Source organism: Parasteatoda tepidariorum, chromosome 12 (genome assembly GCF_982258835.1).
Source record: "Parasteatoda tepidariorum strain Cologne lab strain chromosome 12, Ptep-v5.0, whole genome shotgun sequence".
Taxonomy (NCBI): Eukaryota; Metazoa; Arthropoda; class Arachnida; order Araneae; family Theridiidae; genus Parasteatoda; species Parasteatoda tepidariorum.
In genome coordinates this window covers 6,346,719-6,418,807 of record NC_141766.1, presented here as the reverse complement: position 1 = coordinate 6,418,807, position 72,089 = coordinate 6,346,719, and the positions used below count along the sequence as shown (strand labels likewise).

The 72,089-nt window shown below is 28.4% G+C and overlaps 2 protein-coding genes across 4 annotated transcripts in view; both read right to left on the bottom strand.

The window, feature by feature from the left end:
• Positions 1 to 7,212, bottom strand: part of LOC107441389 (frizzled-4) — a 68,324-nt gene extending 61,112 nt beyond the window's left edge. Inside the window, exon 1 of the mRNA XM_071188457.2 lies at positions 5,361 to 7,212. Coding sequence (XP_071044558.1) covers positions 5,459 to 7,039 — 1,581 coding nt within the window. The 5' untranslated portion in view covers positions 7,040 to 7,212 and the 3' untranslated portion in view covers positions 5,361 to 5,458. The remainder of the gene's footprint in view (positions 1 to 5,360) is intronic.
• A 34,738-nt stretch (positions 7,213 to 41,950) lies between these two features.
• On the bottom strand, positions 41,951 to 71,867 carry LOC107453366 (pyruvate kinase PKM). 3 transcript variants are annotated; one of them, XM_016070175.4, is made up of 11 exons: positions 71,482 to 71,867; positions 70,955 to 71,091; positions 68,514 to 68,605; positions 67,292 to 67,426; positions 64,481 to 64,667; positions 61,410 to 61,552; positions 59,615 to 59,742; positions 58,982 to 59,132; positions 54,241 to 54,560; positions 50,171 to 50,289; positions 41,951 to 42,225 (listed from the first exon to the last, which is right to left on the bottom strand). In XM_016070175.4, exons 2-11 carry the CDS (start codon positions 71,079 to 71,081, stop codon positions 42,056 to 42,058), a joined length of 1,572 nt encoding a protein of 523 aa, XP_015925661.2. In that variant the 5' UTR covers positions 71,082 to 71,091; positions 71,482 to 71,867; the 3' UTR covers positions 41,951 to 42,055. The 3 variants fall into 3 exon arrangements, with proteins under 3 accessions (XP_015925661.2, XP_015925662.2, XP_071044532.2); XM_016070176.4 differs by lacking the exon at positions 71,482 to 71,867 and adding an exon at positions 71,430 to 71,481; XM_071188431.2 differs by lacking the exon at positions 71,482 to 71,867 and adding an exon at positions 71,253 to 71,311.
• Positions 71,868 to 72,089: the final 222 nt, after the last annotated feature.

Sequence of the window (72,089 nt, the reverse complement as noted above, 5' to 3'; positions counted from 1 at the left end):
TGATACTTTAAACTCGTATGACATTTATTCTCTCTGATATTTAATAGAGCCTTTAATAAATCCTTAAAAATATAAGCCCAAAATTTACATAAATAATAACATTTTTTTTTTCTTGCACGAAAATTTAACAAATGTACTTAAAATAATTAAAAAGAAAGCAAAAATAATGAAGAAAAATTTTCAATATAAACATCAATTAAATAATATCAGCTTACGAAATGGTCTTTTTATTTTTACAAACAGTATTAATACAATGGCGCTCACCTGCTCCCCTCCCGGGACTGCTGGATTGGATTCAAAATGACAAAGCTACGGAGTTGAATATTAGTAGTCGTAAACTCGAAATTGGGTCGACTGTTCAACGATGGTTATAAAATAAACTAATAAATTTGGCCGGGACAGCCTGGCTGATAGGGCGTTGGACTCGTGTTCGTGAGAATGGGGGTTTGAATCCAGCCGGCAGAAGAATACCCATGTATAAAATGGTAACTGGTGTATGCTAAATCTGTCTGGGTCACGAAGTCCTCCAAGTTCTCATAGCAAATAAATACCTCTGGGTACTAATCTAGCAGTTCCCATGTCTTCTGGATATGGTTCAAAATCACAAGGCAACGGAGTTGAATATTAGTAGTCGTAAACTCGAAATTGGGTCGTCTGTGCAATGACTGTTATAAAACAAACTAATAAATTTGGCCGGGATAGCCTGGTTGATAGGGCGTTGGACTCGTGTTCGTGAGAATGGGAGTTTGAATCCATCCGGCAGAGGAATACCCACGCATAAAATGGTAACTGGTGCATGTTAAATCTGTCGGGGTCACAAATTCCTCCAAGTTCTCATAGCAAATAAATACCCCTGGGTACTAATCTGGCAGTTCCCTTGTCTTCTGGATTGGTTTCAAAATTACAAGGCCACGAAGTTGAATATTAGTAGTCGTAACTCGAAATTGGGTCGGTTGTTCAACGGCGGTTATAAAAAAAAAAAAAAAAAAACTAATAATCAAATTGTATTTTCTTGTTTTCTTTCTAACTCTTTGCATATTTTCTACGCACATTCAAAATTTCATGTTTCTAAGTCTTATACATTTTGTAACGTAAAAAAAAAAAAAACAATTGAGAAAAAAATTCGCGAAAAAATCATTAAAAATTGCAAATAAAATATAATTAAAATGAATCTAAAAATAAGACTGTTAAATATATAGTGGCCCAGCACGCCAAATTTTTACTCCGTGCTTAAAATGTGTTTCTTTTGTAACTTTTTTCCCTCGTTCAAAAAATATGTGCAATAAAAGAAAAGTTCTACATAATAGTCTCGTCACAATTAATATATTTAACAATAAAGCAATATTATCAAATTTTTTAATAATATAATGTTAATACGCAACAATAAAAAAATAATGACAGTTTACTTTAGGTGTATAGAAATGGAATTTAACTTATAAGGGCCCCATCATTTTCAGTAGCTTAGGGCCCCACCAAGCTTAAATCCGGCCCTGCAAGTGTCCAAAACTTGTATGATTGCAGCAGAAGAACAAAGACAACACCCTCAAGTTTCAACTTGTAATCAAGCAGTTTTTAATGTTATGTAGCTTTGTCAGATATCGATAGTGTTATTTCTTCGCAGATCCTCCAATACATAATTTTTGTAAGAGATAATAATAATTATCTCAAAAATAATAAGTATCTCAGATTAACAAATAATTTTTGCATGAGATACTAAAAAGAAAATTAATTAAATATATCTACTGGTGAACATAAATTATTCACGGTTTGTTGAAGAAGTTAATACTTTTCATAAATAGAAAAGAAATTCATATAATAAAAAAGCTTACTAGCACTTTTGACTTTTTATTTATTACTGCATTAGTCAATTATAAAATTTAAATAAATGAGAAATAATGATGATTATGCATCATCATAGCTTACCTTGTTTCCAAAGAGAGATTGACAGAGATAAAATTATTTTATTAATTTTAAAACATTTTATTTATCTAAAAAGCATGTGAAAACAAGTTATAAACAAGAAAACAATTGATTACTTACAAATGCAGCTATATTGTACCAGACCTTAGAATATATTACAAAATACAATAAATAAAAACATACTTCAGATTTTTTTTAAAAAAAAATTCTATTTCAGACCAGTATCAGATTTTATAAATGGAGTTTTTTTTTGATAAACAATATTATAATACTAGTTATAAATGTTGATCCAGATAAAATCTGATTCGTAAATTGTTCAATATTAAAATCTGTTCTGATAATATATAGTTTGTTTACTAATAAATATAAGGCACATCGTAAATTGAGTAAATGCTTAAGTACACATTTAAAAAATAAAGCTATATTACAAATATAAACCAGTGCAAATAAAATAACTATACACTTTATACATAAAAATAATGATTCACGTGTACTGATGATTTTTCTAAGTTCGAATCATTATAACAATTGATTCACTAGTATGCAGTGGCGTACATAGACTTAGGTGTGCCCACCTGCAAGATTTATAAATGCGGGGTATCTTAGACTTTTAAGATTTTTTTTCAGCAAAATTATAATATGAAACAAAAACACTATGAAGATACATTTGGGTACTTATAATCATTCACTTTATTTTAATTTATATTAATTTCTATATTTTAATTTCTATATTTTAATTTCTATATTTTAATTTCTTTATTTTAATTTCAGTTATTTTAATTTTAATTTATAAGGAATTAATAATTGCGATGGAAAGGAATAATTTAGAAAAGTACTAAATAGGAACATAGTATACACTTACCTATATACCACATTAAAAGGAAATTCATCATAATAATATAAGAAAATAACTCACTATCTTACAATAATTATATTCTAAGTTTAGTAAAGGATTATTATTATTTATAAAGTGAATTTAAAAAAATATTTTATTAAGGAAAAAATTAATATTGTGATTGAAATAGTTGGGGAAACAACCCTTCCTTGAATGAAGGGCTGCATGCCCAAGTTGAGGCAATTATGATACTTTCAAAAATATCAGTGCTTGAGGCACAATTCTATTTATCAATCAACTTAGTAAAATATTTGCAGGAAATTAAATTCTTTAAATAATTATAATTATTTTTTTATTACCTGAATTCTTTTTTTTTCTTCTCTTAATTAGTCAACTTAGTAATATATCTGCATAAAATCAAATTCTTTTAAATGCTGAAATTCATTAAAAAAATCTATATATTTTCTTCTTATCGAAGAGCAGATTTGTCGGAAAAAATATAAAGATGGGGAAGGGGAAGTGATAGTTTTTTATCATATATCAGAACACAAAAGTTTATTTTAAAATAAATTAACAAAAATGTTTTTGAATGAAAGTAAACAATAAAAAATAAATAAATATTTTATTAAGTAACATAAATGCAAAATAAATATTTTAATTAAAAAAATTGCATAGGGTCTACAATTTAAAATAAAGCAAAAGCATTATAGCTCTAAATAAGAGTCATTATTCAGTTGGGATTCAATTCAGTATATTTTTAGCTTTAGAACATTTATATTTAGTGAATTATAAGAGATTTCATAAATGTTAAATCTTAAAATGGTTTTTCAAGCACTTTAAGCCACAAAAAAATTAGATAAAATTCAAAAACAGTAAACAGTTTTTAAAAAAAAACTCATGCTCGTATTTCGCTTATTACAAAAATACAATATGAAACAAAAACACTATTGAGATACATACATTTGGGTACTTATAATCATTCATTTTATTTTAATTTATATTAATTTATCTATTTTAATTTGTATATTTTAATATCAATTATTTTAATTTATAAAGAATTAATAATTGTGATGGAATGGCATTATTTAAAAAAGTACTAAATAGGATTCAATTCAGTATATTTTTAGCTTTAGAACATTTATATTTCATGAATTATAAGAGATTTCATAAATGTTAAATCTTAAAATGGTTTTTCAAGCACTTTAAGTCACAAAAAGATTAAATAAAGTTCAAAAACAGTAAACAGTTCTTAAAAAAAAACTCATGCTCGTATTTCGCTTATTACAAAAATACAATATGAAACAAAAACACTGTGGAAATACATATATTTGGGTACTTATAATCATTCATTTTATTTTAATTTATATTAATTTATGTATTTTAATTTGCATATTTTAATATAAATTATTTTAATTTATAAGGAATTAATAATTGCGATGGAAAGGCGTTATTTAGAAAAGTACTAAATAGGATTCAATTCAGTATATTTTTAGCTTTAGAACATTTATATTTCGTGAATTATAAGAGATTTCATCATAAATGTTAAATCTTAAAATGGTTTTTTAAGCACGAAAAATTAGAAAAAGTTCAAAAGAGGTAAACAGTTTTTAAAAAAAACTCATGTTCGTATTTCACGTGTTATAAAAATATTGAGAATGATAAAAAAAGAAAGAAAGAAAGAACTAGTAACAACTTAAAAAAAATAAATAAATAAAAAAACGATTGAGAAACAACAACAAATTCGAAAATTGCTAGTTGTTTTAATGCTGGATTAAAAATATCTGGATTTTCGAAATCTAACAATAACTATAAAAAGAACAATAATAAAAACTCTTAGATTTGCGATGAAATTGGCACAAATAAAGCGCACATTGAAATGCGCGATTCGAGTGTCGTATCAATTTATGTTAAAAATATCAGGACTTACTTAAACATGTGGAAATGTGTAGCAATAAGTAATGAAAAACAATAGAAAAAAAATACTTAGAGAAACGATATGATACTTAGAAAAATGAGTAAAAGTCAGAACTTAGTTACGAGTTGAACTTAGATAAACATACTTAGAGAAACGAGAAAGAAATAGTACCGATAGAAAATGAGTACTGAGAGAAAGAGAGTATTAAGAAAATAGTAGGATAATGGTGACATAAATGAAGCACGTCGAATAAAAAAGTTATTTCTTTTTTGTTTCAAAAGTGATAATTAAAATTGAAAATTCAACCATCATAATTTTGTGGAATTAAATATATTAGAATTTTTGAAGCTTTAGAAATTCGAAGCGATAACCACCAAAAAAAGGGATCGAAAAACTACATTTAGATTTTGTGCGTTACAAGCTTAAATGCGTAATTCATAATTTTTGATATTTTTTATCTTCCAAAAAATTACAATAGTTTTTTTTAAAATCATGTTTCGGTTCTGCAGCCGGCAGCATCTTAAAAGCAAATTGTGCACCCCTATCATAGTGTATTATTTCTGGATCATGCGCACTCAAACCTCGTGCGCCCCCCGCACCGCGGGGGTTGCAGGAGTGTTATTTACGCCACTGCCAGTATGAACATAAACAGAGTTGTATTGTCAAATTGTATAAAATCACAGTACTTACACGAGCTTTGGCGTGAACATTGTGGAATAAAATTTCATTCTCAGATCACGAGAATAAATAAAAATGTCCCCCCAAATGATCACTAATGACACACTTCTTTAGACAATTGTCATTTTTTGCTGAGGACCCAGCAATACTTGGTGATTACATACTCTCTGGTTACGAGAGCTCAATTTGGGTCTCCTCAGCTGCGGAGATCTAGAAGTGTATAACCATACACCAGTAGTAATGCCAACAACCAAGGACATGAATATTTTAAGTGTGAATAGTTCTACATTAGGACGAGAAGTAGAATCATGAGCCAGCCATTCATCCTTTTTTGTAAACTCGTAGAAGTTGGTGACGAGCATGCAAATTGCTGGAACTGTGTACAAAACTGCGAAGATTCCAACTCGAACCATTAATGTTTCCCACTTCTCGTCCATGCTACTGACTTTTGTTCGGTAGCTTTTGTTCTTGATGATGGCCAACATTCCAGCAACTAGAAAGATAACACCAACTGCTAAATAAGTGAAAGAAGGCACAATAACGAAGCGCACTAAAAATTGTCGATCCTGATTGCCCACATAGCAAATGCCAGTTAATTCATCAGCATCTACTCCATTCATTACTAAAATTGCGATGGTTTTGACAGCAGGGACGAACCAGGCAAAGAGATGGAAATAAGTACTGAAACGTTCCATATTCCAGCCAAGACCAGCACTCAAAAACCAGTTGAGACACAAAATCATCCACCAAATCGAGCTAGCCATTCCAAAATAATACAATAGAGTGAAAACAAGTGTGCAATTAATGTTATAAAGACCACCATGAACAAGGAGAGATTCATTGAAGTGAGAGTTCCAATAACAGGCAGTTTGCTCTCTTCCAGCTATTAGTCGGATTAAATAGCCGAAACTGCAAAGGAAATAACACCAACTGATTAAAATTATAATCTTTTCAGGAAATCTGAATCGATCAGTATTCATGAAAAACATAATCAAAGTAAACATAGTTGACAAGAAGCAGATGCCAGTCCATACGGCCACCCACACTTGAGCAAATTCCTTGTTTTCTTTTGAATAGAGAATGTTAGATCGGCAAGATGCTACACAATGTTTTGTAATGTTTATATAATAAAACTGATCATGTGAACGCAAATGTCTACAGCTGTTGACAAGATTCTGTCTAGGATGGCTAATACCAGGTCCTTTTTGATGTCGTAAAGGACGTCTATCACGGTAAGGTTTTTGTTCTTCATGTTGTGGCCCTTCCATGCACATATGTTTCTCATTATTTACGGGTGGGAATTGGCTACAGTTCAAAGCTACTGGCCATTGAAAACCAAACTCTAAAAGCACCGGCTCACAACGTTCTTGCACTGATTCGCAAAGACTTCTGCATGGACCAATAGGTTGAGGAACTTTATCAGTACACATGGGTACATATACTGAACAAAGAAAAAATGAAAGCCTCGAAGAACATCCATATTGAATCAGAGGCATGAAAGTCTGGATTTGCAATTGCGCGTCGTGTTGCATATCGTGGCCAACAAAGTTCGGCATTCCTGTCACATTATATCCAATATTTTTGCAACTGTCAATTCGTATAGGTTCGCATGTTCGAGTTACTTCCATTTCGTAAGAAGAACTCCATGCTAAAGAAAAATGAAATAATGCAAAAAGTAAAGGAAGAATCATGATGAGATAAAATGAACTGATCAGATAAATATCGAATTCATTACTAAGGGGAAAGAGCAAACTCTTTTAGAGAAGATTCCACGCTGACTGTAACCGCGTGGATTAACAACAAACATTTATCTTCTCGTTGAGTAAACATTCACGTTGAGCTACCGCTGCTTCTCAGGGTTACTACATTTTTCAAATGGTGTGAATGAGTATGGCGCCAACAATGCCAAATTTTCGGTTTTCAGTTCTTCGTTCCGTTTCCCTGTTTTTCAAGATGAAGAGCGGATTTTTTAAAGCAGAAGAGGCGGAATCACCTATCTCGCTAAAAGAGAGTTCATTCATGTATTGAAAAAAGTTTCTTTGGATTAATATATTGAAGAAATTATTAATGCATTTAAGTTGAGAGCGTCCTAATATATTGAATAGTTTTGTTTCATAAATATATTGAAAAAATAACTAATAAAGTTAAATTGAGAGTCTTAATGTTTTTTTAGAAAAAAATTATTGTGTTGATAAATTGTTAATTTAGTTAAATCGAGAGTGAATTAATGCGTTTAAAAATGTCTCGTAGCATTAATATAGTGCAGATATTATTAATATATTTAAATTTTATAGAAAACATTTTCATTTCATTAATATATTATTAAATAAAAGAAATATTTAAACTGAGAACATTACTATATTGAACAAAGTTTCGTTGTATTAATTTATTGATGAAATTATTAATATATTTAAATTAAGAGTACATTCATTCATCGAAAAAAATCGTTCATACTCTATAAATAAAATTTGTGAACATTTTTTAATTTTATGAAACATGGGACTATTTTTTTTTTTTTTTTTTAATTGATAAGAAATTTTTGAGAAAGTTTCATAGATTTTTTGGCTTTATTTTAAATGTACAAAATTTCAAAGAAATTTCTATTGATAAATCCTACGAAATTCTATAAAAAAATGCAAAAATCCGAAAATTGAAAAAAATATTTCGCGCGTCTTTCAAGTCAGCAGAAAATCTTATCAAGAGACAGGAATTAAAGCGACTCAACAATCAGTTTTTAAGAAACAATGTCTGAGAATGGATTCACTTCTGATGCGCTTCCATGCACTCAAATCAAACAAAAGTGTCTTATTATTTTCAAAACAATCCTTATCACTTTTTTAAATCATTTTGTGAACCTTCTGTTAAACATTCAAAATGTCAATAAGACATTGAGACTCGCCAAGCAAAATCAATATTTTACAGTTACAAAAATTTTACGTTTGTGCACATTAATGAATTTTTGAGCGCAAGTTTCGTTGTTTTAATACATTGGAGAAATCCTTAATATATTTAAATTAGCAGTGTATTAATTTATTGAAAAAAATTATTCATGTTGGTTAAATCAATGTAAAAATAAGTTTTTAAGAAGATTGGGTAGACTTTTTTTAAATTTTATTTATTTATTTTACTTTTAAAAATTAATCTGCGTTAAGAGACCTCACTTACCTATCTTGATTTTTAAGAATACTTAATTTTCGTTATCTCCATCTATTATTTTGCACTTAACAAACTTTTGATGTATTCGGTAGCATAATACTTTTCAAAGAAGGTGGGCAAAAAATGGTTACTTTATTGGATTAGGAAAAATAGTGTTGATAATTTTTAGAATTTCTATGATCTTCAAAGCAATCGAAATTTGTGATTTATGATTTCTGAATCAGGCATTTAAGATTACACGTTAGTTAGTTTTCAGACATTTTAAAATTTAATTTTATTACAGTTTAAACTGTTGAAAACTGATTTCAATGATGGCAAAAAATACTTATAACGTAAATTGCACAAAAGACAAGGATATTTATCGAAAATTTAAAAAAGAAATCAGAAAATTTTTAACTGCCTTCAAAAAATAGATTATTGCAAAACTGTTAGAAAAAATTAAAAGATAATCTAAAAGTAATTTTTCTCTCAAATTCTGATATTTTAAATGTCTCAAAGATACTGTTGAACATCATCAGTTTTTTTGCGAACGATTAAAAATGATTAAAAGTATGACTTTTCAGCCTCTTAAAAAAAAAAGCCTTTCTTCTTTAATTCAAAACACAGTAAAACCTCATTAATCCGAAGTAATTGATTCCGATAATCAAAATTTTAGATTTTCTGATGTTACCGTTGTATTGGGTTGCAGCGAAATTTCGGAGATATTTTTAAAGTATTTTATTCAGTTAGCGTCAATCATATTGAACTCAGGGCCTGATTATCGCCTAGGCCCAATAGGCACGGGCCTAGGGCCCACACTTTCTGGGGGCCTCAAAAATTAGTAAAAAATACTTTTTCTAATTTTTGAGACACACAATATTACTTTTATTTAAAAAAAAATACTGAAAGTAACAGTTTATCTGAAAAAAGGCATTTTTATTTCAAATTTTCTTCATATTGTGATAAACCAAACTCGTATAAACATTGCACTAATCAAATTCGAGCTGAGCGAGTACAATTTTAATTGGTGCAATTTTTACTCCAACGGCTTGCAATGCAAATGCATATTTGCAAAGTCTCTTATACATAATTAGTGTCAACAAGAACTAAAAGCTTATTCTTAACAATTATGTAAATTTGTAGATGGAAGGCTACAATCTTTAAAACAATTCAGCAAATCAGTAGATTTTAGCAAAATCACGATTTTAATTGTTTGTGGTCACCAAACTATTTTTATTTTCATACAACATCGTTTTGTTGTCTTATATTTTGCTTTAATATTTAGATGCGCAAACTTTATCTTAGAAATATAATCGTCAATTGTCTCCTTTCAAATTTTTTTGGAATGTTTCTCTTGAATCATGCAGTTCAATAGATTATTTTTATTGTTTGGACTACTCTTCAGAAATTTAATTTCAAATTATTCTGTTAGGGGCCCGGAAAATTTTGTGGGCCTTGGGCCTAAATTTGTCTTGATCGATCCCTGATTGAACTTCGAAAAAACTGTTAAGGCTGTAAGTATATATTTTCTATGATCTACTCAACGAATAATGTAATTTAATTTTTTATTCAAATATTATAAAAATAATTAATATACATTTCATTTGAAGAAAGCAACTTTTAATATTTTTTCATTAGTATATCTCTTGTTATACTATATTCTCTCAAAGAATCAATTTTGTGGGAAAAAAAAGTTTCATTTTAATGCAATTAGGAATGAAAAGAAGTGTGAAAAGAAGTAACTTCAAATTATGAATAATAATTTTTTTTAAAAAATAATAATATTTAAAATTTAATTACAATTATTTTAAATCCATTTTTTCTATTTTTTTATGTATATAAAATAAAACTATGAATTATTCTCTTTCAAATACCTTTTGGATTTTGTTTCTACGTCAAGTTAGAATAATTAATATATATATATATATATATATATATATATATATATATATATATATATATATATATATATATTAGTTATTAAATTGATAACTGTGTCTTTTTTATCTTTTTCTCAAAACTAATTTTTCGTTTATTTTCCCTTATTCTAAATGCACTATATTAAGTTGAATTTTTATGAGTATTAATGAGGCAAGAATAATGAAAAAAATAAAAAAATTTTGCAAATTTATGTGATTTTGAAAGAAGATCAATTTTTCATCATTTTTTTACCAAATTAAAAAAATTTTTTTCGTCATAATTTTTTGTATTAATATTGTGTTTCAGCATATAATACACGCAATCTAAATTAAAAATTTCAAAATTTTGTCTACTGGTACCTTAAAAGAAACTCTTTTTTTTTTTTCCTTGTGCAATTTTTCCGAGCTATTTTTTTCTTTTACCTATGTATTAGGTCACGGTGCTAAATTTAAAGGAAATTTTTTTCCCCTTAGTTTCTTGACAGAAAGCACAAATAAAATATTTCTCATCATCAATAGTCACGAAATTTGACCTTGACTTCTCATCCTTTATGCAGTTCTTTAGGAATCATCCATCACATTGCAACTAGAGAAACCCGTGACAGTTGGTACAGTAAATGGTTAAGGATGGGGGTGGTCCTTCTAAGATAACTTGAAAGAAAAGTTGGCATTTGATACATAAAGGTGAAATCGGTCAACCATAACAAAGGCGTGGTTTATCCACTCTAAAAATCACCCACTTGAACTTCCTCGAATTATTATTGAAGGAAATCAGAAACAGTGTGACAATTGACTCCAAATTCAGCTGACAAAAAATAAATATTCTTTCAATGATTGATATTTAATTTTAACAAAGAAATTGTTAAATGTTGTTTGTGCTCTACCATATCTTTCTAAACATGTAAAATATAAGATCTTTTTCCAATTAGAATCGAAGAAAGGATAGCGTATGGTATTTTAAAATTTCGAAAGATTTTTTCTTATTTTGATCAAAATTTTATCAATACAATTCTGAAAATCAGTTTTTTCTGGAACGTAGTATGTATTTGAAAGGAAAAAAAGAACGTGTCAAGAAAAAGAAGAAGAAAAAGCATCGGAAAAAGAGCACCGGTAAAAGCATCTTATTAGTAAGTTAATGAATTTAACAATCCGGTCTATGGAGCCAGATTTTAATGAAATAAAATATTTGTTCGAGTAAAATTAGATAGTTTTAAGAACAATTATTAAGATAAGGATACGTTTAAACTCACTTCATAGTATTCTTCAAGGACTCTTGAGCAATTCTAAAATTGTTCGAAATTTTAATTATTAGACTTATTCTATTGTGATATAATAATATACAAATAATACTTTTTCAATAAAAATTGTATTAAATTGAAATATTGGTACTTTACCATTTTGCCGGCTTAAGTAATTTTACGCTATATTATCGATTTATTTAAAAAAAAAATATGGTCTCTTAATCAAAAAAAGGAAAGAATGAATTTACTTGCCCTCAGTATGTTTGCAATGGCAACTGAGCCGGCGAAATGGAAAATTACCGAAATATTTTATTATTTATTTTAATGCTTTTAACTAATCAAATGATTGTGTCCCTGAGAGACTATTGTTAATTCATACATTATTACAGCCGTGTAGGATCAGAGGATAGAGCATTCGCCTTCCAATGAGGTGACTGAGTTCGAAACCCAGCGATGGCTTTTCGATACGAATTTCACACCCGGGTCGCACCGACCACAGTGCTGGCGAGAAATATCTTCAGTGGTTGACGGATCATGGATTAGAGCCCGTCAGGCTAACCGTGGGAAGTGTTAGTTTTTTTCCTCCATGTAACGAAAATGCTGGTTAGTTCCATCGAAAAGTCCTCCACCAAGGCAAAATTTCACCCAATACTTGATCCATGAGTTCCCATGTCTTCTGGAGTGTGTTCAAAATTACAAGGCTACGTAGTTAAAAAAGATTAGTTGTCGTAAGCCCAAATTTCGGTCGGTTATTCAACGACGGTTATAAAATGAAATAAAATAGATACATTATTTATAATAATATGCATTATAAAATTGCTTGAAAAATACAGTATTAAAAACTCCTTCCATCCAGCTTCAAATTAAATTTTGCATATTAATCAATTATTTAAAAAATATCTATTTACCTTCGGTAAGTATGACCATATTCTGCGAACACGTTAAATATGACCGAAGGAGGCTAGGGGCTCTAGGAGGTTTTGATATGACTATATTCTGGCTACAATACTTTTTTTTTTCTCAGTGTATGTTTATTCTGAGGAAGAACGTTTTTGTGTCTGATTTCGTCAACGTTTTTGTGTTTGCTTGAACCTTTTTGCGTCTAATTTCATCAACGTTTTATGTTTTCTTAAACGTTTTTCTGTTTGATCTTCAGTAGAAATTAATTAGCATGTTAAAAATAAGGCTCTCGAACCATTAAATTGATTTCTAGTACAAGAAAATCCATTGATTTTTTTTATTATTATGCTCATTGTCTGTGTTTAGATTGATAAAAACTTTCTGTTTATACTAACCAATGTTGATTAAACTCAAAAATTCTCTTAACGCGAAAAAAAAGATATTTTTTTAAAAACTGACTAAGGACTAAAATTAAAAATACTGATTGTGATACAACCGTAAAGAAGTAAAAAGTGATATTCTATTTATTTGAAAAATTGCATATTGTTGAAAGTCTGGTTGTACTAGCACATAATTTGGTTACAAATTATAAGCTTTTAAATAAAGCAGACTTACAACGAAGTCTCTCTACAGCGAATTGCTACCTATAACAAACTTTTCATCAAAACATAAAATAACATTTAAAATATGTTACAAAATAGTTATTGCCCTATAACGAATTTTTGAGACGTTTATATATTTGATTTCATTATTTTAGAAGAAAGGTGCAATTTCAGTGCAATAAATTAGCTCCCGTTTTACATATAACAAAAGAACTCTATATATGAAAAGACTAATTTCCTTTATAATATGTATTTATATAATATATGTTATTATTTTTTTTAATCAAATGTTATAATTATATACTTTTGAACATCGATTGAAAACCTTAGTAACATTTGTAGAGCTTAGTGGAAGAAGCAGGTAAATATTTATCAAAATAACATATACTGATCGCAACATGGTGTACTTAATGTAACAAAATTGTTTTTTCTTTCACATTCATTTTAACCTAACTAATCCACTTTAGTATGATTTTTATTTCAAATTAGGAAGTGGTAAATAAAATAGAATGAATAGCCTTCTAATAAATCTATAATAAAATAGTTCTGATGCATAATAAAATAATAATAAAATTTAAAAAAGGACTGGTTACTTAGTAAAATCGCAACTTTTTCTGCTGAGTCGCCACGTGACAAGGGATTATTTTCAGGTCTGGTTTACACTATATTTTAAGTTGTAAACCCATTAGTTTTTCATTATTTATTAAATAATGAAAATAATTTCAATAAATTAATATGTGGAAAGCAAAATATCCATTTAACTTTTCCTTTTTTTTTGATCGAATTTTTTAAACCAATGTTAATGGTCTGTTGAAGTAAATATGAGCTAATTAATTAATGCTAACTTTTAAAAACGATGCAAAATCAGACACAAAAATGTTTTTTCTCCGAATAAACATATTTTTTCCCGACAGATTTGAATTTTTCAAAATCACAATAGTGGGAATAACAGCGATTTCCAAAAAAGGTACCAATGGGTACGATAGCCGTCGAAAATGAGGACGCTTTCATGTTAATTTTCCTTATTGAGTATTTCAATCTATATAAGAAACTTTTTGAACTCAGTGACAAAAATTATTTAACCTGAGATCTGAGTAATGTAATTTCAAGGAATTAATTTTTTTCCTTTTTTTAAATTATTTATTTATGAAGAACAATACGGCCGATACCACTCAAATTTTATATATTACCATTAAAAGTTACATAGTCAAAGTTACTTATCATTCAAATATTGTTTATTTTACTTATAAGTAATAAAATATCTATAATTTCTTGTAGATAATTTATAAAAATTATCTTTTACATCTTTGGATAGACAAGTTTTAAAATTGTGTTCAAAAATGTGTCTCTTAAAAAGTTCCCAAGATTTAGCTATAGAAGCATTATTTACGTGAAAGGCATTTTACAGATCACCTGACTAAACTATTGGAACCCAATTTTGACGACTGCGGCTATCTGGAAAGACCAAAACGCAATTCATTCGGGGTATTCAGAAAAAGTGCGTTTTTGTGTCATAATTTAATCTATAGTTAGTACTAAATCGCAAACATAATAGAATTGAAACGTTTGAGAGATCTTTCAAGTAAAAGTTATTCAGGGCAATGTCTGCGGAGGGAGGGGGGGGACTGGGCAATAATATAAGAATGATATTCTATAAAAAATATTTTTTAAATCTACATTAATATTATAAGAATAAATTTGGTTTTGTTTTATTAAGAACTAACTGTTTTCTGTGACCATCTGTTTTAATTTTGAATATACTACGCATTTCTCGACGCTTCCTGATAAACGATACAAATTATTAAATACATTTTCTTTTAATTTTTACTCTCTTTTCATAAAAAAACAAATGCTCAAAATTTGAAGCTTCTATTCTTCTATTTCTGTGACAAACTTTTCAAAAGTAGTATTTTCAATCCTAATAATTACATGCAATCAATACCCTATATAATCAATATTAATAAATACCCTAATAGTTACAAACTATCGAAATAAAACTTTGTTAGTTTTTATATTTTCTCATAAAGAACACTTGGTCTAAATTTAGGACTTCTATCTGAATAAAAAAAATTTATTTAGAATCACTGCCAATTAAATTAATTACTTCTTAATTATTCAAACAATTAAAGTATCAAAATGAAACTTTTTCTACTTAATTACTAAAACATACATAATCGAAATTTTAATTTTCTAACTTCAGTGAAAGTGGTAGAATTAGTTAAGAGCTGGCATTGGCTATGCAGCACTAAACACGAGGTGGTAAACAGTGTGAACCTGTTATTTAGTATTACTGTCAGATAGGCTAAATACAGTAAGAATTACCAAATATCAAAATAATAATAATAATTTCAAATATAAATTTATAATTTAATAAAGAACATTGTGTACGAGTTTGAGAATTCCATTTTGGTCGCAACAAGTTATTTCATATTACTGTCAATTAGAATGATTACTCCATATTACCAAGATAATTACAAAATATCAAAATGAAACTGTTTTTCCTTATCATTTGATAAGGAACACATTGAAGATTTCTAACTTGATGGCAACGTTTTATTTAACATTACTGTTATTTCGGGTAGTTACGCTTAATCACTCCGATAATTACAAAATATCGAAAAATAAAACATTATTAGTTTTCATTTCATAAAGAACCTGTGTCAAAATTTAGTTTTTATATATATATATATATATATATATATATATATATATATATATATATATATATATATATATATACACACTGGCTGACAGGTGTTTTTAGGCAGTTGAACACTTAAATGGCATTTTCAGAAAATTTAGAAAAGTATTGTTATTGAGAAAATTTTTTAAGCTAACACACTTCAGAAAAAAAAAAAGAAGTTTAATTTCAAATTCTTTGTCTGTAGATTTTTTAGCGAATGTTTAAATGAAAACTGAGGTCAAAGTGTAAATTTATTAGCTTCATCATATCTTAAGCAAGAACGTTTAAAATTTTCTCTTTTAGAAATGCAATATTGAACAGTATATTTAGTTTTATTTAATTGCATGTTTGAAATTTTTTTAAATTTTTAATTCAAAACACAGGTAACTATATTATTGATCTTGAAAATAAAATATTTTGATATTTATGCGCTACAATTTGTTGTAGAGCTATTAACATGGCCTAGAAAAATTTTAGGTTTTTGTGCTCAAATTAGCCTTTATTTAGAAATAAAAAAAATATTTTATAAATTTTTAAAGTTTACTTTAGATTTATAATTTTGCGACCCCTACTTGAACCCCAAGAAAGAAACAAAATTAAAATTTTAATTAAGGCTATTTTCCAAAAATATAAATAATAATAATTGTGTCGGATCTCTTAACAACTTGCAATCTTTTTGAGATCATCTGGAGACTGCTTTTGTGGGTCTTCTAAAATTCATTTTGAGACCGATAAAGAGCCAAAAATTGTAGACATTTCTTTAACCATCCTTCACTCTTTTGACCAATCCTTGACCTTCTCTTGTATCCTTCCCCAGAATATGGGACGGGCCATGCGATTGGCTCAAAGTTAATGACAGTTGTTGTAGCCCGCTGAGAGGAGTAATGGGCTGTTTGATAGCTAGATTTATTTTGCCATCAGATAGGGAGAAAAAAAAAATCTGGGGGGGGGGGGGCAGTACCTTCCCCTCCCCGCCAAGAAAAATTATTGAGCGACTCCACACGTTCTGTTTCTTTCCCCTGTTTCCCCCATTTTTGTCCATCTTGTTTATTTTAAAGAATTCTTTTCTTCTCATCTTTCAAAGGTTCTTCTAGACTAATCAAATAAAATAGAATAGGAAATATATTTTCTCGCATTTGTTACGCTGGTTTATGAGGTACTAAATGTTTTATTTTTATACCTGTCATAACTTACTTTTGGCAAGTCTATTGTGGATAGCGTGGTTAACCCTCATTCATATTTCTACTTTCTTTTTCAAACAATCTCACACAAAATATTTCCATTCAATTATTTTTCATTTTTTTAAAAAATTAAATCATACATATAACTTTTTTAGGATTCATATTGTAAACTAATTTGAAATGGAATTCTAATTAGTTTAATTGCATTTGTAACTCTTGTTTATGAAGTACTAAACGTATTATATTTAAAACTGTCGAGTCTATTCATAGACCGTAGTTACACCTCATAGGTATTTTTACTTAGATTTGAAAAAAATCTTACACAGAATGTTTCAATAGATCGTATGAATACCTTTCGAAAATACACATTTTATACCAATTTATAATTTCTATTATTATAATTTCTCTCCACCTTTTAATCTCTTCGGGACAGGCGAGTCATATAAATGTATTTATACGGAATCAGGACGGAAAAAATAAAAAGCGGTAGTTTGAGCTTGGCTGGTTCTTGCTTTAAATCTTACATATCCAATAAGTGTTAGTTTAAAACTGTATAATATTTATTTCGAATTCAGTATTGATATATTAAGTAAATCAAACTACTATTACTCCTCCCTCCCAATAAACTGAAACATTTAGCGACCATTTTTTTTTTTTTTTTTTTTTTTACCCTGATAGTGGCCACCCTGAGAATGCATAATATGACTCGCCATTCTCGAAGAGGTCAAAGGTTCCAAGCAAATAAACAAACGAAAGAAATATATTTCCTTGCATTTGGTTCCGACCATGGTTCACTATTACTTAGGTTTTGAAAAGACATGTGTTTCAAGAAAATTTTTAGTTGCATTTATCAAAAATGCAAATAGAACTGAATCACAGAAAATAAATCATATATATATTTATATAAGAAATGCATATACAATCATATGCATATGGCAATAATCGTAAGTATGACAAAAGAAAATTATCACATGAATAAGTTTTTAAAATTAAAAATACATATTTTAATATAAATACATAATTGAAGCAAAAATTTTGAAGTGTTGGAATTTAGAACAGTTTTGGAGTCAAATAAATTAGCAAATCACAAACCTCCTCCCATACTTGCGTAAGAAAGTGTCAACCCTTTGATTTTTGCTTTTTTTATATTGACTTTAACAGTAACAATCTAATTTTAAGATCAAATTCGAAAAAAAAGTCTGCAAATTTGCAAAAGATTCCTAAGGAATATTCTACTGAAATTTCTTTTAATGAACTAAAACGTAAATGAATTTTTTATGCAAATTTGTTTCCACCCACAATATGCCCCAACTAAGACAGTCAAAATTAGCAGGGGGACAACGAAGGGGTGACTTTGATTATAATGATGGTCAAATAGGGGGTGGGGGGTTACTTTGAAATTAAACTTGGCGCCTTTGCAAATAGCTAAGTATCCCTAAAGGTTTTTTTACACGAAAAAAGATTAACAATATATATATATATATATATATATATATATATATATATATATATATATATATATATATATATATATATATATATATATATATATATATATATATATATATATATATACATATATATATATATATATATATATATATTTTGTTCGTCGCAATTAAAATAAAAATCTTTTTTTTTTTTTTTTTAAATATTTTCAAATTTAGTTTTAAATTTCATTGCCTCTTAAATGAATCTTAGACATCAATAAAGATATGTAAAAGAATGGATTAAATTTTGTTTTTCAAAAAGATTTGTTTTAAAACAGAAACTAAAGATGATCATTGAGGTAGGCGAGTTTCGTAAGCAGGTGATAGAACTTCATGTATTAAAAAAAAAGAAAAGGAAATGCTTAGTAAGAAGCATTACTGCTACTGATTCTGTTTTAAAAACAGAATAATAATAGAAAGAAAAATTGTGAGCGCTTAGCGTTTGAACCATTTTAAAAAGATCTACATCATGATCAATTTTTAAATTACGCAACAATTATACAAATTGAAGTATAGCATGCCAATATGCGATAAATGATTTGCTTTAGAAAAGAAAATTCTACCGTGAAATTTCTTTGTTGAAAATTAACTGTTTCTCCTTTAAATATCTGAATGTAAAAAAATTCTCAAATTTAATAAGATAATTCGTACTTGCTGTATTAAAAAAACATCCCATAAAAATGAAAATCTGTAAAATTTTCTGATATAATATATAATTATCTGAAAATTCTGAAGGCGTAAAAAATTCTTCAATTTTTAAGTGGAATTTCTACAGTACAGAACTAAAAAGAAAAATCGCGTAATAATAAAATATTGTAATTCCTATACAAAATTAAACACAAATTCTCAAATAAATCTTAAAGCGGCCGTCTTAAATTCTTATATCTCAAGAAGTATTTAAGAAGTATTTGAGCTTCTGTTTGAAAGTACTTAGTTTAAAACAATGCATAAATTTGTGTAACTTAGAATTCAAAATGCCGACGGGCCTTTGTAGGGGGCAGGGAACTGTCCTTGCATCAGAAAGGTTCTGGGTTCGAATCGACATGGATTCGGGCATGGTATGGATGTTCTTTCTTTCTCTGTACTATCTGTCCTCAGTATGGGAGCGACGATGGCCCACCTAATATGGTGCCCCTGAAAGAGAGGCCAACAAAATCGCCCTGTATATGCCTGAATTGACGGATGTTTAAATTGTTGTTGTTGTTAATTTACGTCGTACTAGAGCTGCACAATGGGCTATTGGCGACGGTCTGGGAAACATCCCGGAGGATGATCCGAAGACATGCCATCGCAATTTTGATCCTCTGAGGAGGGGATGGCACCCCCGCTTCGGTAGCCCGACGACCTGCCCGCGAAGAGGAGAACTTTACGGTAGCACAGTTTAACGAGGAACAATACCGCACACCCTCGGTCCCTACGCAGACTGATCCGTGTGGTCACCCACCCGCACACTCACCGCAGCCAGTGATGCTTGACTTCGGTGATCTGCTGGGAACCGTGTCTTAACGATCAGTCCACTGCGGGACGGATGTTTAAACAGGTGGGTATTGTAAAGAAAAAAAAAGCATTCAAAATTATTCGATTATTATCATGAAAAATAATAATAAAAAAATTTTTTTTTTCGAATGGCAGACACTCAACTTTTACGTCCTTCGCCTAGGAAGATGCCGGAAGTATTACCCAGTGAATCTATGTCACAGAGGCGAGCAACATTACCCACGCCACAGATACCCGTTTATAGGATGGGCCACATTCACACAATCGAAAACAACACACAGAGAGAAACATCCCTGCCTTGAGTGGGATTCGAACCCGCAGCCCTTGGCCCTGCAGTCAGACACGCTAACCGCTTGACCCACTATAATAAAAATGCATTAAATATTATTTTATGCGTGAAATGTTAAAATTGTATCTTTGTATAAACAAGTGTATTAAATATTATTATGAAAATGGATTGGTAGGGATAGCCTGGTTGGTAGAGCGCTGGACCCATGTCCGAGAGTTCGTGGGTTCGAACCCCGCCGGCCGAAGACTCCCCGTGTAGTAAATGGTGACTGATGCACGTTAAATCTGTCTAGTCGTAAAGTCCTCCATGTTCCCATAACAAATCAATACCTCTGGGGGTACTAGATTGGAGATCGATCGTTTTCTGATTCAGGTCAAAATTACGATCTGTGGATGAATGAATGGATGTATGAATGGGTCCGCCCTATAAACGGGTGTTACGTATGAGTGTGGCAGAAGTCAAATTCTTGGTCATAGATGACGCCACGGAAAAACAAGAACAATGGCACCCCTCTGCCTAAACAGGCATACAACAACAACAACATGAAAATGCGTTAAATATTATATACGTAAAATGCATACATGAAATTTTAAAATTGTATCTTTCTGTAAACAAATTTTACAATTGTATGCACAAGTTTTTTGAAACGCAATTACAAATTGCAAAATTAAAAACAAAATTGCATTCTCGCTAAAAAAGTTCTCGAGATATGAACTACTCAAAAAGTAAAATTAACATTTAGCAGCCCAAACTGAAATATTGAGTAATAAAACATTGTAATACGTTGTATCTAGTTTTCTGCGTTAACTGCTGGGAGTATAAATTGAAATGTGAAAAAAAAAAAAAACTTTAGTACTAAAAAGCAAAATCAATAGTACTATATCTTTTATGAGAAACGTAAAAATTCGCCATACCAATGATGCTTATGAATAATAATTATTGTAATAAATACTGATTAAAACGAAAAAATAAGCTATGTACAAAAAAACAAAGAAAATGGAGAAAAGGTACTTTTTTTAAAGGAACTGTAAAAAATTGCCTTATCATTCTTGACTCTATTAATGCTTAATTAATTTTGTTAATATCTTATAAAAAAAAAAGAACTCAATGTTAAAAAGCAAAGTTAATGGGATGTAGCTCTAATTTTCGTTTTGGAGAAATGAAAAAAATTACCATATTATTGAATTTGCTTAAATTTTGGTAATAGACAAAACTGGTATTATGGTGATTCTGCTGCTTTAATAGGTTCTAAATATATTAATATAAATACATTTAGAGTATTTGTTGCAAATTCAGACTTCGTCGATAGTTTGATCTTTTAATGGAGAGAGAAAAGGATTTTTACGGGCCTTCGAGAGGGGAAACGGGAGAAAATCAAATGTGGTAAATTTTGACTTATCATAAGTTGGCTTTAAGTATGCCAAATGATTCAGTTAATCGTTATCTTGATAGGATGAACTGCTAAAAACGTGTCTTGCTTAATCTAATAACATAAAGGCATAGGCAATAATAATAAAAAAATTTAATTATTTTTTCTTCATTAATTGTGTTTGTATATGTCCTTTGTCATATATTGTAAATCACCAATAGTTTGCTATAACTATCAATCCATCAATCGATACATTTTATTTACTTTTACTTAAATTTAGCCGACCGGTCTGTGTAGGGGGCAGGGAACTGTCCTTGCGTCAGAAAGGTTCTGAGTTCGAATCCCGGGCAAGCCTTGGATGCTCTTTCCTTTGTTGGAAGTAGCTTAAATTTATTGATAATATACAATGCAATTATGAAAACATTTGCTACAACTTTCACCTTTAAATAAGTACTGTAACTTGGATCTTCAGCATGATGTAAACAAACAGATGTAATTCTAATAAACTTTAGCTATTATGTTATCGTCTTTAATCCTTTTATTTGATGATATCCAACACCATAAAATCTTTCAGTTACATGATTTTGTTTGTAGTGATGTTTACTTTTTCACACTTGATGCGAAAACTGGTATTCAGTTACTTTTCAATAAAAACATAAATAATGATTCGGTAAAAATCACGAACTCAAATTTTTTAAACGTTTTCACAGAAGGGGAGTGTAAACTACACAAACCATTTGACTTACCCAAAGTATTAGTTTTTTTTCCCCCTTGCACGAACGTGTTTATGCGAGGAAAAATGAAGAAAGAGTGTTGAAGCTCTTAAATGTCTAAGGTTCATACTTATACTAAATGAAAAAACAGCAAAATTGAAAATGTTCGTTTTATTTTAATTTTCTTCTTGTTCCGAATTCAAGATTCTAGAAGTAAAATCTATGTAATTTTTTTTCCTACGTATGGACAGGGTCACTGCCTGGACGGGTGGTCACGGAGGTCGCTTAGATCTCTCAAAGATTTTCACAATTCTGCAAAATTTTGTCTAAACATTCAGCATATTTACGAAGTTTCATTTTCTCTCCCTTCTTTTTAGAAAACACAAATGAAATTATTTAAAATTGCAACTTTGATAAATAGTAATGAAAAAAGAAATGTGCACATGTATTATTTCAGGTATCCACAACCATTCTTATATCAATCCCAACAAATCTAATCTTCTCCTTGTTTTTGAAAAACATATTTTTTAATAACTCGTCATTTCCGAACTCAAGCGTGCCACTTTCATCAGATTGAAAGATAAGATTGAAAAGAATTGAAAGATAAGATGCTGATTAGTACATCTTCAAAAATCCCATCTTTTCCTTTAGAAAAAAGAAAAATTCTAAGAGTTAAAGAGTTCAGAGAAAAATTTAATGAGCTTTTTTTTATGAAAAAAAAAGAAAAATTCAAAGAGTTTAAAAGAGTCAAAGAGTTCAAAGAAAAATTCAAAGTGCATTTTTTTAAAAAAAAGAAGAAAAATTCAAAGAGTTTAAAAGCAGTGAATACTATTTGATTAGCAATCTAGGCGAATGCTGCACGAAGTTTACATAGAGCAGAAAATTATCTTAATTATTTTATACGTAAACATTTCTACGATTAAAAGACTGCGTAAGCGACGCAAAATTGAATGTTTAACTCGCCAAGGTTTAACCAGTAGAAGTATTTTTTGATTCACTTTACGGTGAAAAAAAAAAAAGAAAAGTTTATTAAAACTAATTGCTGAACATACTAATTACAGCAATAAAATATTTTTTTGTCCAAAAATGCCTTAATATATCTTATTTATTTTAGCATTAAAAAAAAACCTTAAGTTTTAAAAAGAACCATTGTTTGAGATGATTCTAAAATTAGCACGGTTTTGAAATAAAACAATTCAGTAAATTGGGTTAAAGTTAAGAAATAATGTGAAAAATTTTTTGAAGCAAATTTTACAATTATCCTTTTTAAAAGGGCAACTTTCTTAAAGTTAGCGGGAGAGCATAAGTTAGAACTTCAAAATAAAATACTATGTCCATAAAGTTTTGTTCATTTAAAAAACAAAGCAACCTGCAATATTTTTTTTGCTGTGCATATTCATTTATTCATTTAGTTTTCATTACTCAAATAAGCGAGAAACAGTAAAATTAAAAAATACATAATCGATAATTTATCTTCATTTTCTAAAAAATAGCATGCGTAGTAAAAAGTTAGCTGTTTTACATCGAATAATTTTAAAGCATCAGAATGTTTTTAATTTCTTATCAAGATTTAATTGTCTGCTAGTTGGCAATAATTCTAAGCTTTTTTTTATTAAAAACTTGACAATAATTTAAAGAGGAATTTTACTTTAAAGGAAAGCCTAAATTAAAGTACTAAAAAAATTTATTAAAAATTTATTTTTAAATTATTGAAAAAATAATCTACGCAGTAGCGTAAAGAATAAAATTTTGAAATGTAATTAAATATAATTAATTTAAAATATAATTAAATATTTGGTAATAATAGTTTAAAATATAATAAAAAATTTGGTTATTGTTCTGCTGAACACGTGCTGCCAGATAAATAAAAAAAATCATTTCAAAATGAAGACGAAATATAAGATGTTGAGAAATTTTAAGATGATAAAAATGTTGGCTACGTATGCGCAGCCAACCTTATAAAATATATATTGAAGAAATTGATAAATATATTATTCCAAATTTAAGCATACGTATGCATATTATTGAAATTGTATTAATTGTTGAAAAGATAACTAAAAAATAAAATATCGCATTAAATATAATCACTTTCTATCAGAAGTATGCTTGTATAAAACTCGACTTTTTTTTTCTGGGTTGCTTAATTAGTTTCAAAAATATGACTGAGAACGCAAAAAGTGAAATTAACATCAAGGAGTAGAAACTTTGAATCGATCTCCAGATCAAACTATGGGGATCATATTTCCCAGATTGCGACTACCCCTTATATTTTGAAAGTTAAAAATCCAAATATTTAAAAAAAAACGCATGTTTATTCAAAGAAAGTACGTTTTTGTGTCCGATTTCGTAACTTAATTAATAACTAGCACTGAATAATTAGCATTTATATACACTGCTGGACAATTGCTAAGGACGGATAACACTATCATCCACACCAACCACAAAATCAAAGGAAGCAAAATGTGGAAAATTAGAATAAGTGCGGGATATAGTAAGAAGAGGTATGCGTATGCAAATTTTTTTTCAAGTCTCTTCATCACGTGATAACGCTGATAAGACCTTTAAAGGTTTTAACGCGTGTGGAGAGTTGTTGTTTCAAGTCAAAGTTTTACAGGAAAGATTTAGTTGACGAACTTGAAATTTTCGGCATGTCTTCCCGATATCACTTAGATGATTTTAAGCGTGGCCGAATTATTGGAAAAATCAAAGAAGGGCGGAAAATAACACATGTTGTCAGGGAGTTTGACATCGCTCACAACATTGTTTCACGGCTGTGGAAATTATTTAAAACTACTGGAATGTGTAGTAGGCGGCACGGGGGAGGTCGTGTTACAAGTACGACGCCTGCAGAAGACAGATACATCGTCCTATTAGCAAAAGGGAACGAGCGCACCACAGCTCAGTAGGTGGCAAATAAGCTTCTTGCTGCCACAAGATAAAAGATCTCCCGAAAAACTGTTGCCAGACGTTTGAGGGGCGGAGGACTATACGCCTGCAAACCTGTTGTGTGTGTCCCATTGACCAGACAGCACCATACTGCCAGTTTGCAATGGTGTCGTGAGCATCACAATTGGACTGAACAGGACTGGGCATGCGTACTATTCTCAGATAAGGGTAGGTTCAGTCTGTCATCGGATTGTAGACGCCAACTGATCTGGCACGAGAGTGGTAGTGGTTATCGTCCAGAAAATATCGAGGAAAGGGACCGATATCCGACATGCAGTGTCATGGTGTGGGCCGGCATCATGATCAATGGCCGCATGCGCCTACATGGAGTTGCGAATGGGACTATGACGGGCCAACGATACATTGATGAAGTTCTACTTCCTCATGTTCGTCTTCTCCATGGTGCTGTCGGTGATAAATTTGTTTTTACGAACGACAACGCAAAACGTCATCGAACACTTGCTGTTCAGGATTGTCCAGACAGCGAGGATATTAAATGTCTCGTATGGCCATCACGTTCTCCAGATCTAAACCCCATTGAAAATGCTTGGGATGATTTGGGTAGGCAACTTGCTGGTCGAAACTATCCTCCGACAAACAAGAACACCCTCATCCGTACACTGACAGAGGAATGGGATAAATTGCCTCAACAGCTGCTGAATAATGTTGTGCAAAGTATGATACGACGTGTAGAATGTTACATCACACTCCACAGTGGACATATCCCGTACTGACACCTTTCTTCAAGATGCCTGCTGACATTTAGATGCATTGTTCCATTTTTCCATAAGCAGCATCAAATGAACATTTTTTTTTCTTTCAGATGTTTCATAACTTTTGTACTTTCCAGAACAATGAATATTCTTTATTCTAATGTCTGAACAGTGTGGCAACTATATTTTATCCTACTAGGCTTCATGTCTCGCTTAATGTTATGCTACATTGCAATTTGTGATCCGTCCTTAGCAATTGTCCAGCAGTGTATATATATATATATATATATATATATGTGTGTGTGTTCAATTTAAATTTTCTGGACTTCTTTGAATTTTTAGAAAACTAATTGTTGTAAAATTATGATTTTTAGCAGTTTTTTACTCTTAAAATTTTTTTTTATTAGTTTTGGAGTAATAAATTTCATGCTTTTTTTTGGCCTTATATATAGTAATTCTGAAGGTTGTATGCGACGAGATGTGATCTAGATTACCTGGTATTCGGTTTATGGGATAGTAAAAAATTATGTCTTCATCTCAGATTAATTTTTTTTGTATTTATAAATCAAATGCTTCATTAATTGTTTTATTTATTGATTAAAATAATTAAGTGTTATTAAATCAGTAATATATTGATGGAAAAAATTAACATGCTTTGAAAATTTTATCAACAAATCAAGTTAATTTTTTTTCTTATCGAAAATAAATTACATTATTATATGCATTTTATTAAACGAAGATAACAACTTTTTGCTTAACTTTTTTTAATAAGACAAATAAATCCACTTTAAAAAATTTCAATAAATTTAAATTCCCGTTTAATGAACTAAATATCACATTGTTCGTTTTGATAAGTCTATTTCACTTTAGTTATAGCAAATCTATTTTCTTAGCTGCTAGTAAATTCGGTTTTATTACTGATTACATTTTAAAAAATACGCTTGTTTGTTGTAAAAATATCATTTCTTTGCTGCCAATACTTGCACTTTTTTTAGAATCATTTTTCTAATGGTAGTGACATAAAAATTGCACAATAATTGTAAGCAGAAATTTCTTGAATTTCATTAGCAGAGCCGCAATAGCTCAGGGCCTTCCAATCAGGTGAACCGGGTTCGAATCCCAGAGATGGCTGGTCAGTACGAATTCCACATCCGACTTGCACCGATAACTGTGAAATATCCTCAGTGATAGACGGATCATGGTTTAGAGTCCCCTTGCCGTCGGGCTAACTGAGGGAGGTCCTCATGGTTTCCCTCTCGATGTAACGCAAATGCGGGTTAGCTTCATCAAAAACTCCTCCAGGAAGGCAAATTTCTGCCTACTTTTGCCGGGCATTGAATAAGAGATGAAAATATATTCTTAGTAAAGCATGACAAAATTTCTTTATGATATTACTACTTTTTAGGGTTATTTTATATGTAAATGTATTTGTAATTGTAATTGTATTTTATATTAAAAAAAAAAAATTTAAAAAAGAGAGAGAAAAAAAACTTGAAAAGAAGTCTTGTTAATCTTCACATCGTTTCATTAGACGAAAAATAGTCGTATACATAATTTATTGTTGAAACAATATTCCTATGGTGGTTATGTCTGACGTAACTGACGTTAAATAGTTATTTCCAAGGCCGTGATACTTCCCCTGATCTAGCTACCCCTCATGAGGGCTGTGGGAGGAATGATGGACTGGGGACTAAAGCTATAATTAAGCAAAATACACAGGGAATAAATAGGGAACTATCCCTATTTATTCCAAATAACATAGGGAACAATATATTCAAAATACCCAGGAAACAATACATCTAATTATGGATGATTAAGATTAAGCGATGTTGGTTACATAAATAAACTTCTCTATTCGATTCCTGTTTTATCTCATTCTATTCGGTATATAGGCTTAGCTTTGTTTTTAGAAAGCTGTTAGTTCATTTTAAGTGCATGTTTACAGTGCACCTACGCATCTACATGCATGCTACAGTGCATCTACATGCATGTTTATTTCTTATTTGAATTTGTGTTTATGTATACATATAGTGGTATTTATAAAACTTAAAGTAGACGAATACAGTTTTCGAAAAACGAAAAGTGTGCCCCCCTCATATTTCGCCTATCAGCATGAACGATAAATTGGAAATAATCAAATTAAACAATATATATATATATATATATATATATATATATATATATATATATATATATATATATATATATATATATATATATATATAAAAAAGGCTAGACGAGGGAAATTTGAGCAGTTATTAATTTTTTTCTACTCATTTTTCGCTAGTGTGGCTTCTGCGGCTTAACTGATAACTGTTTTGGATGTTACTGCTCAAACATTTATACATATGTTTAATGTTTATAACTGCCGATGGCGATCAGCTTCTCTCTCATTTTTTTTTCATATATATGTGGGAATCCAACCTCCACTGCAGCAGCGCCACCCCACTTTTTTAACACTTCAGCTAAAACGCTCAGACGGAGCTGTTGTTTCATATCTCTTCTTATTTTTTTTTTTTTTATTAAATTTATTTATTACTAAAGCGTAGTCATTTCAACTAATACCTAACACCAACCTCCACCTATATAAACTTCAAGTTTAATGTTAAAACATAAAATCTACTACTATTTGAAATCTGCATTTAAATTCTCTTGATAAATCGAGAAACGTCGTCTGGTATGCCTGTCTAAAAAGTAAATAATTTTAAAAATATCTAATGTCTTTCAAATATTTATATTTCTTTCAATTTTTAATTATACTAAATTTTGATTTAACAGCCTGTATTGTATTGGCTGTTAAGTCCATATAATTACAAATGATGTGCTTTTTCCCCGCTGGTTTCTTTTGGTGTTCTTTTTTTTTCCTTTCCAATTTTCTTTCACTAAATGGAATAGGGACTTATGTACACTGCGCAACGTTACATCATTAGAGTTTTCTCTCCATGTAACGCAAATGCGAATCAATTCCATGAAAAAGTCCTCCAGGTACGCTAGTTTGTCTCAGTGCTTGATCCAGAAGTTCCTTTGTCTTCTAGGTTACGATCAAAATTGTGGTAAGCGGTAAAGAAAGTCTGGAAAAACAGGTCCCTGAAAAAAACTGCACCGGTATGAAAGAACCCGGTGAAAGAAGTACCTCAACAAGGAAAATGTATTGGAAAATTTCTTGAGAGACATTCTTTTATCCGGAAGGCTTTTCTAAGATCTCTTTTCTAAGATTTTCTTTTCGCGATTTTAACAGTTATAATTCAGATTCAATAATTAAGAAGAGGGGGAGCTTTCTTTTTAAGAGGGGTTTACTTAAAATGTTTTATTTTAATTTTTTTTTTATTTATTGAAAGATGTGATACTTTTTATTTCAAATCATTTTTGTTATAGAAGAAGCTGTGACGATTCCAAGCAGATAAGAACATTTTCTCGCTATTTTAACAATTAATATTTGATTTCTTTAATTAAATTCTATGAGAATCAGTCATTCCTCATTCAAATTTCTTGAATTTACGAAATCAATTATCGATAAAATTTTGAATACGAATAAAAAAATTTTTTTATTTTTTTGGTACAAATTCCGATTATCTGGCAGATTTTTTTTTAATAACTACTATTATATTGTTTTTATATTTTAAAAGCACAGTACTATGTTTTTACTTGTAATTTGTCTGTCTGATAAAAATATATATATAAAAGGGACACACAAAAGAGAAAAGGTTTCGTCTGCGCCAAATGGTTAATAATGAGGGATTAGTGAAACAGCAAGCATTTCTGAACAATCCATATTTCAAGCAAGGTCAAAGTGAATTTCAACTATGAGTATACAAGAGATTGTTACCATCAAAAAAAAAAAAATTTTTTTTTTTAAAAATTAAGTAAATTTTGAAGTACATTTGCTGCTTGAAGTACATTTTGTGGAAAAAGTTGTTACTAAGAGTACAATAGTTTCAAAAAAGAGTATTCAAAGTTCCTGAATCTGATTTTATTTTCAGTTTGCATTATCATAACAGTAAAAAGCGAAAATAAAATTGTAGTAATAAATTCATTTTTGATTATTTTAAGAAGTTTTTTCCATGACCAGCCGAGTTTCTGTCAGGAAGTATAAAAAATAAAAAATATGTAAATAAATAAATGTAGTACGCACGATATCAAATGTTTTCAACAGGAAAAGATTTAGTGAAATTATTTTCTTTAATAAAATGAACAAAGATTTTTTCTTTACGATGATGAAAATTTGTTGTTGAGTGACTAACTCTCATGCATGTTAATAATAAAATTTTTAGAAACATAAAGAGTGATTATATTATATGTCGGATTTATTTCCCAGTTAATGATCTTTTATACTATCCCAAAGATCTATGCAAGTTCTTATATTAATGAAAATAATTTTAAAAAATAAACTGAGACTTTAATATAATGACTGATATATGACTGAGACTAAAAAAATAATGTACGAGAAATCTTTCTTATCCTAACATCTCCTAAATAACGTATTTTCTTTATAAATGATCCACGCAAAAAGTTAAATTTCTACGTATATCAGTGCCATCTGTTGACAATATTCCGCTCAGCAGAAAGCAACTATTATTCTTAATTTTGAATGACTGGTGCAGCCATCTATTAAGAGAACAAATGAACATAATGTGCACAAGCAAATACTCTGTCATTTCTGTTTCGTAAATTAATTTTTTTTGTTATTAATTGAATGAAAGAGATTACAAATTCAATATAAAATGAAGTTAATAAATTGGAGTAGAAAGCAAATGCATTGTGAAGATTGAAACATTTTTAATTACTTAAATTAAAATTTTTTAAAGAAACAATACATTTCAGATTAATAAGGCAAAATTAAGTATTAATTTTTTTCAATATTTGTATTCTCTTTTTTTGGATTTTCAGTTTTTGGAATATTTTAGTAGTAAGAAATAGGAAACATTATGTTGATAAAAAAACAAATAAATTTTAATATGTATATCCCATATATATGTTAATAAATTACGAGAATTATTTAATGAAATATGTTACTTGTGCAAGAAATTAATATTGTAAATAGTATAAGGATTTCATTTATGAAGTTTAAAATAAAAATTTAAAAAATCAATTCGCATTATATTTGCCTGATATTTCAATAAATATTTCATGAAGTAAAATTAATTAATGAAAATCTTAATACATAATTTCAAAAGAATTTTCAGAAATAAAAACATGAAACTTTAAAAATTCATTGCTTTTTATATGAAAAGAAACTATTTATTAAAACAATAATTTGACAACATGTGATAGTACGCATTATTGCCTAAGTAATATATTGCTTTCATGAAAATTTTTTTTATATTTTTCCTTAAGTAAGACTGACTATTTTATTGTGTCATTGAAAAATGCTTGAACAAAAGAGGATCTTAATATAATGAATATATTATATTCAATATATTAAGCCTTTTTTCTATATTTTATTGAATGATCGCAAAATACAAAGGATTGATTTGCTTTTAAAAACTATACTCAATTTATTTGAATTTCTGCTCGCAATTGTTCTGATTTAATGCCTTAATCTACGCATTTTAACATCAAATTAAGATTATAGGTAAGAAATTAAGCATAGATGGTTGCAATGCTTTTAATTTATTCAACGTTCATCAATTAATTTAAATAAATCAATTGATCATTCAAATATAGAGGAAATACAAACTTCTACTGAAAAGGCAGAAAATCAATATTTTAAATAAAATATAGTAAAAACAATTACATCCAAGTGCGATATTTTTAAATGGCTTCAAATGCCTCTCAATATGACTTCGAAAGAAAAAAAATGTTTCTGTAAACGTATTTGTTTAAAAAATTATGTTTCCATACATGCTCTATTCTCTTGCGCTCTACAGTGTCGAAAAAAAAAAGAGTTTGAATGTAAATATTTCCCTTGCCCAAATTACTGCACAATATTTAAATAAATCTATTTTTAATAATATTACTTCCTTCAGTTCTTAAAATAGATGTATACAATTATATTCTCTATGCAATTTATGTTAAAAATTTCATATTGTACACAACTGTTATAGCCACAAACGATCTTGAGAAGATTTATTTTATTCAGAAATATTATTGCAGAGGTAGAAAAATAAGGTTTTTTTGACAGAATAAACACACAAACAAAGCATTTTTGAAATATTTTGAATATTATACACTTCATCCAATTTGTGTACACTGCGCCAAAACAGAAAGGACCACCCTGCCTAATTTTTGATCAAACCATTTTCATGTTTTAGGAATCAATCTTAATGACTCGAGGGGGTAACCTCAAATATGCTAATTAATTAGTGCAGACGATATTATAAGTTTTGAAATCAGACACAAAAAGGTACTTTCTCTGAATAAACATATCTTTTTTTCGACGGATTTGAATTTTTACCCCCAATGCCAGGGCCGTCTTAATAGCAAGCAGGGCCCCCGGGCACAGAAATGTTTTGGGCCCTTATTACATCTCATACTGTTTAAAATAGAACTAAAAAACTTCACATGCATAAAATTAATCATTTTTAAGATATGCCATAATTTTAACAAAGTTAAACACATTTTTATAGCCCCAAAAACTCAATGCACATAAAATAAAGCATTTTTAAACTAGGCATAATTTTTCTTAAAAAAATGAGATGCTAACAAATTGCAATTCTCAAATAGTAAGTAATTTTCAAAACGAAGAAGCTAATTAAAATAAGTAAATTACAAAGCATAAAGAGTATTGTTTATTGATACCTCGTCCCGCCCTATTCAGGGCACACGAGAGTAGAACAAACATTCTACAGACAAAACATACATAAAACACAAAAAATTACATTAGCAGCAAGTATAAATGACATATAAAGAAAAAATTAAAGTATGAAAATATTTACAACATTAAATACAAAAGCATAGGGGTATAAAAAAAATTTTTGTATTTTATTTTGTAACCGTCGCTGAGCAGCCGACCCAATTTTTGAGTTTACGACTACCAATGTTCAATTCCGCAGCCTTGTAATTTTGAACCAATCCAGAAGACAAGGAAACTCCTGGATCAGTACCCCCAGAGGTATGACTTGTTATGGGAACATGGAGGACTTTGTGATTCGATAGACTTAACGTGCACCAGTCACCATTTACTACACGGGGAGTTTTCGGCCGGCGGAGATCGAACCCACGAACTGTTATACATGGGCCCAGTGCCCTACCAACCAGGCTATCCCGGCCAAGGGTTAAAAAAAAATTTCTTTTTCTATCATAACCGTCATTGAACAGCAGATCCGTTTTTTGGGTTTACGACTTCTAATGTTCAACTCTGTAGCCTTTTACTTTTGAACTCAATATAGAAAACTAAGGAGCTCTTGTATCAAGTATCGGGAGAAATTTCGGCTTCGTGGAGTACTTTTTCAGTGGAACTAACCAGCATTTACATTCCATGGAGATGAAGACCACGAGAGCCTCCCACGGTTAGTCTGACGGCAAAGGGACTCTAACCCATGATCCGTCTGCCACTGAGGATATTTCACGTCAGCACTGTGGTCTGTGCAAGCCGGATGCAGATTCGTATCGACCAGCCATCATTGAATTCGAACCCGGTTCACCTCATTGGACGCTCTATCCCCTGAGCCATCGCGGCTAGGGTATAGCAATTAAAAAAATTCAAAAGGTATGAATTGCTTCGTCAAACTATTAAAAAGTCAGTTATTATAATATTAATATTTAAACATCTTTCAATGCATATCAGACATAACCAGTTTAAAAGTTGCTGTCGTATGATTCGAAACACTTTCAATTATTACTTTAATTAACTATAAATACTGAACAGAGTTGGTTGAGAAGCATATTTAGTTGTTGTTGTAGTTCATTTACGTCACACTGGAGCATTCCTGGAGGATGATCCGAAGACATGCCATCACAATTTTGATCCTCTGATTAGGGGATGGCACCATAGAGTTGAAATACTGGGTAGAGAGAGTAGAATAACCCCCGACCCGTGGACAAGATAAAGTCACGTGACTGTAGCCCAAACTTGCCGTTCACTGAGACCGCTTCGATTCCCGTCCATTCGTTTAGCATTGCGATCGTCTGATGCAATTAACTGTCTGTCTTTTAAATTCAGAAATAAGAATGGTACAAAAGTCCTGAGCATTTTGCTGCACGGAGAAGTTTTCTAGGGACTGTCCGATAACTTTTTACAAGAAAGGGCGACATTTTTTTTCACTTTTTCTATTTTAAAATTGATTTTAAAATTTTTCCGATACTCAGTCATGCTCTGATAATCATATTTTATTTGCTTTAATAATCAATTACGCTCGTTTTTGCTCACTTTTTTTGCATTTAACATAAGTTTTTATTGTTTCTTAAACTTTAAACTTATAATGTTTAAGTATATTTCAATATATATTCTATTTTTAGCTGAAATAGCTGCAAAGCTTTGTTGGCTTCCTTGGCGAGATACTTTAGCGCCAAGGAACAGTTGAGTAAACTTTCGGTTTTGTTTTAGTTCTCTTTAAATGTTGATATCATTTCTGTATATTCTGAAGATTTTGTATATCTTTACCTCTTGATTACTAAAACCCAATATTTATCTTGTTCTAAAATGTTTCCTTTAAATATATATATTTAAATAAAAAATATGGTACATAAGAAGTTGTGTTTTTTAAATTACATAGGAATGCTTAAAAACCAAATTATTTGTATATTCTTATATGTTTGATGAATAATTAAATTCTATGAAATATTTTTAGTATTTAAATATAAAATAGTGTATAGTAGTTTTAGTGTTAATTTTTAATAAAATTATATAATTCTGTTACTATACATAAAATGAATACAAATTATGTACTATTTAGAAAATAAATTAAGGTATATTTAATATAATCATTAAGTACTTGTTTATCTTCTTTTTATTTAAAAATAGTTGCTTTATTGGAAATACTTTATTTTACTAGTATATTAAAGCGTAGAATTAGTTTGATTTAGTGCAACAAATTTAGAAAACATAACATAGAAGTGGATAAGTTGTATAGGAGTAAATTAGTGCAGTAAATTAGCGCATGTTATGCATTGGTATGGAATAAACTGCTCAGACGACCAAGGCTAACAGCTGGCTGTGGTGCAAAGATTTAGCATCGTGAACCTTTCTTGTAAAATTTCAACTGTTTTTACCTTTATCTAGATTGTATATATTTAATTTGCAGCTGGCTAAAAGATATAGTTTTAAATGCACTTACTATTTTTAAGAAAATTACATTTTTTATGGATGGGCATTGTAATTTTCTTAATGTCCATAAAATGATTATGGTTCTTTTATTTGTAAAGTAAAATATTTTTAACTGCTACTTTTTAAGATACTGGTTTTCTGCATAAAAATTATTAAATATACATTGACCTATAATAGTTGCATAAATTTACCTCATAAAAAGTTGCATAAATTGCAATTTCTATCACAAATAAAAGTAAGATATTTTAATTATAAGTTCGTCATTAGTTTCAATCTACATTTAGTACAAAGTAAAAATTCTAATTACTTTCTCTTTTATTTAAGTATTTTTTGTTTAAATTTCGAAAGCTTTTCTACTAGTCTCTTTGTGTGTACAATTTAAACTTCCTAGTAATTTATGGAATTAGATTGTACATGAAATACAAAGTAAAATTTCTAATTAAACTCTTTTATTATTTTCTTTGATTAGTTTAATGCTTTTAATCTTATATTTTTCTCTATTTGGAGCTAAAAACTTTTATATTAGAATAAATATTTTATTTCATATTTAGACAAATTGTTGAGTATTAAGTTAAAATGCAACAGCAGTTTATTTTTGAAAATATCTCTTTTAAGTGTCAGGAAAAAAAGAAGTCAAAATTCTAAATTAATAATGTAAATAATCTTTATTGTATAAATAATTTAATGTATTCAATATATAAATAAAATTCCAAACGTAATTAAATTTAATCAAAAATATGTTTTCTAACTAATCTGTTCTACTAAAAACGGGTTTTATTTTCCCCGAAATTTGATATTACCTCTCGAGCAGTCTCTTGGTGAGCATAAATAAAAATGATAAAAGTGTTGCAACATTAACGTTATTTCTAAGCATCGAACTTTTTTCAGACAATCTGTTTAATTTTACAATTTGTTTTATCTAACAGTGATAAAACTTTTAAAACGTAAAGATTAAATTAATTTTTTAAACGAACTTGTATTTCATTAAAAAAGAAGGGCAACATTTTCAAATTCACATTTTAAGCCCTGGTAGATTAAAAAAAAATCCTAATTTTTGTATCGAAGTTATTATTTTTTTTTAAAAAAATAACAATAGTTATTACAATATATATTAGTAATTTTTTTTTTTTTAAATAGGTCTTTGCAATAAAAACATTTAAAAAAATAATTTCTGAATATAGTAATAAATATAAGTGATACAGAATATCGTTTTTTATTTTCATGTAATGAATAAATTTTAAGGAATAGTGTTAAGGGTACAGACGAGAACAACTGAATTTTTTTAAATAAAGGCAGTACTTTAATTAAAAATTATTTGTTAAGAGAAAAAAAACTCCTCATGTTTTAAAAACCCATTTAATAATATTAAAGAAATATGATTAACGAAAATATATTTTTTCTCTCTTTCAAATGCTCCGATTATTTGCGCATCGGTAATATCGAAATAAAGCTGTTTAAAAACTTGTCTTTCAAATGCTCCGATTATTTGCGCATCGGTAATATCGAAATAAAGCTGTTTAAAAACTTAGTGCGCCAACATTTGTGATACTGCGCCAAGTATTGCACTCTTTCCATCACGTGATTGTAACTCTTTGCTTGCTATCTGTGGCGTGTCTTTTCGGAAGGAATAAAGCGGACTTGGTTCCTCTACCTACTATATCAACTCTATGGATGGCACACCCGCTTCGGTAGCACAATGACCTGCACGCGAAGTCGAGCACTTTACGGTAGAACAGTTTAACGAGGACCCATACCGCACATCCTCGGTCCCTACGCAGACTGATCCAAGTGGTTACCCACCCTCACACTGACCGTAGCCAGTGATGCTTGACTTCTGTGATCTCAAGCATATTCAGAGACATTATCACTTAGGGAGTTGAGCACCTAAAAACTTCATTTTAACGAAGAAAAATAGATTTCAGCTGACTTTTTATTTTTCCTAGTGATAATCTATTCAAACTATTGGTGTTTGTATGGTAATCAATCACTATTCTTAGAAAAAAAATTTCGCACTTTTTACGCTAGTATATATATCCCAGAAAGCATGCAACCTTACGGTTACCTTCTGTCAGAATTTTCCTCTTATTGTCGAACGAAAGTGTTTGTACTAGAAAGCTTTTTTTAATAAGGCAAAAATATTGCAGTTTTTAAACCTTTCATCCTAAAAGGATTACAAATTATTTTTTAAGACTTTTTTTTAAATAAGTGTTGTCACTTAAGTAAAATGGTCAGTTAGCTGACGTCACACTAACTGCATTGCTCATTAAAATTTCATGACAAGGTGGATTTTAGCTGAGCATGCAAGACTTTGTGGAAAGAAAGGTTTAAGAGTATTTTCACCTTTGAGACTAGCTTTACTGAAGGATTTTTTTACGTTTGAAAACTTTAAGTCAACCTCGATTTAAGGTTTTTATATAGAAGGTTGTTTTCAAAGGTTTTGGACTAGGGTAATGTGCTTAGAATAGAGCAGATTGCCACAGATCTCGTTTTAAGGTTAGAAGATTTACACGTAAACCGCAACCTTTTTAGGTTTACATTAAAAGGTTTTTGCTGAGTGAAAATAAAATAAACCATATTTTGCTATTCGGAATTTATTTTAAAAATTATATAATGCAAAGTTGTTTATTCTTAGTTGTTTTTTTAATACAATTTATAAAAGGTAAGATTCTCAAGGGCCCCCTGAGTGCCTGGGGCCCCTGGGCACTGCCCGGGTGTGCCCATGCGTTAAGACGGTACTGCCCAATGCCTTGGGGGTAGCCGCAATCTGGGAAATATGTTCCCAATAGTTTGGTCATGAGAGCTCTCCAAAGTTTAGACCCCTTAACGTTCATTTTACTTTTTGCATATCTCAAGAACTTCTAAAACGAACTGAAAAATTTTTGCACACAATTATAAAATTCGTTTTTCAAATATAATTCCATGAAAAAAGATTTTTTTAGTGAACAGTTATTACTTTTTATAAATTTTTTTAATTAATGATCCAAAAATTATGAATTGTAAGGTGTATAATTTTTTGCATCATTTTAGAGAATATAATTTTACATGGTAAAATACGAAATTTGAGCGAAATCTGTAGAATAGTTCCTAAAAAAAATCGAATTTTAAACATTTGACTTTTTTGAAATTCAATTTCTTAGGAACTTTTCAACCGATTTTGCTAAAATTTTGAATTTTGCCATGTGAAATTGTATTCTTTAAAGAGGGGCAAAAAAAAAATTATGCCTCACAATTCGAAAAATTTTTTGACCATTATTAAATAAAATAAATATTTACAAAAAGTTATTTTTTGGATCAACGAATTTTATAACTGTGTGCAAATTTTTTTTAATTTGCTTAAAAAGTTCTCGAGACATAGAGAAATAACATTAAGGGCTCCAAACTTCGGAGCGCTCTCCTGACAAAACTATTGCGATTTTTCTCAGATTGCACAGCTACCCTCTATATTTTGGAGGTCAGAAATTCGAATCCTTCGAAAAAATCGAATTTGTATTATTCAGAGAAAGTACGTTTTTGTGTCTGATTTCGTAACGTAAACAGGGTGGCCACTCAAATCAGATTTCAAATTTCCCTGATTTTTCCAAGTTTTCCAGATAAAAATCTTAAAATTTCCAGGTTTTTGTTTCTTTTTTTGTACAAAGTGTAGGATGTGTACAAGAAAAGTGTCGGTATCATAAAATATTTTATTCAAAATATTATTTTTTTAACATATCATCTTGAAAAAAATAATTTATCTTGACAATTTGGCAAGATTTTTTATTTAATTTTTTATTAATTCCAAAATTTTGAATCAAAAATCATTAATGCAACAATTGTAAAAATTTGTCGACGACAAATATTGCTGTTAGCGATTGTAAAAAAATGTGATTGGTTGGTTTGATGAGAAAAAATAATTTATAGATTTCTTTGAATGGGAGTAGAAAAGCTTTCAGAAAAAGGGTGCAATATAAAGTCTATTATTATTAAATTATAACCAACTAATTTTAGGAGAATTTCATAAAGTTAAAAATACAAAAACATTTTGTCAAAATAGAAAAAAAAATTACCACCAAAGCGTCGGAACAAACTTGAGCCATAAATGGATTCAGCCCAAGGACAGAATTTAAAAACAGAAGCTAATTTCCTAATCCCTTTTTCCACCTCCACCAGAATCTTTCCTAAATTGCACAGTCCCATAGCGGTCAAAGGTTTCTACATTCGTTTAGCAACCGTAGCAGAATTTTATGTGGCATTCTAGTTTAACAGAGATCTTCAGATTCTAGTTTAACAATGGAGCAAATTTTGATGCAAGCAAAGTATCGCTAAGTTGATGATATTTCAACTGTTTGGCGATACATTTTCGTATAAAAAAGGTGGGTATAATGGATGAAATAATTTAAATTAAGAAAATTAGTAAATAACTTAAATTGGTGAAATTAAAAAAATTATCAAAGAAAAAATTTCTAGCTTTTCTTTAAAATTCCCTGATTTTTCCAGGTTTTTATCCAAATTTCCCTGATATTTCCAGGTTTTTTCCAGTATAAAAAAAATTCCCTGATAATTCCAGGTGGCTGGCCACCCTGATAAAATATCGTCTGCACTTATTAATTAGCATATTTGAAGTCATCCCTTCGAGCAATTAATATTAAGTCCTAGAACGTGAAAAAGCGATAATAATTAGATCAAAAGTTACTCAAGGTGGTCCATTTATTTTATTTGAGCACTGTACATTTCAACTAATATTGGCACTTCAAAGATTTATTATCAGGAAAATATGAAGACAAATCTTCAATGGAATATGAAGCGCTTTGCATTGAAGCATATATTGTGTTGAGATGCTTTTAGATTTCTTTAATCTGTAATTTAAAATCCAACCAAAAATTTGTGTAAAATTTTAAACTTAATTTTACAACTTATAAAAATGTAAAAGGAGAGATATTCAATAGGTGAAAATCATTCAAAAGAATTAACATCTAATTGATATTTGTTACATGGTGAAAACATGGCATGGCACACAAGCTTCAACTGAAATATCAGTATCTGAAATCTTGATAAGTACTCTTCATCATCGTCTGATTCCGCCATAGCGAACATAATGTGGTTTGAAGGAAATTTTGGAAGAGCTGCAACATTACAAAAATCCGACAAATGGTGCTAAACTGCCGAATTTTTTTCAGGAATACTTAAAAATTCGCAATTTATTGGAAATATCGTAAATTACATATCATGCATTGGACAAACTAAGTTCGGGCTTCACGGAATTGAAGCACCGATATTTCTCTTGCCCGAACTGAGGTCGGCCATTCCAAAATTGGTGCATTTGCGTTTCCCGAACTGATTTCGAACGTCACAGACAAGGGGTTAATGAAGTCGAAAAATGGTAATTATATCCACCTGATGTATTTGTATCTAATGGTTAGGCAGGACGTTAAAAAACAACTATAGTTATTTATGAAACAAATTTCAACATCATATTACATAGATAATGATAAATAATCCTACGAAACTGAAGCAGAAGTATAGAGAAGATAATTTAAAAACTCCATTTGCTTGTCTGAACAGGTTAAACTCTACTTCCCTACTTATAAAAATTTTATTGAATAACAACGATATTTCGTAACTACTCTGCGGACACGAAGAAACTGCTTAGATAAGAACGATATTTATCTTAAAAGCACTTACAGGATTACATTTTTTTTATTTATTTAAAGCAAAATTCACTTTTTACGACATTCAAGACTCGAAACGCTTTTTTCCCTTCTTTTCTTAATTAATAAAAAAATCAAATACAGTTTTATGACTCGATTAAAAATAAGTAGTACAAATAAAAATTTTCCGGGATTTTTTGCACTTAAGGTTGCACAGTCCCTGGAAGTCTGATTTGCAGAAGAATTTCTTATCAGTATTTGTTATTATGAATGTTATTTTTCTACATTCGAAAATGATTTCATTTCAGAGTAAGAATTTTATGCATCATTTTATTAGCTTTCTTTGAAAATTTTATCGATCGTAATTTTTTTTTTAAATACTTAAAATATTAGTTTTGTCAAATTTAAATTATTAAAGCTAGAACTTTAATATTTCTGCGACGGCTAAGAAAATGGATTTCTTATTGATATAGATCTGATAAAATAAATTTTCTACCCCTTCGAAAAAGTTCAATTTCATTTTATATTCAGTGAATCATTAAACTCTTATACAGAAACCGAATTATACTTTGTGTAGTCATCTTAAAAATGCAAATATTTTATTATATCATAAAATGATATTGGAAGTATTTTTTATAAGATTTGAAATGTTATTTGAAATAAATATGATTAGAACAATTTAACCACTATGCCCCAAGGAATTTGTAGTTAGCAGAAAGTTCTGTACTTAGGCATATTGAATGTAGAAATGTAAGCATTATCCATTAGTGGACAGAATTATCTACAAAGAAAATATTACAGAATGGCAATTCTATTACACTGCAAAATAAAAAAGATCTTTTAAGATGCTCACAGCAGTACAAACTGCATTAATTATGGTAGTAATATTTCATTCATTCACCAAAAAATACATAATTTAAGATATTTATTTTAAATTTTGCCTAGGGGTCCCCCAAATTAGCACGAAGAAATTATAACTATCCATTCCAGGCCATACTCTGATCTGAAAAGTAAACAATCAACATGAATGGACAGGAAGCTTTTCTATTAGTTAACAAACTAAAATTTTTATTCCAGATAAATAATAATTCAAAATGATGTGAAAATATTTTATTTCTTCTGGTATAAAAGTATATAAAATCAATTACAAATATTCATATTTAATAAAATCTGTCAACTAGTAAAGATGTAGATTAAAAATTATTCAACATAAAATACTCTCATTGTGTTAGTGGCACCAGCTCCTTGTCTCCATCCTGTAACTACTATTACCGCATCACCAGTCTTGATAAATTTACGATGTTTTCCAAACTTTATGGCACATTGTATTCTAGCATCAACATCATGTGGCCAATCTGGTAATCTATCACCTGAAAATCATAAATGTTAAATAAATATATCTCTTACATTACCTCAATGAGTAATAGAAAAGTACTTTTTCTTACACATATCAATAATTTCAAAACCATGAAGTTTTATTTCATATGCAAATAACAATCAAAATTTCATTAATTTTTCTTAACTAAAGAAAAATGTAATAAACTCTACAAATAAAATTTGATTATCTTCACAAAACTTATGAAGCTAATCAAAAATATATATGAGATATTGATGCCAATATGTCACTACACTCCCAGAAGTATTAAAAAAAAATATTTCTTTTGTACTATCAACTTGTAGCTTGAAACTTTATCATACTTTTCATTTCATCTATAAAAGTAATCACATTCTATTTAAAATACTAGGAAACTTTTTGTAACAGAATCATATTATTATTATTTTTCAATTTTACAAAACTAATTTTTACACTCCCAAAACTAATTCCCTTCAGGCAATTAGTTTTGGAAGTGTAAAAATTAGCCCCCTCTGTTCATATCTGAGGTTTTATTTTTGCAAGTTAATGCTACTTTACATTCTCGAAACAGTATGCTACTTTACATTCTCGAAACAGTAATAACTAGAGAATATGTTAGAGTACTGCAAAAGTTTATACAAATAAAATATTTTCCTTTTTTTTTGCTCGCGGTCCTATGTGTTTCAGTTCTGTAAGGGGTTAGGATCAGTCTCAGTGAAAGTGCAAAAAGAAAAAAAAAATTTATTCTCTAGTGTTATTCTGAACTGGAGTCTCAATATGCTTTTTTATTTACGCATATAAAATTTAATTTACTCAAACATTAAAAGAAATAGTGTTAAACAGAAGGAACTAAAATAGGTTTAGCTAAATTATATAAAGGCAAATTTTAAATCCTACTTTAAATAAATTTTAATTTTAGAAAGACTGATTTGCAATTATCGTGAGACTATATGGAGTGCATAAAAACGTTTTATTGAGATAAAAAAGCACTATTGCGAAAGAAATAAATTTTTACACACTGGGCACTAAAAATAATGGAATAAGAAGCTTTATTTGATATATTGCATCTCGTGAGCATTATTTCACACAACTATGATGATAATAGACCGCTCAATAGAAACAAAAGATTTAAGTATTTAAAACATTTAATTACATAATAAGTTCTGTTACTGTTATAGTATTTTTGTTCACTTATGAAATTATAATATTTCACTTATGAAATTATAGAAATTTCTAATAAACTTTTTTTTTTCGATTCTTCAGTTTCTTTGATTAAAAAAAAACTAGGTTTATGCTTGCATTTTCCCATTAAATTTTTTATTATTTTTCTAATTATATTATGTTTCTCTCTCTAAATATATATATTCATATCATTCCATATATAAATTGTCACAAGGAGTTAAAACTCCTTCCAAATATAAATTAAAATTACGCCACTGCCTATCCCCTCAATTTTTTGCCGGTCTTCATTTAAACTAAAATAAAAAATAATCAGCATGCCCATTACAGTATTGTAGTTTTGGTATAATTCTTTGCTTAAAAAATATCAATCTCTATTTCATTTGTAATTTGGATTGTTTAGATTGATTTTCGTAAAAGAAAAAAAAAAAGAAATTTCTAAGCACAGTTTCAAAACTTCTGGTCAGTCAGGCTTTTAATATACTACAATAACAGATCAAGGGTGAAAAACGGTTGAGTCCATGGACGTGAATCGTTCTTCCCCTTTCATCTTTATAATGAAATGATTATTATCCACATCATAGCAACAATTGTAATAACTGCAGAAAAATGGAAATTCTTCAGTTGGACTTTTCAGTTAAATTTCAAAATTTAATGTTCTTAGAAAATATATTCTTCTTCAAATTGTGTTTTGCTTCTTACGTGATATCAAATATATTCAGAATAATGAATAAATCATTCAAAATTTTCCTGAATAATAAATTACAATTTATTCATTATTTTTAGCCTTTATTCCTTAGTCGAGAATAATTTCTTGAAATACTGCTCAACAGAAATGGGCACTGAACTGACGACAACTGTAATTGACTACTTATACAAAGTATATAGTAATAAATTGTTTGAAATCAAGATTCCAAATAATAATTTCTGTTAAAAAGAGGCTCCAATTACTTGCAATCATAACAAGAAGCGATTGCAGGTAATTATCATTACAAATAACCCTGATTGCCAGTCATCTTAATCTAAACTATTGCAGGTAAAATTTTTAAAACAAATAACATAGCAATTAGAATTATGAGAAATTGATTACCGTAATTGTATGTCTTAATAAATTTACTTCATTTACCAAATGAAAACTTTTAAACATTGTACAGAAATATATGTATATTTATAAATATAACAATCGTACCAGTGGCGTACGCAAGGGAGGGGTTTAGGGGTTTAAACTTCCCCCTTGAGCTCAGACAAAATGGTAAAAATGAAAATTTTAGTAGAAATTATGCGGGCTATTATTTTTTAAGACTATATATTTTTATTTGCCTTATGCCTAATTTTTTTTCTCACGGTATTTCTCAGAACACTGAAAAAACATTTACTATAATAGGGTTGTACTTTTGAAACCAAATTCACGTGATACTGTTACGGACTGGTTTCTTTCTGTCCTGCCAGTCGCGATAGTTTTTGAGACTGGCTTTCATTCGCGAGGTCGTTACGCGATGATTCTGGAATCCTACACGTTCTGTCGTGTTTGAGACAACTCGGGAATTTTGGAGTTGAAAATTTATATAAAAGAGGGAATGGAGAACAGTGGAGTTAGTTAGTCAGACTAAGAGTTATCTCTGCCATTTGTCTTTCAGAGCTCGTTGCTAAATCTGATTTGTTTTGTCTTAACAAAAAGCTCATTCAATCGCCGAATCCGTCATCGTCGTTATTTCGACTAGTGAAGAAATTAGTAACAATACTATTGGAGATACTGAGCTCGTTGAAGTTATTCATTCCAGCTCGAAGCTTTAAGATCGTAGCATAGCGGATACTTCTGTGCCAATATATATATACTTGCTGTTCTTGGATCTTTAGGATGTCAAAACGCAAGAATTTAACAATTTTTAATTATTTTGAGAAAAAATCACGACCTGAAATTAGTGAGGTGACAGCATCTAGTACCAATGTAAGTTTTTCTGTTGAACAGAAATGTGTCACTTCCGTTGAAGAAAACGTTTCTAGCACATCAAAATCTGATGAATGTGAAAGTGGCCCTCAAAGTGTTACTTCCCACCCATATGACATTGGACTTTTTTCAGAAGATATTACATGCGAGAAGATATTACATTATGTTCTTAAACTTAAAAAATCAAAACAAAATTTAACTAAACAATGTTGTCGAAATAAAAAGTCAAATTATCCAGCCGTCTAAATTAGGGAAATAATAGTGCTTTATTACATACTCGAATTTCTTTTAGTAGTTTCAGAAAATCATGAACACCCCCCTTGAAAAAATTCTGCGTACGCCACTGAATCGTACAGTGTGAAAAAAATAACATACACATTCACATATAGAGTGCATGTAATAAGTGTCAATGAAAACAGAACTCTGAATAATTTTTCCTCCATAGACAAGATTTTCATGTACTAGAACTTAATGTCAATGGTTCAAGAGCCTGATCTCAAAAATATAATTAATTGGTGCAGATGATATTTTAAATTAAGAAATAAAAAAGTACTTCGTCGGAGTTAGCATGTTTTTGTTTTTCGTATTTGCTCAGATTCTGATTTCTGACCTTAAAATAAGGAAGGTAGCCACAATTTGGGAAATTTAATAGCAATAGTTTGGTAAAAGACAGTGATCAGAGGTTTGATATTTTGCTATATCTCGAGACTTTTTTTAAGGGAATTGAAAATTTTTTTCACATAATTACATGATTTGCTTATCTAAAGATAAGTTTACTCAAAGAATAATTTTAACAATTATTCAGCATTTATAATTATTATTGTAGTGTATTAATTGTATTATTATTATAATGTAATGCATTATTATTATAATTATTATGAATTGTAAGGTATACAATTTTTTCCATCACTTCTAAAGAATGTAATTTTGAATGACAAAATAGAAAATTCGAACAAAATCAGTCAAATAGTCCTCAATAAAACTTTTTAAAAATTTGCAAACTTTTTAAACTGTTTTTAAATAAACTGAAAAAAAAAATTATTTTTTGCACAGAATTATTTTTGAATGAACAAATGTGAACGTTTTGAATGTGTAAAGACTTTTCGAACAACTTTAAAATTTCTCGAAAAAAAGTGAAATACACAAAAATTAGACTTAATGTTAAGGGGTCCAAACTTTCAACTGCTATCTTCACCAAACTATTGGGAGAATATTTTTCAGATTGTAGCTACCCCCACCCATATTGTGAGGGTCAGAAATCCCAATTCGTTGTTAAAAAACAAGTTTGTTTATTCAAAGGAAGTGTACTTTTGTGGCGGATTTCGAAACTTAAAATATCATCTGTACAAATTAATTAGCAAATTTGAGATCTACCCTGCGAGTCATTGAGCTGCAATTCTAGTAAATGAAAATCCGATTATTAGATAAAACGTTATTGCAGAAAGCTATATTATTTTTTTTGCCTGAAAGGAAATCTTATTAAATTCTCTATTGTGTTAATAAAAGGTTTACATTTAATATTCACTTTTTGATATTAAGTTATGCAGTACTATACATACATATCCAGTTATAATTCCTTATACAGTGTTTTATAGCTGAAAGTGCAGAATTAGGAAAAATAAATTACGTTATACCCTGCTATTACCTTGTATTATCAATCAGTGTTTAAGACATTCGATAGGGTGATTGAAACAATAAAACAGCTATATTTAAATTAATTACATACTTTAAAGCAAATATTGAATTTATTAGAAATGTTTAAAATATTATAAAACATTATATACAATACTTTTATTTATTGTATACAAAGCTGTAAAACAACTAAAAAAAAACAAGCTTAATACAGTATAAAATCAGTTAACGTTTTTCTTTTATTTCATAATGTTTACTTATTAATTATGTGGGAACTGTTCATCTCAAAATGTTTATTCGATTATATTTTTGCAAACAACATCCACAGCTATTAGTAAAGCTGTTTTCTTTTTTTTTATTGTAATAAACATAAATATGGTTATTCAAAAAGAGAAATTAGATCATTTACTTCATAGTCTACTATGCAGTACTACCTTGCATGTATATACAAAAATGATACAATGCAGTACTTTAGCTCTAAAAATATTTATTTATACAGAATTATTCTGTATCTCAAATTGAAGCAGATGAAAAATTGATTATTTCACAGTTTATGACTGAAAACTTATTCTTCTACTTTAGAAAATTGTTTCAAACAGTTCATAACAAGAATTAATAATAATTTAATTAATTGAGATAACTTCTATTAGCCACTTGCAATATTGAAAATGGTAAATTAATATATGTGTACTGTATGTACATGAAATGTATGTACGGAAGTACACGCAATGTACAGTGCTTAAAACATTATTTAATAATGTTTACTTATCAATTATGTGGGAACCCTTCATCTCAAAATGTTATTCCATTGTATTTTTGCAAACAACTATTAGTAAAACGATGTTCTTTTTTTATTTTAATAAACATAAATATGGTTATTCAAAAAAAGAAATTAGATTATTTATTTGATAGTCTACTTTGTAGTACTACCTTGCATGTATATACAATAATGATACAATGCAGTACTAAAAATATTTATTTATACAGAATTATTTTGTATCTTGAATTGAAGCAGATGAAAATTTATTATTTCTCAGTTTATGACCGAAAACTTATTCTTTTACTTTAGAAAATTGGTTCAACCAGACAGAACAAGTCTTAACAAGAACTAATCTTAGTTTAGCTAATTGAGATAACTTCTATTAGCCACTTGCAATATTGAAAATGGTAAATTAAAATACGTGTACTGTATGTACATGAAATGAATGTCAGAAGTACACACAATGTACAGTGCTTGAAAGAGGAAGACTCTAAATAACCTTTGATCTAATCATCGGATCTTCATTTTCTAGGACTCAATCCTAACGGTTTGAGGGGGTGACTTTAAATATGCTCATTATTTAGTTAGACGATATTTTAAGCTATGAAATCCGACATAAAAATTTACTTTCTCTGAATAAACATACCCTTTATTCAATGGATTTGGATTTCTGTCTCCCAAAATATAGGGGGTAACAACGATCAGGGAAACATAGTCCCACTAGTTTGGTTACGAGAGAGGTTTAAAGTTTGGATCCCTTAATGGTAACTTTACTCTTAGTGTAAATGTTCATATCTCTTCCCTAATACTTTTTAAGCTGTACACAATTATAAAATTTGTTTATCCAAAGAAAATAACTTTTCCATTCAGAAAATAACTTTTAGCAAATATTTATTATTTTATTTAATAATAGTAAAAAAAAAAATTTGAATTGTAAGATATAAAATTTTTTGCACAATTTTAAAGAATGCAATTTTGCACGACAAATTACAAAATTCGGACAAAATCAGTAGAATGGTTCCTGAGGAATCAAATTTCAAAATTTTTCATTACTTAAAATATCGTCGATGCTAATTAATTAGCATATTTCAGGTCACTCTTCAAACCAATAAGATTTTCTTCTAGAACGTGAAGCTTTGATCATTAGATTAAAGTTATTTAGGGTGGTCGGTTTATTTTGTACAGACAGCACATGCAATGTATACATACAAATTATGTGTGAGCATATGTACGCTTGTACCTAACTATTAGTGTGCAAAAGAGTACATACAGCTTACCTAGGTGTGTACAATTGCACACACATAGAACCTACACATGCTTGAATGTAATACAGTGTTCATCCAGTAAATCAAACAGTAGAATTTATTTTAATAAACTATTTATGTATTCTGATCTAATGATAAAAATAATAGATTGCATATAATCCTGATTACAATGCAATCAAGTCAACTTGAAATTATGATTAAATTTATTTTTTTGTTTTGTAATTGTGCCGTTTTTTTTGTTGATGTAATTGTGCATTATAGTTACTTATATTTTAGCATATTAATAATCGTAAGATTATGATTTCTTGTAATCTTACTTATCTTGATTCACTTTTTGCTGCGATTACAAGTTATCAAAACAGCTTCTAATAAAAAATTAAGTTCACTTGCTTCGTCATTGCATACAATCACGATTACAGGTAGTTGATTACTATGCAAATAATCATATTCGTCATCAAGTGCTGTAAGTGACACACAATTTTTAAAGAAAATTACATAATTTTTGCATTTTGCTTACATTATTCAAAAAATTAGTCAAGACTAATGAATTTATTCTTCAAACATTATTCAAAAATTTGCATATAAGTAATCATTCAGAATAAATTTTATTCTAACTAAATTAAATCATGACTAAAATTTCCCTGAATGATACCCATGACAGCATAATATTCTACAAAATAGATTAAAATTTTTTTCATGAACTTCCCAATATACTCACTTTATTAACTCTTTTGTGCAGGTAAAATTTTTTCTTTAACAAAAAGATGCCCTATTTCACACATTTTTTCTGGTAACTAGAGTTTTATTTTTTTAGGAAATTCTTAGAAACTAATTATGCAAATTTTATTTGAAAAGTTCATTCAACAAGTTTAGTGAATGGTCTCGAAGTTGAATAATTGCATAGATTCAGATATCACAGACACAGTAAGAAACATAGCATCAAGGAAAATTACTGTTTAGCAAAATTGTGTAGTCAAGATTTTTTTCATGAATTTTTGCTAGTCCCTAAGAAGTATTTTGAAGTGCACTAAATATTTTTGTTTCAATTTTTTGAATGATCTGAGGTGGCATTTTAAAGTGATGTTATTGTACTTTCTCTGATGGTACAAGTGTATCATTTTAAAATCTTAATCCATTTAGATTAATCATGAAATGTCAGTAATTTAGTTTACTTTACCTTCATAATAAATAGGCAAAATCCCTCTCCATAAATGAGCTTGACGTGTTGTTTGAGCAGTACGTGATACAGCAATTATGGGACATTTTGGTCTATATTTTGAAACTTCATGAGCTGTTCTATAATTAAAAAAGAAATAGTGTTAATAACAAGGAAGTCACATTAAGACCTAATTATCATTTAATAATTACAAATAATGTAATTTATAAATTCTCCTCTCAGTATGTTTATTCATATAATGAAAAATTGATGCTTGACGTTATAAAGTTATCCTCTTAATACAGAAAGACTATTTAAATGGAATTGGAATGGATTAATATAACAGAAAGCCATAAAATTAACTGAAGGATATATTTTTCTCTCAATGTTATGAACTAACACCATTAGTATTTTGTGTATTAGTCCAGGCTTGTTTCCCTACTTGGAAAAGTCAGAGAATTTGGAAATTGTCTGAAAAGTTAGAGAGTTTTATTTGACAAGCCACAAACATGCTATCTTCCTGGCAACATTTTTTATGGAACACATTTCTAACACAAGAGTTCTGCTCTCATCTAATTGGCTAGGAGCAAAATTTTTATGTAGCCATAGCATGCCATGGTATTATGACTTAGAAAACTTCAACTGGAAAAAAGTTATTGGTTGCTAGAATCCAGAACAGATATAAGAAATGATGAATGTACTTTAGATTATCTATTCTTATTTTTAAGAAATTTAATAAGAAAAATAATCTTTTATGCAAGGGGATTGCTGTTCCACATGGTAATTATGAAGCAATAACTATATCCTGGGGTCGATCCAGGTTTTATTTCTTAGGGCTCACTTTTGTGAAAAATTGTAATTATTTTTTTGAAAATTTTTTAATTAAAGAAAAACATTCCGTTTGAGCAATCACTATTTTTTTTAAAATCCACTCATTTTTCTGATTGTTTTTCAGCAGCTTCCCTATAGCCTTTTAAATTAACCCCTAAATATTTATCACTACGCTATGATATGCAAATTTGGAATATGAGCATTTCGATTCACGATTCCATAGTAATTTGAATTCATTCAATGATTGTTCTTTTGGCAGTTACTATTTTTTTTTAAATTTTTCACATGGTTTTTTAAATCCATGTTATTTTCTGATCATTTTTTCAGCCTTTTCTGTTTGTTTATTTTCATTTCTGTTTTTTGCTCTAAAATGATGTTACAACAATACGCTAATTTGTGTAATCCATTTTCAGCGAGCTTGGTTTGTGACGATTCCATTGTTAATTTCCATAGATTTTCAATCGTTTTACGGCAGTTATCTAATGATTTTTCAAACTCCCATGCTTTTAATACAAGTTATTGCGCCATACGAATTTGAGTAATCACTTTCTCTGATGCATTCAATTTGTGAAAATTGCATCGTAATTTAACATTTGATGATAGTTTTCCCAAATTATTTTTTTTTGCCCTTTACATGTAGAATTACAATATTTTAAATAGGATGTTATTAAGAAGCATTCGATTCAGTCTTAATGTTCGGTGATAGTTTTTGCGGCAGTTCTCATTTTTTCGGCCTTTTTCACACGGTTTTACAAATTCTGATATTTAGTACGATGTTATTACGACATTTAAATAAGAGTTTTCACTTTTTGACGGGTTCGATTCATAACAATCCCATTATAACTTCACGTCATCGAAGATAATCATTTCGGCATTTTCTACAAGATACAAGGTTTTAGGAACTTCAATATTTTTAACATGCTATTACGACACATGAATTTTGACGTTTTTGATTTGTGACAAAGCTGTCATAAACTCACGTTGGTTTTGGTAATTTCTTCCTAGAATTTCCAGCAAAAAAAATTTCGCGATCATTTTTAAAAAGTGAAATGTCATGAACGGGTGATTTTTATAAATTATAATTTTATGAATGGTTCGGTTTTACAAATTTGAATTTTGTGAAGGGACTGTTTTTTAGAATTTGAATGTTGTGAAAGAGTGTAAAATAAATTTCGCTTTTTTTAACACTCTGTTCTTGTCTAATTTACTCTTTAATATATTCCTTGTCAGCAACTTTTGAAGATGATAAAGCTTACGTTTTGTATCATTGATCATTTTACTTTTGATTGTGTTTAATTCCTATTCATTGTAACATTAATTTATATTTTAATAAAAAATTTCGGAATACTTTTTGTCCTGCACACTTTTGCTTTGTGGAGACATAAATATCTATATTAATTTCTATTGGTACACTACTAGAAACTTGCTTTGTAAAAACAGAATCTCTTTTTCCAGAAATTTCAAATAAATAAAATTCTCTATAAAAAATTTTTTACATAGTGTAGTGTTACATTTTTTTAAAATTAAATATACAAAATTAATGTATAAATTACAAATATAAATTTTTTGTTGTTCACTGTATATTTTGACCATTACATTGTCAGTACAGAAAAATCAGGGAATTTTATTCTTCTATTTGAGTAGCACCTCTGTAAGTCAGTCAATCTTGGCAGTGGGGAGAGTGTTTGTTTATGTATAATAATAAATTTCATCTTTGCCTTTTACTTCATAAAAGTAGTAAAAGCAGAGTTAGAAAGGCAAGCAATGGGTTAATGGTTTTGTAAGGAATGAACTGTTAATTTACAGTTGATATAAAACTAATGACTCCTCTGATAAATTTTTAAGTATTTAAGCAATTAAACCATAGTTAAGTAACTTCCATTCAATACTGAACCACTTTAACACCTAGACAAATTACTCCAGTATCTCTAACTTAAGGTTTCTAGTTTTTAAAACTAAATGCTAGTTTGGCACCATATTTATCCTGTTGATAACAGACATATTAAGCACTTTTGGTCTGACACTTCAAATGTTTTAAGAAATACATGATTAATCATTTTTTAACTTTATGTGGGGAGAATAATAAGGATTTAATACAGCTTAAAAGCTAAAAAATATATTTTTAAACACCTAATGCTATATAAAGTAGCAACCAGTTGGTACCTTTTACAGAAATTTTTACTTATGTGCAACAAGTATGTTGGTTTTGTAAGCTTAATGTGTATATTCACGAATATACACATTTTGTGAACTTAATGTTTCTTTGAAAAATTGGATCATTTTTGTTGGTCTTCTTAATTACAGTTTAAAGTTATTGAAGGTAATTCGATGGAAATTACAAGGAAAAAAAATGGATTTAAAAATTTCACAAGATATAGATTTTTATTTTATTTCATAATAAGCAAGCACAGAAGAAAGAAAAAAGAAATTTCCACTGAAAAATTATATTTGAATATTATAAAAATTTAAAAAGTGATAGCAAAGTTAAGATTAATTAATAATTTTTTTAGGGTCATTGAAAATAAGGAAGATTACACAATTCATCATTTTATATTACAAAACAAAATAAACGATTTATATGTAATACATGTAAAATAAGTATCTGTCTTTAACTATTGAAAATATTTTTACAAAACTTGAATATTTCTGCTTGACTAAAAAAAAAAAAAAAAAAAAGTATCAAATTGCATTGGTAGAAAATAAAATTGTGAATTTTTTAGGACTAAATATGTCCTGGTTTATAACAGATGATATTACCTTATTTTTAATATATTAAATCTTGAATTCCAACTTTTGTTGTTTAAAATAGAAACTTGTTACATTTCTCATGGCATATCAGCTCTTCCTTACTTTTCACAAAAAGTAAACAATACTCAGTGGATAAACTGTACAAATTTACATAAGTAGCTTGACAGTTAAAGAGTATGTTTAAAATTTCCAAGCCAATTTAAGCATAACAAAAGTCTAGTGTAAAATTCATTCCCTTACAAAAACTTCTTTCATAATAACCATTTCTAAAGCAAATAAATAAAAAAAGGCATTTGATTTTAGATAAATTTATCATTAGCCAGATTTGATATATATCCACATAAAAAAATTCAGTAATTTGAAAGGAAAGAAAATTTGAATAAAAAGTAAACAAAATTTGTATAAAATAATCCCAATTCCATTTATGTTTCAATGGTGTATGTCATCTAAACACTTTCAATGTTAAAACTTGGCTCTAACATCAAATTGAAATAAAATTTTAAAATACTAACCTTCCTGTTGTAGTAATTACAATAATAGCAGAAGCTAAACACTTCATTGAAGCATTCACAGCAGCAATTGCAACTGTGTGCGTTGAATCAGTTGGAACAGGTGCCTTTAAACTTAATTCTAAAAATACATGACGTTGAAATATGGCAGCTTCAGCTTCTACACAAATGGCATTCATCATTTCTACAGCTTCAAGCGGATACTGTCCTTTAGCTGTTTCACCAGATAACATAACACAATCAGCTCCATCCAATACTGCATTTGCAACATCAGAACTTTCTGCTCTAGTTGGTCTTGGTTTTTTAACCATACTTTCAAGCATCTAATATAAATTAGTAAGCATTTAAGTTATATACAAACATTTGTTTCGAATATTTCCAATATAATGAAAAAACAACAGGTGCAATGCAATAAATCATATTCAAATTATGTAAAAATCTATTCAAAAAAATGCTTCAGTTCTTGTAGTCGTGTTATTTTAAATGAAATTTTTGGAACAGAGTGTTGCCAAATGAAAGATAGATATAATTTACCAAAAATAAAAGTGGCTAGACTAGTTATTGAAATATATATATATATATATATAAAAAGAACTAATTCCAATTTTAATTTGATAATACCAACTATTACTATTACTCTATAAATGCAACTTATGTAATTTAATAATTTCAAATGCCAAAAGTTGTAAAAGATTCATATGATTAGGATTATTATTAATGTTAATACTACTGCTTTAATGCTTAATATATTATTTAGTTATAACCCTAAACCTTAGTTATAAAAATTGTACATCAAACTGTCAAAACTATATACAAAGGTCTGTTCTGTTTAAGTCGAATCTCCATATAATGAGGGCAAATTTTATTATACAATAGCAAAAATCATATTAAGAACAACACTCATTGGATAACATGGATTTTTAGAGTTTTCGAAACTTCCTTTGTCATCATATCAAAACAAAATGTTATTTTTGCAGCGTTTCATTCTATTATAAGCGGTTTTCAAAATTACTACTGGACTCATAATAAAGGGATTAAAAATAACGTTAACATGAGATCAGAACGATACATTAATTTCATAATTATAACATTTAAAAAAAAACTTTTTTTTAATACATATACAATTTTCTTTTTCTGTTTTTAAGAAATGGAAAAAGATATATTTAATTTTCTACAGAAAGGATCCTTTATCTGAAATTATAAGGATATACTCAATAAAAATTGGTAGAGTAGAGAATCAATTATCTTGGATGCTCAGGACCATCGCTATCCCGGCTGTCTGAATTTCCCGGTTTTCTGGATCGACCAAAAAGTGTCGTTAATCGATGTTTTATTGAACCTGAATTACAAGGGAAAAGTGTAACACAAAGTCAGAGAAAAAAGAAAAGCACTCCTAAATTTAAAAAGGAAAAAAAAATAGTAGAAAAATAACCTTTAAAAGAATAAAAAAAATTTGCAAGTTTAGACAAGTAAAACAAGTTTAAAAAATACAAAATTCTCATTTATTTTTTAAAAATAATTACAATTCCTACATTAACTAATATAAACAAAATCAATGATTAAATAACGCAATATATTTCATACCTAATATATACGGGGGAGGGAGGAACGATAAAATAAAAGGAAAACCTATTAATCTAAATAAAAAAAACACTTGAAAATTATCGCACCGAAACAATAGTTAAAAAAGGCACTAGCATAAATATTAAAACCCGGAACAAGGCAAGGTTAGCAGAATTAAAAAAAAAACCTAATGATAAAATTTATGAATAGAAAGAATTAATTCATTGAGTGCGAAATTTATCGTGAAAAGAAAAAAAATCTAACATAGTGGAATCAGAAAACAAAACTGCAATATGCTTCATAAAATAATCGTATGTTTAAATTAATAAACAATTTTTCTTTTCTTTTTTTTTATTTATAAAAACACGATTTTTAATTAAAGCAGATGTGATTCCACTTCAAGAAAAACTTGCAAATGATACCGCTCTTCCAAAGAATCAGAATTTATTTAAAAGAAAAAGATTTTATTTTTATTAATCGATGTCAAATAGATAAATATATTTCGCTCTTTCATCTTCTGTTCACTGATATGCATGTGCAATGCATTTTCCCCACCCCCTCGTAAATCAAAGAGAAAACGAAATCAGCTTGCCACTCCTTTGAGTTTGATTGACGGCCTAAAGGAGAAAATAAAACATTCGTCCCTTCCCTACCTCCCTTTGATCTTGAAGGTCACCGAAGAAATGACATTTCACTGGGTAAATGGGAGAAAATTCTCCCCATCCTCACATTTTCTTCTACTCAACTTCAAGGATGAGTCCAATTTCTGCTTTTTTTCATAATCGTTCTAGTTTAAAATGGTGGGAAAACCGAGCAAAATTTCCCCCGGTTTTCTGGTTTCCCGGATAAATAGTTCTCTACTGTATTGACAATTGTGAATTTTGATTTGTGCAGATAAGATATAGTGTCTCTTAAGAGTCTATAATAATGAAATACTACTATATAGTAGTAAAAACATGGAAATAACAAGAAATGGAAATTTAGGTAGTGTATTAATCTATATTTAGATACAAACACTTCACCCCATATAATAAATATGTTTGAATGCAGTTAATACAAGAAACAAAAATCTCAGCATTTTGCACTAACCACTAAAGAAATTTGTCTTTAATAGCAAACATTATTATGTAAGAAGATTAAATTACCAAAAAAAATAATAATATTAATAACACTAAAATCGTTCAGGTGAATTCAACAAACATTGTAGGCCATTTTAGAAATGTATTTTATTATGCCAGGCCAAAAAGAATAATAATATTTTATTATTAACATAATTTACTTAAAAACTAAAAACAAAAATTTTGAAATTTAACTACTTTTGACGTTAAATTTGTAAAAAAAAAAGTTTGAACGCAACATTTTTTTTGAATCTGATTAGTGCAAATCTTACTTGAGGGTGACAGTGATGTAATGAGGATCTAAATTATGTACTTAATTTTTTTTTAAACTTAAGCTTTAAATATTCAACAATATCACAATTATTTAATAATGTTCTAGCATTTCTTAAAATAAATATTTGTTGTAAAAAGAGTTGAATGTTGAAATGAAAAATAAATTGGCTAATTTATTATATTAAACTATTTTTTTTTTTCAAATTTTCTATTCAATATTGAGCTTCTTTATTCTGAACATGAATGTACATTGAATCCTACAGCAAAATTCATCTCTTAAAAGTAGTTAAACACCGTTTTTATTTGAAAGTAATTCGTAATCAGAACATTTCAGGATTTGAAAAAAATCATGATATTTTTTAAAAGAAATCTCAAAAAAATCAGATTTTTTATTTAAAACTATATTTTTTATGTTTTTATCAGATGACAAGTAAATTTTTTAAGAATATTTAACTTTTTTACTAACAAAGAATTTTTTTACAAACAAAGAATATGCAATTGGAATGTAAACTAATTAATATAAAAGAATAAATTTTAAAAATTGATTTGAAAATACTAAATGTAATTGAAATATTTGTCAAATTTTAATTATTACATAAAATCCTTAGAAATAATATTTCTTTCATATATGCATGTAATAAGACAATTTAAATATCCAATTATAAAATTAACTATCTGGTAATACGAACTAGAGTTCAATTTATGAAAATAGATATACATTTATCAGTTTACTATTTATCACAAGTTTAAATCACAAATATTCAATAAAAAAATTAAATTAAACAACTAGAAAAGATATTTTTTACAGCAAAAACAGAAAACGGTATGCATAACAACGGTATTTCAGAAAACAGTATGCATATATATTTTTTAATAATATTGATCAAAAGTAGTAAAAACTACAAAAAATTTTTTTTATAAAATACTACAAATACTTATAATACAGCTAACATTTTCTAAAAATAATTACGGCATGGACTTTATATATGAAAATCTGGATATTTAGAGAGCACTTTTCAGCGATCTCCGAAAGAGATTGTGACTACTTTATGTTGCAGTCAGAGTGCACTAAAGACAATGCTATCAATGATTTATTTTTAGGGTTGAAAGTTAAATTAGAAATAAAATGTTATTTTAGAAAAAAAGTAAGCTTCACAAGCAATCAAACCTCTTTTCATTCTTTAAAGCTACATTTTTATGATGTAAAATTAAATGCATACTTAAACAAAAAACACAATTGTTTATTTATTTAAAATAGTTCTCTCATTCATAATTGGTAAATTTGTTTTTGCATATAATTAGGGGTCATTTTTATTGATGCTAAGTTATATACATCGAACTGGTTTCCATGAAGCCAACAGAAGTGACACTTCCGCACCAAGAAAATCACACCGAGTAAAATTAAAATAACTTCCGAAAAATCATGTACTTTCAATAACATTTTGCAGTCAGTGATGGTAACCCCTAAGAATGATAGTATGACCAACCTCCATTAACAACTATTTTACTGTGGAACAGAGAGCGGTCTCTCCCAAGAGGTTTCATTGCACAAATAACAAAAATAAATAGGTCATAATTATAGTTATATGAAATAGTTTTCTCTTCTTTATACAGCCTTCTTAACCAGAAATAGAACTATCAGTTTCAAAATAATGATCACAAGAAACTAAAGGAGGTAACACCTAATATTTAGAATTAAGTGAAATTTACAAAGTATGGTCATTATTTATGATAAACATTTGACATACATATTAACTTATAGTAATTCAAAAAAAGTCAATGAGTTTCACCTGTGTAGCACAGATTACAGGTTTATTCAGCATATTACACTTGGCTATCATCATTTTTTGAGCTAAAAATACTTTCTCAGGAGGTATTTCTATACCAAGATCTCCTCTTGCTACCATAATACCATCACTTTCTTGGATAATTTCATCAATTCTGGAAAAAAATCAATTGAATTCTATCATGTTTAGAAAGACACTACATTTTATTTTAATATGTTGTGTCCTATTTTAGTATGCAAAAAATTTCTCCAATGTTAAAATTTTACAAATAAATTATATTAAATTTATATTAGTATAAAACTTATTACCCATGTTTTAATGAAATTCTAAAAACATGGTGTTGTAAGAGAATGAGAGGAATAGTTTTTTTTAAGAGCTTTTGCTCTTTTAAAGTGCTTAATAGAATTTCATAATGACTGTCCTTTTAGTTACCAAAGATAGTACAAAAGCCCCTAATTTTGCACTTTATCTGACATACATATTAAATCTATTTGGTCTTAGAATACAAGTCCTTAGGCTCAAAATTTCCAAAGTGAGCACAAACTTGCTCCTAATAAACATTAATGAGAATTGCCTTCTTTTAAAAATTCATTTTATTTTTTATAAAAGTTATAAGAATAATAGAATAATTCTTACTTTTTAACTCCTTCATGATTTTCAATTTTTGAAATAATTTTTATATTTTTTCCTTCTTCACCAAGTATCTTTCTGATTTCTCTTACCCCAGCTGCATTTCTAATGAATGAGGCAAATACAGTGTCAACCTTTAAAAAAATCCATTTATTTTAAATAAAGCTTAGAAAGCAGATTAAGTGCATGCAGTAAGAATCAAAATTGTAGAAGAGGCTATTATGATACATCTCAAGAATTGCAATTCCTCTAAATATATGCAAATCATAATTTTTTAAAATTATTTTTTGCACTCTCATTTAAAAATGAGAGTTTCCTCTGTAATCATAACCTTCAAATGGTTCAATATATTCATTAATCATATTTTTCTTGTTTGAAAATTTTATCCAATCTTTTTATGAAATGTTGTGCAAGGTGGTTTATTTTAGAGTTAAAACTCATGGTATTATTTGCATCCTTCTTGATTTAGTTTTTTTCTCCTTTTTTTCAGTTCTCTGGACATATGCTATTTATCAAAAATGGTTGCTTCAAACCATGATAATGCTATATGCTTAAAGTGGAAATAAAATTTTCTAAAGGAAGGGGATAGAAGAATAACATCAAAATCGCAAATAGCTAAATTATTCAAGATCCTGAAGGGAAAAAAACTTTACTTATAATTATAAAAAATTTCAAAATCTAGAAAAAGTACTCAATGAATGGCTTAAGTTTATTTGCAATAATAAAAGATGCTATTTGAAAAAATTTAAATGCATTTCCAATGTTTAATGTACTATATTAAATAATACTTGTACTTTATTGACCTAAGAAAACTGCATATTAGTCAATTTCATTGTTCTATTTAAAGTGTTGAATGTTTTTGCCAAATTAAGTCTCGAATTTATGAAACATAAATCAATATTTTCACTAATTTCATGTAGTCATGATATTGCGATCCAGGTTATAACACACATTTTTGTTTGGACCATGAAGTTGTTACATCGAGCGTCGACCGTATAACTAAAAGACTAAATACTGCTACACAGAAATCGAGAATTATTCTACATTATAGGAATCTCAAATAAAATTTCCTTTGTTATAATCACTGAAATAACGAGTTTTCCCCCATTGTATGTAAATTTTACATATTATAGATAATTTAAAAAAAGTTGCTTTTAAGTTTTATTGTGATAAGCAAAGTCATCAAAAGAAATGCAAGAATTAATTAAGACTCTATTAAGTAAGGAGAGTATTCAATTAAAGATAATACCAATTTGGCCCATACTGATATTTTTTTAAAACATCTACAAAAGATTTAGCAAATAAAAATCGAAACAAAAAGTTTTAAAACAAAAAGTACAAATAATAAAGCATGAAAAGTATAATTCTTCATTGAGTTGTAAATTTGAATTAATTTTTGACGTAGCAAATAATGTCTAATAAGCTATATAATTTTTATAAAAAATTAATTTAAAAAAGTTTAAGAAAATCTTTAGTAAATTTGGTTTACTGAACTTTGTTTTTCTTTACCGAAGTTTTAATACATTTGGTATATTTACGGCATATTAATGACATTTAATATTTTTTTTAAATAGCTAAATAGATATCCTTCCAAATCTTGTGAAAAAAAATTAGATTAGCCTATCTATAAATGAAAAGAAAAATTTTATAATGTGCTTAGTGAAAACAAAATATTTTAATCAGTAAATTTAATGTAAAAACAACATTGTAATGTTTCAAGGGACACAAAAACAAGCATTAGATTTCAATATTAAGTTATTAGAATTGCAATAAATCAAAGATTAAGTATTAAATACACTACTTTTTGCTCAACACCAAACTTTAAATCCTCTTTATCTTTCTCAGAAACAGCAGGAAGATCAACTTCAACGCCTGGTAAATTTACACCTTTCTTGCTACCAAGCATTCCCCCACTCTCTACAATGCATTCAATACTAGTAGATTCTGAAAAAATAGATCTAAAGTTACATCTATAATTACTTAGAAAAATTATAATCAGCAGTTGGTAAAATAAGATAAAAAGTTAACAACCTGAACAGCTTTTGATCTAATGATTGGGATATCATGTCTAAGATAAATCTCATACTAAGATACAATCTCAACTAGATATATCTTAATTATGCCAACTAATTATAGACAATATTTTAAGCTAAAAAATCAGACTTTTGCATTCTAGCGAGTTTAACCTAGATCAGTCACTTAGAATTGGAGTGCCTATTTTCTTTTGTGTTTCTATTTAATTTAAATGTTTTTATATATTTCATCCTTAATTCAATAACTTAGGAAATAATTATTTATATAAGTACTTTTTTTTTTCAATTGCCAATAGTTTGATTATACATTTATGCAAGGGTTGCAATATTTTTCAGCCACAATCCATTTCAGCAGTCAGATCGGCTTTGTAACCCAAAATAAAAAAATTCATCACTTCATAAAATCTAACATAAGTTTGGATAATCCAAATGAAAAAAAGGAGAAAGTAGGAAGGTTGAATCAGGAGAACAACAGTAATCATTTTCAATAGAATTAATACTTTAATTGTGAACAGAATAGATAAAATATATCTCCACTTCCTTGTTTAACCAATCAATGTTTAAAACAAAAAAGTTTGTACCATTTAACTGTCTGTGAAATCTAAGCAACTCACTGTCAAAGAGAGTATGATTAAGTTTAGGTAATAACTTCTTGCATTATTAACTGACAACAACACTGACTAGTAGTATTACGTCTTAATATATATATAGAAACTATTGAAAAGCTTAAAATTAATTCAAATTATATCTAATATTAATAGTATTTGCACAGTTCTTAAATTACTTTTTAAAATAAGTCAGTTTTATTCAGATGTTTCCTTCATTATTAAAGGCAATATGCAATTATTGCCACCCCTATTCATATGATTTAGCCACCATGGCTCTGTGGATAAGGCAATTAAAATTTTAGAGATTAAATGCTTGGTGAGGGCTTGAAGCTCACTCAGCATCAGATGAAAGGGTACCAGCTTGTCTGAGGAGTTAAGGTAGTTGGTGCACAATTTTACCACCATCATGTAATTGGTCACAAAATTGTGGAGCTTTAATGTCCATGTGGCTGTTTATGGAATCAGTTTACTTTCAATTTATATAGTAATATCCTTTTTTTTTTATATGACTGCAACCCTTCCATTGTTACATGAAGCTCGTTTGCTATTGAACAGACACCCAAACTAAATCATTCATTTCAATATAGCAACCAATATTTGGTTTCATTACCTTTTCATTTTCAAGACAAAAACACGTGTTAAAGCTTTCAAAACAATAAAATTTTCTATTCACAATGAATCAATTATAGCAAAAGAGTTGAGGAAATTATTCAGACTGCTATTTATTTTTCAGTTACTTCTCAATAAATGTGAAACATCTTAAATTCTTCATGAATGAAAAAAAAGTGATAAGACCACTTATTCTTATCTTTGATGGTTCTAGACATAATCTATTTCATGTCCAATTCAATTGTTTCATGCCACCTGGTACAGGAAAATACATATATTGATTACTTTTCCTCATGTTGAATTCGAAGTATATATTGCATCCCGGGTGGAAATCTAATCAGTCACCTGTATGCATTCATAACCTCTAAAAATATCTTTAGGAAGGGTTCAATAAATTCATCAATAATTAAATTTTTCTTTTTGCAAAAAGTATTTACTCTTTTTGTGTAGTGTTGTATCAGGTGGTTAATTTTGGAGTTAAAGCACATAGTATTCAAATTTTTCTGACTTTTTTTTCTGGATAGATTAAGCAGTTCTCTGGATATGTCTTATTTATAATCATATGATTAACACCATACATAATCATATTAAAATTTTTAAAGGAAACAGGTAGAAAAATAGTGTTCTTATAAAAATGAGTTCAATATTTATGAGTTATGAGCAAATATTTGCTATAATTTTTTGTACTGATAATAAATCGACCTCACATTATAATGTCTATTTTCATTTGGACCACGGGGATTTTTATATCGGGCCTCAACTATAAGTCTCAAACAAATTTCATTAATTATATATTTTTTTTCAGTAATGATAATTATTTCTAATTATGTTGAATCTGTTAAGCTTTATAGCCATATTTAAAGGAAGATATTTAAGGTAATTTATTAAATTTTAAGCTAGCTTTCAATAATAAAAGTCAAATGATGTTAGTTTAAAAGGAATAATATGAATAAATGCTTTTCAGAAAGTAAAAATTAATTAAAATTGTCTTTTTTATCTCCGAATTACAAAATGTTAGTGAAATAAAAAATTTTCTTCAAAGAATTAGGAAAATTAAGTTTTTTAAAGTTGGCAAAATTTATAAACTCCCTTTGACATAAATTTATAACCATTATAGTGCAAATAGACATCAATTATAAAAAATAAACATCAATTAAAGCTGTTGTCACCTAATGTTAAAATAAAGAAAAGATCTGCAATTATGTTTTTTATAATTTAATGGTTGAATAAGCTTCTACATTTTGCAAAACTTACAGACTATTACTTTAAAACAATTTGTAAACCTAAAAGTGTCTTGATGTGTATATTTTTCTCAAAAAAACACTGTTAAGTAAAGAATATACATATTCTAAAAATAAAAATAAAATTAAACAGTACTTTAGGAATTGCTTTCCAAATTCCAAAATTAAATTTTGCTTTCCAATATAATATGGCAAGTGAAAAGTTATTTAACAGCAAATAATTTTGCATAGAAAATTCTAAGTAAATTTGTAGCTCTTGAAGAACAAATAGAAAAGCTTCTTGAAATAAATTTGTAACTAGAATTTATCTTACTAGCTTTAAACCATTTTTTAAAGCATTTAACTAAGCTTTTTCAGCAGTTAATAATAAAAACTACTTACCAACTTTTTTCACAATTAACGAAATTAAACCATCATCAATATAAACTTTGTTTCCAGGAGCTAAAACTTTTGTTATATTTTTGTAATCAACATATACAATAGTAGAAGAACATTTTTCCTTATAAGCATCACTTGTTGAGAGTGTTACAACAGAATCTTTAACAATTTCAACTTCAGCTGATGGGCCCTTCAATAAAAAATTTTAATCATTATAAAATTTTAAAACAAATAAACATTAAATGAAGAAAAAAGAAATTTCATTTCATTCTTTCAGAAACAAATTAAAAATTTGAAAAAGGATGCAAACCCTTAAATGTATAGCATTGTAAATCTGCATTGTATGTTTAAAAACCATGTATCGCTTAATCTAGCAACCTTAGCAGTCTTTTTTTATTTTTAATTTTATGAAAACTGTTTTATTACTTCTAAGTGCAACTTGGTATACTGTTTAAATGCAACTTTTAAACATTGTTTATTATTTCTGATTAGAATACTTTCCAGAATTCTGAAGTAGGGCTAGGATTACAGAAACTATCTGAAGTTTTTCCTAGATTCTGAAGTTATTTCCTAATTATTATAAATGCTAATTTCTTTTACTTATATCTATTAACATTATTAAAAATAAAGAACGAATATATCTTGTAAAAAAATTACGTGTGAAATTTCGATTGCTAAGTAGATTGCAAGTTCATTCCATGTTGTTTACTTTTAAGATACATAACAAATGTAAATATATTTTTGCTGCATTGGTTATATTCATTCAGTCTCATAAATTATACATCAATATTGTTGCAATTACTTAAGATTTTAATTTGCATCCTTTCTTAATCTTAAGTATTATAATTCCAATAAGTGGTAAATGTTCTTCGTATATGTTAAAAAGCCAAGCATGTTGCAAAATGAAAGTTTTTAATTAGAAAGTCTAACATATTCATGACAATAAACTTTTAACACTTAAGCTCCTAAATTAGAAACAATGGTTACAGATTTTATAGTCACAATTGATTCATTATTATTGCTTAATTGATAGTATATATTGTTAGAAACATTATACACTACAAGAGAATAAGTCTATGAATCACGAATAATAACAGTAATTGACTTATCTTAATGTTATATTGTAATATCTAATATCTTAATGTTATTATTTTGTCTAAATTACCTTTTTCAATTCATTATTCAAAACATATTCTCACAATTGGAATTCATAGCCAGCATTTTAATTCTAATTTTAGATTAAAGCATGTAATAATTATCACAATAAGTGTTTTCCTTAAAGAAATATAAAATCCCATGAGAAACTTCTCACAAAGTATTCTAGCCTATCATAACTGTTGAATTGCCGGCCAGGTGGCCGAGTTATTAGCGTGCCTGACTGCGAAGCCAATGGCTGCAGGTTCAAATCCCGCTCAGGGCATGGATGTTTCTTTGTGTGTTGTTCTCTATTGTGTGATGCGTGAGTGTAGCCAAGCCTATGAACAGCTGTCTGTGGCAGTGTGGCATGGGTAATGTTGCTCGCCTCCGTGACTTTTGTTCACAGGTGCCCAACAGGTAAGGATAAATGAGCAACACTTCTAGCATCTTCTAAGGTGAAAAACGAAAGTTCAATGCCTGCTATTATTGAGAAAAAAAAATTTTGAATTATCCTTTGTAATACACGTTATGAGAAGTACTTGTAAGATTTCTTCTTTTATATCCCTATTATTTAATAGAGAAGCACTTAGATTTTGTGTGATTTAGATACGTGCTCTCTTTACTATGATTACAAAAAAGAGAAATTCTGTCTTTTTGCCCACATGCTTGTTTTATTTCCTTATTTGGCCAAACTGCCATGTCATATACAGTGTAAAGTACCGTATCCGAAATTGTCAAGACATTAGAAAATATGGAAAATAGATTTATCCAGGTAATATATACATAAGGTCTTAAAGGTAACAACATAACATGCATTAATCAAAAAAAAAAAATCAGCCATAATTAATGTTAATGTAATGCAATGCTATTTTTAATAGGTTGGTAAAAAAATAAAAGTGAGCAGAAAACAATTAGAACTTTTTTTTTCATTTGATATGATGAATTAGCTTGGCAGATAATCAGATAAGAATAATATTAAATAAAAGCCTTATATATCAAAAGTAAATTAATTCAATTTATGAAGAAAAAAATTAAAAACAAGGAACATAATTTAGATTTTGTTAATAAAAAGAAAACAAAAAGTTCGTTTCAAACACTATTAATATTCAGTTTAATTAATATTTATGGTTTACTTCTCTCACTCAAATTTGTTTTTCTTTAAGAGCTGTCATCTATTCAACAACTCTCTTAGTTTGCTTATAGAAGCAGAATAAATATTTATGTATCAGAAAAGCAACAAGACAAAATAATTTTTTTTAATTCATACCTTTTTTAACAAATTGCAACTTAAAAAAAAAGTTAAAAAAAGTGATAGTTAAAAAAAAATGAAAAAGGAAAAGATATTTGTTTATTTTGATAGTAAAAAAGTATCCAAAAAACAGGTGTTTTCTGTTTTTTGTTCTGTTTCTTTTTTTTATCATGGAATTCATATTGCTAATTAAAATATGAAAAAATGCAATAAAAATTTTTTTAACATGACTTTGTCAATTTTGAAAATTTTCTATTTTTTAAAGCTGGGAAACCAATAAACTCTTTTAAAAAACTGCAAAATAATACAATATATATAAAACTCAAAATTAAAATGAGTATATTTTTTAACTAAAATATTTGTATTTGATAAAAAAATATAAATTATACATATCAATTTAACTTGGCTAAATTAAATAACAAAATTACCTCATTCAATAAACCAGTCCTTATTTCAGGTCCTTTAGTATCTAAAGCAATTGCGACAGCTACACATGGGTGATCTTTCCGAGTAGTAACTATCTTTTCGGCCTCACGAACATTTTTAATTGTACCAGCATGATACTAAAATATATTTTTCAATAAAAATGACATCTTGAAAAACCCTTTTACACTATTTATATCACATTGCTTTAAAAATACATAAATTAATTAACACATATTTAAAGAGATATTTCAATTATTCAAATTTTCTTACCAAATTTTTTTTTACATGTCTTTTACCATTAAAACAAGGTTTACAGTAAAAACATAGTTACTTGAATACTGAGCAATATAAGAAAACAATCAATTAGTAAAACCTTATCCACTGCAATATATAATCTAAGAAACCATGTTTTGAAAAAAAAATTTGTCTCACTGTAACAATCACGGAATTATGAAATGTAACATTATACAACTGTCATTAACAGCTGCAAAAGGTTTTAATATACACCTTTTCTGAACATAAAGACAAATTTCTTAGAAATATTCAAGTTTAAAGTTGAATTTATTCCTTTGGATTTAGCTAAAAAAAACAACTCTATTTTGCTAAAAAACATCTATACTACAAAAAAAAATTATTTTATAAGCAAAGATAAAATCATGAATAAAAGAATTAACTTTGATTATTTTTATTTACAATGATGAATAACATTAAAAATGTTTTCAAGAAGTGCATTCATAAAGCTTTAAACATTTTTTGATTTAGAAATGAGCCATTGAATAAGAAAAATAAATTTAAAAAATATTTTTTATCACCATTCACTTTGTAATTTGAAAAAAAAAGGCATAATTAAGAAATGAAATAATGAAAAATAAAAGCACAAATTTATAAATTGATTCCATACAGAAAATAATCTTAAAAAAATAATTAATATAAAATTTAAACTTTAAGGCCAGCCATTCATATGAACTGTACAATTTCATAAGTTATATTCATTAAAATAGCAACAAAATTAAGGCTAAAATTAAGCATTATTTACTAATATTTTGCATTGCAACATGCACAAAAGCTAATAGAATTAGAAAAATAAGTTCTAAAATAAGTTAAAATTTTTTTAAAATCTCAACTTACTCATGCAGTTTAAAATATTAAATGTAAAACAAGGTTCAAAAATCTAAAATAGTTATGGACTACACAAACTAAATATAATAGATGCATTACACTTACATCATGCGTTCCATGCGAAAAATTCATTCGTGCAATATTCATACCAGAATCTATCATATTAACTAGCATGCTTACATCCCTTGATACAGGACCTAATGATATAAAACACATTTAAAAAAAAAACAGCTGATTAATTTTAATTTATTATTTTGGTTGATAAATTTTATCATGAAATTTGTGGGGAAAAAAACTAAGTAGGGAAAAATTAAAAAAAAAAGTTAGCCAATTATGACAAATAATAAGAATTGCTTCAACAGCTTATGAACAGATTTTATCCATGCAAAAGAATAAAAAAAAATCTTTATAAAGAATAAAACCATTATGATCAGCTGGGATTTTGACCCTACTCTCCAACAATAAAAAATATTTTTGAACACTTTCAATTTATTCTTAGTTTCAATTTTGATTTAAAGTCTTTTTTTCTTTCATTTCTTAGGTATTCTCTAAAGAATTTTCAATTGGAAAAATTTACACAATTTCATAGTAAATTATTTATCAGGATAGGTAATTGTGGTTTTACCTGTAATGTAAAATATTTTTAACATATTTATTATATAACAAACTTTTTAGCAATAATTTTGCACATTTATTAACAAATAAATATAAAAGAAAGGTACCCAGTTAAAAAAAATAATAGAGATTGGGGTTAACATATAATAACCAATGGTCCCCAAAATCTTATTATTTGAAATACATAGTTTTTGTAGTCCCGCAGTGGACTGATCGTTAAGACATGGTTCCCAGCAGATCACCGAAGTCAAGCATCACTGGCTACAGTCAGTGTGCGGGTGGGTGACCACTTGGATCAGCCTGCGTAGGGACCGAGGGTGTGCGGTATGGGTCCTCGTTAAACTGTGCTACCGTAAAGTGCTCGACTTCGCGTGCAGGTCGTCGGGCTACCGAAGCGGGGGTGCCATCACCTCTGCAGAGGATCAAAATTGTGATGGCATGTCTTCAGATCATCCTCAGGGATGTTTCCCAGACCGTCGCCAATAGCCCATTGTGCAGCTCTAGTGTGACGTAAATGAACAACAACAACATCGTTTTTGTATCTATGTAGTATAAGCATTAAACTGGTTTTAATTTTAAAAAATTTATTTTTTAAAAATACATTTTATGAATAATAGTGGCAAAAGAATTTAAGTAACTTTAACTGTGAGTTGTGAAATTAATTTCTTGTTTTAACCCATATTTAAAACATTTTACTCTACTCTGAAATCATGAAAACTTAAATAATTTCTTACCAAAAAATATTTTAAAATAATTTTTTTTTTTTAAAAAAAGAAATTTTTCTTTTTATGGTTATTTCTTGCTGGAAAAATTCCAAGCAATAAATATAAAACCAAGTGCCTTTATTATTAACCTAAGTATAGAGTTACTGATGTTATAACAGGTACCATCAATTTTGAGAAAGGAAAGATAGGACAGATAGAAAAAAAAATTTTTTTACTTGGGAAAATCACTTAAAATGATCAATTACAAAAAAGCTTAAATAAAAACATTTAACAAAATAAAATTTTCTATCATCAAAATTAATTTGTTTACTTAATTCTCAGAGAAAATAGAATATTTTAATCATTTATTAAATCTGGAAAATTAATTAATTTAAAATCAAAATAGTTTCAGCAACTTTTATTTACTATCTATTAAGTCATTTTTCTTTGTTTAAACAATAACATTTAGTTTTTAATTACAAAAAAGTTTTTTTTTTCTGATTTACTTAAGACATGCTAATTCTAATATTTCACAAGAAAAAGAGTAATCTTATGTAGATCAATTGAAAAAATTTATCACTTCATTGTAAATTTTCTTTCAATGCCTGGGGTCATACCAAACTTTACGTGAAAGGTCCTATTTTTATGAAAAGTCACTCATAGAATTTTCTGAAAATAGGGTCTTGTTCTTGTGAAAACTGACAAAAACTAATGGTTCATCCAGACTTTTTAGGAAAAATCTACTTAAGATTTTTTAAATCTAAAATTATCTTACAATCATGTTCGTTGTGAGAAGATTGTTTTTGTGAATATATGAAGATAGGGTTCTGTTTTTGTGAGAAAAAAAGACAAAAATCATATTTCAAGTAGTTGTTTTAAAATCATAAATTAATAACATCATCAACTCTGTTTCTGTTTTTCAAATGAATGTCCATTTTTATGATAAAATATTAGTTCCTTGAAAAGAAAAACTGGAAAAAGCATGGATAGACTTCTTGTTAGTAATCAGAAATTTACTATAATTGGATAAATATTCTTGAAATAATTATCTTCATGTAATTACAGAATTAGGTTTTACTGTACTCATTCTTTTTATAAAAGAGTTTCTTGGGTTGAAAGACACCTATTTCTTCAGGCTTTTTTTTTCCTTTATGAGAGAAACTTGCCACCCCTGATTGAAAATAACATAATTTTAAACTCATCCAAAAAATAAGACATTAAAATTACCAATTGTACAAATTATTCCAGTTAGCCTAATATGTGACGTAGGAGCATCAATATCCAAAATGCTCAAGTGATCCAGGAGAGTATATTCCTGCTGCTCAGAAAGCTTGATTGTCTTTGAGCTAGGCATCTTTAATTATCTAAAAAAAAAATTAAAATGTATGATGCTATTATGTATAGAAATAAAACTACAGAGTACTTTTTGATTACGAAAATAAAACTGATAGTAAGATTTAAATTATATATATCATAGTAATTATCACATTGAAATTAAAAATATAAATCCTGCAATGAAAATTACATGATTTTTTTCGGAATATAATTAGAACGTAATTACTCTAAGAAATGATAGCTATCATACAAGTGAATCCGAATTTTATAATTAAGAATGGCAAAAAATTATAATGACACTCAGAAAAACAAAGTTATAAGTATTCATTTTTGATATCAGAGTTCTATAAATAAAATAAATTATTACTAAGTGAAGAGAGTAATACGGAAATAAATTATTAATTATAAAAGTAACATACTTTTCTGGAGAAAAAAAAAAGAGGTGTAACAGCAAAGACAGAGTGCACGTCACAAACTTTACTGTTTACTTTTTGTTAACAACCAGGTTACCGGCAGTTATCACGTGGATTTCAGCCTGCCTTCTGTTTTCCAAGCGCACTTCCTCATCAATCATCAATGTTCCGTTTTCGATGATCAAATGATCAAATCAGCTTCGGGTGCGATTATCAGCTGACGGCTGCATGGAAAAGAACGTGGAGGGAAAAAAAAATTTCTTGTCGTCATCGCGCACGTTCTAGAATTCTTAAATTATCATCGGATCGGAATTTGCATGCTTTTATTTTCAGATTATTTTTTTTCTACTATAATTTTAGACATTCCATTTCACTCGATATAACATAAATAAATCTACAGGCTTATTGTGAGCACAACGCAATTTAACTTTTTTTTCTTTGTCATGACTTTTTATTTATCAAGTGATAAGATATATTATTCCTTAATTATTTCCTATCTAAGTGTAAAAAAGAAACTGGGAAAAACCAATTTATCTTTCTAATTTTTTTTTTCTATATCGCGCATTATTTTAAATACCTTATTTACTTTAGGTCAATTAATTATTTACTTTAGG

What these genes read in the sequence shown, in the direction of transcription:
- LOC107453366 (XM_016070175.4), bottom strand. Translation starts at nt 71,081, where the DNA reads ATGCCTAGCTCAAAGACAATCAAGCTTTCTGAGCAGCAGGAATATACT. An exon ending in GGACTGGTTTATTGAATGAG is followed by an intron (nt 64,668 to 67,291) that starts GTAATTTTGTTA and finishes TTTTTATTGAAG; the next exon opens with GGCCCATCAGCTGAAGTTGA. An exon ending in CTGTAATCTGTGCTACACAG is followed by an intron (nt 54,561 to 58,981) that starts GTGAAACTCATT and finishes AATTTATATTAG; the next exon opens with ATGCTTGAAAGTATGGTTAA.